The sequence below is a fragment of the Saccopteryx leptura genome, chromosome 2 (assembly GCF_036850995.1).
Source record: "Saccopteryx leptura isolate mSacLep1 chromosome 2, mSacLep1_pri_phased_curated, whole genome shotgun sequence".
In the NCBI taxonomy this organism is placed as follows: domain Eukaryota; kingdom Metazoa; phylum Chordata; class Mammalia; order Chiroptera; family Emballonuridae; genus Saccopteryx; species Saccopteryx leptura.
In genome coordinates this window covers 39,911,733-39,982,089 of record NC_089504.1, presented here as the reverse complement: position 1 = coordinate 39,982,089, position 70,357 = coordinate 39,911,733, and the positions used below count along the sequence as shown (strand labels likewise).

The 70,357-nt window shown below is 45.1% G+C and overlaps 3 protein-coding genes across 5 annotated transcripts; 2 read left to right on the top strand and 1 right to left on the bottom strand.

The window, feature by feature from the left end:
- Positions 1-21,546: 21,546 nt before the first annotated feature.
- On the top strand, positions 21,547-30,680 carry SPINK4 (serine peptidase inhibitor Kazal type 4). The gene is made up of 4 exons (XM_066367840.1): positions 21,547-21,701; positions 26,458-26,498; positions 28,273-28,385; positions 30,543-30,680. The coding sequence occupies exons 1-4, from the start codon at positions 21,641-21,643 to the stop codon at positions 30,586-30,588; spliced, it is 261 nt and encodes an 86-aa protein (XP_066223937.1). The 5' UTR covers positions 21,547-21,640; the 3' UTR covers positions 30,589-30,680.
- On the bottom strand, positions 22,875-48,934 carry BAG1 (BAG cochaperone 1). Of its 3 annotated transcripts, none has more exons than XM_066367837.1 (8): positions 48,753-48,934; positions 46,893-47,021; positions 44,712-44,794; positions 41,009-41,122; positions 37,955-38,062; positions 36,667-36,729; positions 36,082-36,172; positions 22,875-24,250 (listed from the first exon to the last, which is right to left on the bottom strand). In XM_066367837.1, the coding sequence occupies exons 1-7, from the start codon at positions 48,787-48,789 to the stop codon at positions 36,083-36,085; spliced, it is 624 nt and encodes a 207-aa protein (XP_066223934.1). In that variant the 5' UTR covers positions 48,790-48,934; the 3' UTR covers positions 22,875-24,250; position 36,082. The 3 variants fall into 3 exon arrangements, with proteins under 3 accessions (XP_066223934.1, XP_066223936.1, XP_066223935.1); XM_066367839.1 differs by lacking the exon at positions 22,875-24,250 and adding an exon at positions 24,257-25,253; XM_066367838.1 differs by lacking the exon at positions 22,875-24,250 and having other exon boundaries at positions 33,933-36,172.
- Positions 48,935-49,544: 610 nt separating this feature from the next.
- Positions 49,545-70,060, top strand: CHMP5 (charged multivesicular body protein 5). The gene is made up of 8 exons (XM_066367830.1): positions 49,545-49,698; positions 50,547-50,651; positions 52,342-52,388; positions 56,376-56,469; positions 56,604-56,675; positions 61,201-61,309; positions 63,086-63,198; positions 65,927-70,060. The coding sequence occupies exons 1-8, from the start codon at positions 49,630-49,632 to the stop codon at positions 65,975-65,977; spliced, it is 660 nt and encodes a 219-aa protein (XP_066223927.1). The 5' UTR covers positions 49,545-49,629; the 3' UTR covers positions 65,978-70,060.
- The last annotated feature ends 297 nt before the right edge of the window (positions 70,061-70,357 follow it).

Genomic DNA, 70,357 nt, shown 5'->3' with positions numbered 1-70,357 from the left:
GGATTGATTGGTCTCTCCGGGGAGTTGCCTAACCCTGCTGGAATCTCAAGGAGAGGTGCCACCTGAGACGTGTTCAGGGTTCCCCGTCTTCCTGCGGGTTCGAACAGTTCTTCAGCAGATGCCCCCCAGTTCCCAAATTTGACAATTTGGACAATTCAGCAGAGAAATCAAGGAGGTAGGTAAAGCAACTCTTGCTTTACTAAATTCTAGCTTTCCTCTGAATTCTTGCTTTTGCTTTTCTGTTTGGGACTAGTCAATTTGGACTACTGTGTAGAGGACCAGATGCAGTCACACTCTCTCAGTGGGCTCTCCAAGACCAAGACGTCGGTGGGGAGTTTTTTGATCCTACCTTAGGCTTTGCTGGGAGACGTCTGGATGCACTCTGAAAGGACATTAGTACCCAGACTTGGTTCTGCCTTGGGCTTCTGGATATGTCCATTTGTGTTTGCACATTTAGTCATGCTCTAGGAAGACAATTAGTGGGAACTGAGTCAACCTGGTTGATCCGTTCTGCCTTGGGCTTCCAGAGACGTCTATTTTTGTTTGCACATTTGTTCATGCTCTAGGAAGACAGATAGCAGGGACTGAGTAACCCCGAACTCTAGGAAGGCATAGTTGGGATTGAATTAGCCAGAATTAATCAGTCTCGCATTGCACTGCATCAGTGGAGATTGAGTTAGCCAGGTTGATCGATCTCACCTCGGATTTCCAGAGACATCTCTGTGTTTGTCAGATCTTGTTCTTTGCTTTCTATTGTTTCTGTCTGAACCCCCTGAGTAATTGGTGTGCTAGTGGAAATCTCTGGTGCTACACACCTGAGAGGCCACTAGAGAGAACTCCTTTCTTTGTCTATTGGGCTGTGTGAAGTAATCTGTTTTGTCTCTGTCAGGAAAAATCTCTGGTATAATTTTAATTGGAATAAGTAAAGCATGCTCATTTAAATTTCTTTATTTGTAATCTGTGTATGTGAAGTCTTTGTTTAATGTTTAAATGTGTTTGATTTTAAGGCCTGGTTTAAGTTTTTGTGTCAAAAACTTGAGGTTTCTGGCTTAAAACTAGAGGGTAATCATAAATGGTAAGTTGTCTGTACTGTAGATTCTCTTTGCTACATATCTTTTCTTGGATCCAAGACCTATAGCTTCAGGGCACTCTGTCTGACTTCTCCCCTGAAGAAATTATTCTCTTTGTTGGCTCCTTCCTCTTGTCTTGTGTAATAATTAATACCTCTGTGGTCAAACATCCTTTATTCTGGGGGCTAGTTATTGTCTGTCTTATCTTTCTTGCTTTTATTAGTGTGCTAATTCCTGGATTTTCCCAGACAGTTTTAATTTTGTAAATCAGTGTCCCAGACATTAAATATGGGGAGAAAATAGGCTGGTAAGGTAGAAAATTTTGATTCTAAGAAAATTAAATGTCAGTGGTTTTGGGAGCCCAGAATGAAAAGGGAAGTGTTTCTCTAGCCTCTGGGGGTGAAGGGCTAGCAAGTAAGTGGCTTGGGTGAGAGAAAAGCAGAAAGCAGGGCTGGGATGTGCTGTGTACGGAACAGCAAGGGGAAGGGTCCTAGAGTAAGGGTTAGGTGACTAGAGGAAATATAGAATAAAAACTAGTTTCAGATATTCAGATATCCACCTACTGACTAGAAGAAGTTTTGCCCATTTGAAAAATACAAGGTAGGAATAGTATTAAAAATTAGAACTTTGCTTTAGAAAAATCTTAGGGAAGAAAAGAAAATAGGGCCAGGTAAAAAGGTTTAGAAATTAACAAACCATGGGTGTGGACCTTGCTGGTTATCAGTTCCTTGAAATAAATTGCAACTCCAGAATGAGTAATGGGATCATGAATAACAGGATTATAGGGGATGGGATTATCAGAGACAGGCCCTCCACTAGTATAAAAATTATAAAAAGGAAAGTGTAAAGTATACAAAACTAGCACTGGGAGAAGGGTTCCTACTCTCTCCCACAGGGCTGAGGCAGGTGTTGAGTCCTCTCCAAGTTTCCCCTACCCTTCCCCAATTCCTTCGTGTGGCATGGTTGTTGTCTGACGTGGGAGGCATGGGATTCACAAGGGAGACCCACTGCTTTAGCCATAATAGTAAGAAAATTGTAAAAAAAAATTCTAAAAGAATTGCGGAGAAATTAAAAACCTCATGTGGGCTAAAGCAGCCCACTGTTGGGAAAGTAAATGTATAAAATTTGTGATTTTTAATTTGCTGCTTTTGTTGTAAGAAATAAAACTAAGACAGCTGCTGGGGGGGAGTGAAAGTCGGATTAGTTCTTAGAAATGCCGGGTTGTCCAAGAAGGGACAGGCCTGCCAGATGCCTCTGCCTCTTCCCCCTTCTCTAAGAACCCTGGTCAGCAAACTGCTCACAAACAGCTCATGGACCACATGAGGCCTTTTTGCCCCCTTGGGTGTAGCTCTCCAATGGAGTGCTATGTGAGGGCGCTACCTCGGTAGAGAGTGTGCCTACATATATAGTTTAAATTCAAAATTTGGCTCTCAAAAGAAATTTCAGTTGTTCTGTTAATAATTGGCTCTATTGACTAATAAGTTTTCTGACCACTGAGTTAAGAGTGGTGGCTTATTGTCCTCCACTGGTGTGTAACAAATTATAAGGAAAATACTTTCTTTTCTTTTTTTTTTTTTTTATAAATTTTTATTAATGTTAATGGGATGTCATTAATAATTCAGGGTACATATATTCAAAGAAAACATGTCTAGGTTATCTTGTCATTAAATTATGTTGCATACCCCTCACCCAGAGTCAGATTGTCCTCTGTCACCCTCTGTCTAGTTTTCTCTGTGCCCCTCCCCCTCCCCCTAACTCTCTCCCACCCTCCCTCCTGCGTCCTCCCTCCCCCCACCCCTGGTAACCACCACTCTCTTGTCCATGTCTCTTAGTCTCGTTTTTATGTTCCACCAATGTATGGAATCATGTAGTTCTTGTTTTTTTCTGATTTACTTATTTCACTCCGTATAATGTTATCAAGATCCTACCATTTTGCTGTAAATGTTCCGATGTCATCATTTCTTATGGCTGAGTAGTATTCTATAGTGTATATGTGCCACATCTTCTTTATCCAGTCATCTATTGACGGGCTTTTTGGTTGTTTCCATGTCCTGGCCACTGTGAACAGTGCTGCAATGAACATGGGGCTACATGTGTCTTTATGTATCAATGTTTCTGAGGTTTTGGGGTATATACCAGTAGAGGGATTGCTGGGTCATAAGGTAGTTCTATTTGCAGTTTTTTGAGGAACCACCATACTTTCCTCCATAATGGTTGTACTACTTTACATTCCCACCAACAGTGTATGAGGGTTCCTTTTTCTCCACAGCCTCTCCAACATTTGCTATTACCTGTCTTGTTGATAATAGCTAATCTAACAGGGGTGAGGTGGTATCTCATTGTAGTTTTGATTTGCATTTCTCTAATAACTAATGAAGCTGAGCATCATAAGGAAAATACTTTCTATGTTAAAATGTATGTGTTATTTCAAAGTTCTTTTGTTAATTCTTTTTATTTGCTGTATCATAGCCCTGTAATATTAAAATCTTGGTTTAGATATTTAGGGAATATGTAGTGATTGGTAATAATGTCTTTTTATGTAATGTTCAGCTTATTGTCATTTTGAAACAATATTGTTCAATGTTAGGTCACCAAAAACCCAGAGTAACAGATATTATTATTGATTAACCTAACAGCTTGAATGCTAATATACTGAGTTATTCAGCAGTGAAAAGACTCTGGAATCCTGCGGGAGATGCCAAACCTGTTCCTCCTACAAAATTCTACCCCCTTTTATTTGATCCAGCTAATAACACTGTCTTTTTCTTTTTCCAATCAGTTCCAGATATATGGAAAAAGTTTATATAGGCAAATGTGGGCCCTCAAGCCCCTCAGCGAGATCTTCTGAGCATGGCTTTTAAGGTCTATAATGACCAAGAGAGGAACAGAAAAGGCAAATAGAGCCCAAAAGAGATCGGGCAAAATACCAGCTCTTGGCATATGCCCTTAAAGGCTCCAATGCCCCGAAGGGGCTTCATAGGACTCCATCAGGGCCCTGCTTCAAGAGTGGAAAGAAAGGGTCATTAAGCTAAGGCTCCCTGGTTTCTCAACCCCCACCAGGGACATGCTGTTGCTGTGGGAAAAAGGGACACTGGAAGGTAAGCTGCCCCTTTGCTTCTTGAAGGGAGGGTTCAGTCTCTTCCAGCCCTGCTCCAGCCACCTGTGACCTGACCAGCCTGCTAGGATTTGCCACTGAAGGCTAAAGGTGCCCAAGGCCGTCGGCCCCATCTCACATCACTGTGGACAAGCCTAGGGTATTTCTTTGAAGTAGCAGGTAAACTGATCTCGTTTCTTGTGGACACGAGGGCCACTTACTATGCCTTGCCTAAGTATTTGGGTTTTATTTATCCCTCAAAGATCTCTGTTGTGGGTATTAATAGTCCTATTTTCTGCTGTTTTCTTTAATTTACAGTGTCTCCTTTATTCCTCTTGTCTCAATGCCCCATGCCTATTTTAGGCTGGGACCTGCTCCTAATTTAGACAAATCTACCTCTGCTACCCAGCATAGTATATCCCAAGGTTCTCTTCACCATGCTATGATTGCAGAGCCCCAGGGAAAGCCCCCCTGGGTTCATCTCTCCAGTTTAAAGAAAACGAAAGCTCCGTCTCCATATGTGTTGCAGATGGTTTTTCCAGTCTACCTGAATCATTGCCAGCTAGAAGCAGTGGTCATTGGGATCTGGACTCTAACTGCAAAGTGTGGAAATGTGACCACAACTCCAGTGCCTTGTGGACTTTTCCTGAATATGTGTGACTCCTGCTCCTTGAGACAGTTTTCAGACTGAAGTGGGATTAAGTTACATTTGCAAATAATACGAAGCAGTGATAGTATCAACATGGACTTAGTAAAATTACATTAACATGTTAAGGACATTTAAGACTATAAGAATTTTATTTTAAATCCTGTTATATTAGTTAAGACATTGCTTAATAATCTAATACAGCTAGTGCTCGACTTATCACCACGATTGGTTCTGACAGACCGGTTGTAACATGATTTGGTCGTAAGTTGAGTAGACTATATGTACAGTACTGTGAAATGATGTTATAAAAATCTTTAAGTCATATTTTATCATAATTTCCTTTCATTATTGTTATATATCATAATTTTCTTTGTTCATTTTATGCCATTTGTATCATCTCTACACCATTTTGTTTCTTATTTTTACATTCGTCAGGTTTAAGTAAAACACTGCATTACCAGTACAACTGGTTTAATATTTGCAAAGACAATTTCCTCTTGGTAGACATCTTGGGAGGGGTTTGATGAAAAATATCCAAGACACAAAACACAAATTGCTGTACCAAGTCTGGGATAACAGTTGAAATGGTGCATGCGGAGATGGTAGTGCTGCCAGAAGCTGAACTGCACTGTCGTATGCCCAGCTGGGCAACGCTTGCACTGCCAGACGTGGAGAAGTTGTGACTAGTGATTGTGACCTGTCGAATGGTTGTAAGTTGTATAGATCATAAGTCGATCAATATTTGTATGCTTTCATCACTTCACTGTATTAGGACACTTGTTATAGTATCTGTTAGCATTGGCTATTTTAATTTTGTTTATTTTATATTTTTCCAGTTTGCCTCAAAATCAGAATATCAGAATTCAAATGGGTATGAAAATGCTATGCAAAACCCATGGGGATTTTAGGAAATTTTAATAACTCCACTAAAACCTTATTACTAAAGGTTTATTAGCAACCAATTAGAAAAAGATTTTGCCAACAGAAAAGGGATAATTAAAAAGCCGGTTAATTTTATATAAGTTACAGAAGATCTGTATAGTTTATAAAAAATTAATGAGTAACATCTATTTCTTTAGTGAACTATATTGCTATTAATGCTGTCTGTTAAATATCTGTTACAAGTTATAAGCTAATATTCCTACTCAACAGCCTCATGCTTTACCATTAAATAAAGTCAATGATTTTACTTAGAATATAAAACCAGTGGGGAATGTAGTAAGGTACCAAAAAGCTGCAAAATTAATATTGATATTTTAGGAGGAAAGGTCATTCCTGTCCCATCCTTCCTTTGGGAAGGGGACGGAAAAGAATGTAGAAGTTTCTGGCTTGCAAGGACAATGGGTCATTTATTTATTTATTTATTTAATTTTATTTATTCATTTTTAGAGAGGAGAGAGAGAGGGAGAGAGAGAGACAGAGAGGGAGAGAGAGAGGAGGGGGGAGGAGCTGGAAGCATCAACTCCCATATGTGCCTTGACCAGGCAAGCCCAGGGTTTCGAACCGGCGACCTCAGCATTTCCAGGTCAATGCTTTATCCACTGCGCCACCACAGGTCAGGCCAAGGGTCATTTAGTTTTAACTACAGAATAAAGGTTGTCTGAGGAACTTTTCTCCTACAATAAGAGACAGAATTTACATACCATCCTACATTGATTTTGGTTCTTTCTCCATTCCTGGAATCCTGAAAGTAACATATCTCTAGGTAAAGGAGGGGAGATAGTCACTAAAAGATTTGTAGGCCCTGGCTGGTTGGCTCAGTGGTAGAGCGTTGGCCTGGCATGCAGGAGTCCCGGGTTCGATTCCCGGCCAGGGCACACAGGAGAAGCGCCATCTGCTTCTCCACCTCTCCCCCTCTCCTTCCTCTCTGTCTCTCTCTTCCCCTCCTGCAGCCAAGGCTCCATTGGAGCAAAGTTGGCCTGGGCACTGAGGATGGCTCTGTGGCCTCTGCCTCAGGCGCTAGAATGGCTCTGGTTGCAACAGAGTGACACCCCAGATGGGCAGAGCATCGCCTCCTGGTGGGCATGCCGGGTGGATCCTGGTCGAGCACATGCGGGAGTCTGTCTGACTGCCTCCCTGTTTCCAACTTCAGAAAAAAAAAAGATTTGTAAATGTCTTTGATTGTGTTACCTTAAAAGTTTTTTTTTTAATTTTTTTTATTTTTATTTTTTACAGAGCCAGAGAGAGAGTCACAGAGAGGGATAGACAGGGACAGACAGACAGGAACGGAGAGAGATGAGAAGCATCAATCATTAGTTTTTCATTGCGCATTGCAACACCTTAGTTGTTCATTGATTGCTCTCTCATACGTGCCTTGACCACAGGCCTTCAGCAGACTGAGTAACCCCTTGCTGGAGCCAGTGACCTTGGGTTCAAGCTGGTGGGCTTTTCCTTAAACCAGATGAGCCCGCGCTCAAGCTGGCGACCTTGGGGTCTCGAACCCAGGTACTCTGCATCCCAGTCTGACGCTCTATCCACTGTGCCACCACCTTAGTCAGGCACCTTAAAAGTTTTAATGTTCTTATGGATCCCCTAAACAAATGTTGTAAGCTTGCTAATAATTGTGCAATGATTCATGCTCCCCCAACCTGTGTGTAATCAGGGGTATATAACCAGCCTCTGAGATGTATTGGGCACACACGATTTGGGTCTGCAATGCCCTGTGTTAGCCATATGCAGCTGGCATATTTAAGAAAGCTCCTCCTTTAATAAACCCCTCAAAATTCATTTGGACTGGTGTCTCTACATAAACCTGCAGAAGTGAGGTATGGGTACTTTACAACATGAGTAAATAAAATTAAAAAAATAAAATAAAACAACAAGGGCTAGCTAGCTCCAAGGCCCTGCTTTCTCCATCTTGACAATGTCCCTCTTTAGCCTTGCCCCTCCTCATAGGGCCTTCGAATTCTAGAGAGGAAGTGACAGCAGTGGCTGGACAGCATTAAGAGGAAGATGTCCCAGTGATGGTCCAAGGACACTTCCTCCAGGCTGGGAAGGGGTGAGTAGGACTGGCCCAGCCACACTCTCTGCAGAGGGAGGGCAGCAGATATTTTTGGGTGCCTTGCAGAGCTGGGCAAAAAATAATCCCCAGGAAGGGGCAGACAAATCCTGAGGCTTCATGTGTCAACGCTGAAGCAGAGCTAATATTTATCAAGTGTTTTTGAGTCTGACAACTGGATCCTCATTTGTCTGGACCAATGCCTTGAGCTGCTAACAGCTCTGGCTGAGAGTGAGCACACTGCCTCCAGAAGATGTGCACCACTACCTGGGGGCACATTGGACACAGAAGGGAGAAAGGATTTCCAGGACTCCAAGACCCGCACTGAGGACTTTAGCGTTTGGGACTTTTTTTTTCTTTTTTACAGGGACAGAGAGAGAGCCAGAAAGAGGGATAGATAGGGACAGACAGACAGGAACAGAGAGAAATGAGAAGCATCAATCATCAGTTTTTCATTGCGACACCTTAGTTGTTCATTGATTGCTTTCTAATATGTGCATTGACCATGGGCCTTCAGCAGACTGAGTAACCTCTTGCTCAAGCCAGCAACCTTGGGTCCAAGCTGGTGAGCTTTTGCTCAAACCAGATGAGCCTGCATTCAAGCTGGCAACCTTGGGGTCTTGAACCTGGGTCCTCCGCATCCCAGTCCGACACTCTATCTACTGTGCCACTGCCTGGTCAGGCTACCTTTGGGACTCTTAGGTCCTACCTTTCGCCAGGCCAAACAATCACTAATTGCTTTATCCTGCTGCTTATGCAACACAGGTCACGTGACCCCCAGCCTGGCCAAGCATTGAAGTCCAATCCCCTGGCTACATTCATTGGTCCAAGAGATGAGCACATGACTTATCCAGTCCAATTAGAGTCTCCTCTTGGGCTTTTTGTACATTGAAGGAAACTTTGGAGAAGCCCCCTCAGTTATTTTAATCCACAAACGGGACGTTGTAAGCTTGCTTCAATTTGACTGAGTATATTAAGCCTGTCTCTAACAGGAGACTCTGTGAATACATTTGGGACTGAATGCAACCTCAGGATAGTATGATGGAAGCTCCCAAAGAGACACATGGGAGTGTAAGATTGGGAACAAAGCTCTGGGGCTCCCAGCATACTCCAGGATCCTGTGAGCATGTTGCATGGCCTGTGGAGGTTGCCACAAATGTTGCTGTGTTGTAAAGTACCGTATCCCAAATATTGTTGTTGGGGTGGAGCCTATGCTAGAGGAGAGTAGAGAAAGGCCACGTGGAGGAGAGGAGAGGCAGCCAAGATGACAGAGTGCTGAAGGAGAAGCCAGTTTGTGCAAAGTTTATGTAGAGAGAAGGAGATGGGGAACAGAGGTGAATAGGCTTGTGAAGCAGAAACTTTGATTCTAGAAAACTCGGATAAGTCAGTGGTTTTGGGAGCCCTGAATGGAAACAGAAGTGTTTTCCCACTATGTGTATTTCTTGCCCACCAGGTGCAAGCTAGGATTAAAGCTCATGGCCCACCAGTTCTCGGCTCTGTTGTTTCATTACTGTCTGTCCGAATCAACTGCAAACCTGCACAGGCCAGGCGGCTGTGATGGTGGCCGTGGCTACTGGCTCTACATTTGGCATAGTCTGTGGCAGGATTCTATACAGTTCAGTATGGAGCCACCACCACCTTTGAGCAGTGGAGTAGAGGACTGGTTGCTGTTATGGTTCCCCATGGCTGTCCTTTTGGGGACCATAGGCTGGCTGAATTTTACAGCCATGCGTGAGAAACAGAGAGCTCTGTGGAAGAGGCTGCCCAGGACCTGCAAACTGAGCAGTGGAATGAGCTGGAGCAAACTTGGAAGAAAGAGATGCTGACCCTGGAGCTGGAGCAAGCACAGGAGGAGGCTGACCAGGTTCATGAGATTCGCTTGAAAATGGAGCAGTCGCTGAAGAAGGAATCACAGGTTCGTGAGTTGCAGATTGCCCTGAATGTTGTGGAGAGCCAGCAGTGGCAGGAGGCTGGGGGCTCAAGCCTGGCAGCAGAGCTGGTGTTTTCAGTTCCTCTTTGGAAGATGAGGAGAATCGGGCTGGAGTTGCGACCCGCAGTCTCCAGAAGGTGAGAGCCCAGCAGCAAGGAGTACCTACTAAGTCCCTGGTAGGTCTGTGATTTTGGGACATAGTGGTGAATGCCATCATGCTCTCTGGAGCAGAGATGGAAATGCTGACTGCCATTGCCATGTGCTCCTCTTTGGGACAGTGTAAGACCTGCCAAGATGGCAGGGATGAGGTAGGTGGCTGAGGCCCCATGTGCTTGGACTGATTCCTGGACTATGACCAGAGTGAGCACTGGCTCCTTTGTTGGATGGACTTATGGACTTTGGACAACGTGAAATACCCTAATGGGGGTGGGCGGTGGCTTTGTTGGAGGCCCTCCCCTGCCCTGGGAAGCTTTTCCCATGGCTAGAGAGAAGTCTGAGGACATTTTGCACTTTTGGCAGAGTGCTCATAGACTTGTGAAACGTACCTTTGTAATTGTTGAAATTGTATGATTTGTCACGTTGTAATTTGTGTAATGTGCCTAATTTCCTTGCACAAGGATGCCGGTGATGTAGATTGTGGGTAGTAAAGTGAGCATAGGGGTGGACTGTTGGGCAGATAAAATATATTATGCTCACTTTGTTAAAGATGGTGCTGCCCACGTGGAAGCCCATTGCCCAGGTGATAATATTGGTTGTTCTTCTTGCTTGGGATGGGTGTGATTATGTTAATATGTGTTGAGAAAGGGCTTTCACGCCAAAAGGTTTTAAAAGGAAGAGAGATCACATTGTTCCGGGGAAGAGTGATAAGGTTCTAGGAGAAGCCCATGCTGGAGGAGAGTAGAGAAAGGCCACGTGGAGGAGATGAGAGGCAGCCAAGATGGAATGCTGAAGGGGAAAAGTTTGTGCAGAGTTTGTGTAGAGAGAAGGAGATGGGGAACAGAGGTGAATAAGGCTGGTGAAGCAGAAACTTTGATTCTAGGAAACTTGGATAAGTCAGTGGCTTTGGGAGCCCTGAATGGAAACGGAAGTGTTTTCCCACTGTGTGTATTTCTTGCCCACCAGGTGCAAGCTAGGATTAAAGCTAATGGCCCACCAGTTCTCGGCTCTGTTGTTTCATTACCGTCTGTCCAGATCAACTGCGAACCTGCACAGGCCAGGCGGCTGTGATGGTGGCCGTGGCTACTGGCTTTCCAGTTGTAAAGTACTGTACCTCACTTCCGTGGGTTTACGTAGTGAAACCAAGTCCAGATGAATTTTGAAGGTTTTACTAAAGGAGATTTATTAAATATTCCAGCTGCATATGACTGACACAGGGCTTTACAGACCCAAATCGTGCAGCCGCAAATACATCTCAGAGGCTGGTTATATATCCTTTGACCACATTCAGGTTGAGGGGGCATGGCAGCATGACACAATCATTAACAAGATTATAACATTTGTCTAGGGGATTTAAAAAAATGTTAAGACTTTCAAGGTAACACAATGGTGATGTCATTTTACATATCAAAACACATTCATAAACCTTTTAGTGTCTATCTCTCCCCCTTTGCCTAAAGCAGTGGTCCACTAGTGGGCGTTCCAGCTTTCATGGTGGGCAGTAGTGGAGCAACCAAGGTATAAATAAAAAAATAGAATTAACTATATAGTAAGTTGTTTTATAAAGATTTATTCTGCCAAACTTGGCGAAAATCCAACATAAAGTACTTGGTAAGTAATTATTATATTCTTTAACTTGCTTGCTGTAACTCTGCTTTATAAATTTTATAAAGTAAAGTTACTTCCCTACTTTATAAATCACCATTACTGTGGAACTGGTGGGCAGTTAGAAAATTTTACTACTAACAGAGATACAAAAGTGGGCGGTAGGTATAAAAAGGTTGACTACCCTTGGCCTAAAGGTACACGTTAATCTCAGGATTCCAGGAACAGAGGGAGAACTAAAATCAGTGTAGGGTGGTATGTAAATTTTGTCTCTTATTGAAAGAGAAAGGAAGTTCTTCAGATAACCTTAATCCTTTCAGAGAACTAAAACTAAATGACCCAGTTGTCCTTGTAAGTCAGGAGACTTTCACATTCTTCTCCCTCCATTCTTCAAAGAAAGGACAGGACAGAAAGCCTGACTTTTCCTTTTAAAATGGCGTTGCCAATACTAAGTTTTACAGTTCTCTGGCACCTTACCACAGCTGGATACCTCACCTGCCACCACTCCAATTCACTGAACACTGCAGTGCCAATTATGTGTGACATGAACTTCATTCCCTGGAGATAAGCACACTGTACACAACCACATTGTAGCCCTGATCACAGATGAGGAATTGAGACTGAGAGGTGAAAGGACTTGACCAAGTGTCACTGGAAAGGGACCAGGTCAGAGTAGGTCTGCCTTGGGCCAGCCAGTATTGTGTGGATTCTTGACTTCATGCAGAAAAGATTTCACAACACAAGTCCAGGTGATTTTGAGAGTACATTTATTAAAGCTGGAGACAGTGAAACAAAGGAAGGGCTTAGGGTAGAAGAAGCAAGAGAGCCTATTAAGGGTCTCAAACTCGCGGCCCGCCGAACAATTTTGTGCGGCCTGCACGGGCCACACAAAATTGTTCAGCGGGCCGCGAGTTTGAGACCCCTGGTGTTGGGCAGATAAAATGTATTATGTTCACTTTGTTAAAGAGGCCGTTGCCCAGGTGATATTAATGTGTGTTGAGAATCCTTGTAGCCTGGGGCTTGGTTTTGGGATTAAGCCTTTCCCACCCTTCTTGATGTGGGTTGGTACAATCCAATCATGCCTCAGAGAAGTGACTTTGTATTAGAGACTTCCCTATTTTGTATATTGGATTAAGAGTTTGGATTTCTATACTATAAAATGGGGACGGAGCGGGAGCTTGCTCTCTTGGTTCCTGGGATGATTAGAGGAGAGAGCAGCAGCGGAAAGAGGCCATAAGGCCAGGAGAAACAGCCAAGATGGCAGAGTGCTGAGTGAGATGCCAGTTTGTGCAGAGTTTGTATCTGGGATAAGGAAGGAGATGGGGAACTGAGGAGAATAAGTCTGGTGAGCTAGAAACCTTTGATTCTAGGAAACTCGGATAAATCAGTAGCTTTGTGAGCACTGAATGTGAGTGGGTTTTGGAGCCCAGTCTGTGTTTTTACTTGCCCGCCGGGTGCAAGCTAGGATTAAAGATGTTGGCCCATCAGTTTTTGGCTCCGTTGTTTCTTTACCGACTGTCTGAATCCAATGCGAACCTGCATGGGCTGGGCTGCTGTGATAGTGGCCCTGGCCGTGGCTGCTGGCTTTACACCTGGCTTCGTGGATCAGTCTGCGGGCCGCACAAAATTGTTTGGTGGGCCGTGAGTTTGAGACCCCTGGCTTCGTGGATTAGTCTGCGGGCCGCACAAAATTGTTCGGCGGGCCGCATGCGGCCCGCGGGCCACGAGTTTGAGACCCCTGGCCTAGGTGGTGCTCTGGTTTGGCTCTCTAAAAAGATTATAGGAAAAAAGTGGGCCACACTGGGCTGCATGGACTCACTGAGAAGTACAAGTGACAGTGGAAGAACTGAGCCACAGCGGGCTACTGTTAGTTCACTGAAAAGTCAGAGGAAAGGGGGCCTTGGAGACAGGTTCAAGGGGTCAGCCTGGGATGAGTTGCCGCTGCCTGTTGCTCAAGTTGCAAGTCATATGGGGACCCTTAGAGTTTAGGAGGGAAAAATAAAGATGCACACCTAAGAGGGCATAAAGGTGTGTGTGTGCTCCGGAGAGCCAGGCTGGGTCTTTGTCTTGAGGGTTCTTATCTGTTTTCTAAAGGGGAGGTCTTTTTTCTTCAATTTTTAAAATTCATTTTAGAAGGGGGGAAGAGAGAGAGAAAGAGAGAGAGAGAGAGATTAAGGGGAAGAGCAGGAAGCATCAATTCCCATATGTGCCTTGACCAGGCAAGCCCAGGGTTTCAAACCCAGAACCTCAGCATTCCAGCTCGATACTTTATCCACTGTGCCACCACAGGTCAAGGGGAGGTCTTAGGGGAGGATCTCAATAGAATATTCATCAGCTTTATGCTGATACACCAAAATGAGATTCCCGACTACATCCACCCTCGGGTGTGGTTGGCACTAATTGGATTTCTGTTATCTATCTCCCTGAGTAAAGTGACTTAAGCTATTTACCTTCAGGTTGGGGAGGAGAAGTGTAAATCATTTACCCTTAAGCGTCCTTAGTTAGGGAAGATAGGATTTTGCAATTTACTAGATGGCTGTAAACTGCTTGGCTGTTTAACTACAATATCTGTCTCAGTTTCCCTATTCCACTTGTCTCACAAGGCCCTACAGGCAAGGTCTTCAGACTCTAGAGTCCAGGCCTCCTTGCTGACCCTTAAGACCAGAGGGGAGCCAGCACTTTAAACTTCAACTGACCCACATGAGCCTGGGAACTGTTATTTTGTGTAGCATGCCTATATTCAGGCCACTTCTTGGGTCCCTAATTGGTCCAGCCTAGGAAGCCCTGGATTCCTGTGAGTGAATTCATCCTACAGGTGAGGCATTAGCATATGGGGAAGATTTTGTGACATCTCTGGCTTTTTTTTTTTATTCATTTTAGAAAGGAGAGAGAGAGGGAGAGAGAGAAAGAAGAAAGAGAGAGACAGAGAGAAGGGGGTAGGAGCAGTGTTGGGCAGATAAAATATATTATGCTCACTTTGTTAAAGACGGCGCTGCCCACGAGGAGGCCGTAGCCCAGGTGATATTAATGTGTGTCTCTGTGGGCAGGTAGAATCCTTGTAGCTTGGTGCTTGGTTTTGGGATTAAGCCTTTCCCACCCGTTTTGATGTGGGGCGGTACAATCCAATCATGCCTCAGAGAAGTGACTTTGTATTAGAGACTTCCCTATTTTGTATATTGGATTAAGGGTTTGGATTTCTACACTATAAAGTGGGGACGGAGCGGGAGCTTGCGCTCTTGGTTCCTGAGATTATCATTAGAGGAGAGAGCAGAGCAGAGAGCAGAAAGAGGCCATGTGGCCAGGAGAAGCAGCCAAGATGGCGGAGTGTTGAGTGAGAGGCCAGTTTGTGCAGTTTGACACTGGAGAAGGAAGGAGATGGGGAACAGAGGTGAATAAGTCTGGTGAGCTAGAAACCTTTTGATTCTAGGAAACTCGGATAAGTCAGTAGCTTTGTGAGCACTGAATGTGAGTGGGTTTTGGAGCCCAGTGTATGTTTTTACTTGCCCATCGGGTGCAAGCTAGGATTAAAGACTATGGCCCACCAGTTTGTGGCTCCGTTGTTTCTTTACCGACTGTCCGAATCCAATTCGAACCTGTATAGGCCAGAGGGCTGCTGTGATAGTGGCCCTGGCCATGCCTCCTGGCTTTACAAGCAGGAAGCATCAACTCCCATATGTGCCTTGACCAGGCAAACCCAGGGTTTCGAACTGGCGACCTCAGCATTTCCAGGTCGACGCTTTATCCACTGAGCCAGCACAGGTCAGGCATCTCTGGCTTTTGTATAACCAGCAACATTCCTCCTTCTTCTGGTAATAAGATCCGGAGTGCTTTGGAGCCCTACTCTCCTCCATGGAATACAATCTTTGTGGGCTGTCCATTAAAATGTATTGCCTTCCCTGCTCAGGAAGCAGACACATGACTCTTGCTATGCTTTTGGGATACAATTCTTTCTGGGGTCTACTTCTACAGATTTTCATTTAATTTTTTGTGCAGCTCTGGTAGTAGGCACTGTTATGCCCCACCCAGATCTCTTTGGCACTCACCATTCCTATGCAAACCTACACTTTCACCCACAACCCCTGCAGTGCTTTTGGCTGAGGGCTTTCACTGGATGCCCAGGGACACCAGTGAGGCAGACCAGTAGTAGTGCAGGAAGGAGTGGAGGGGTGCCTTTTCCTCCCACTGCCATCATGGGGCGCTGCAGCCTTGGACCAGGCAGAATGGGAAGTGCCCAGAACTGGAGCATTGAGTTGGGTGGCTGAGAAGCCCAGGACAGGACAGGCTGTGGGCTGTGCCTACGCCTGGGCTGCTCAGAGCAGGTAGATGGGCAGGTGTGAGTCCTTGCAGTTTAGATTTGTGAGGAACAGATGTGTGGGGACCTGGCAGTAAGCTGACAGTGCAGCTGCCCCTCCCCCCACCTCACTTGTTTGATTAGGTTGCTAAAGGTTAAGCTCTTCCCCACAACCTCTGATTGTTTAAGTTGGTAAAGACAATTTACATGCCCTTCCCTGTTGTAAAGTAACTAAATCCACAATTTCGCGGGTGGGTGTTCATAGAGGCACGTAGTCCAAATAAGTTTTTGAAAAGTTTTATTAAAGGAGGAAATTTATTAAATATGTTGGCTGCATATGGCTGACACAGGGCAACAGACCCAAATTGTGCAGTCCCCCAGAAACAGTTCAGGGGCTGTTTATATACTCCTAATTATACATGGGAGGGGAGAAAACCTGACATCACAGCATAAGTTTATACCTTTTGTTTAGAGATACATACATTAACTACATGCTCTCAGCAGGGGAGTGGTAGTTTCCGTAGAGACAGATGCCTGTAAATGGTTCATCAGTATAAGAAAAGATTTTAATTTAATCTTTTTCTTCCTGTACCAGGCTAGCTATTCACCCCTCCTCCCATAGGTATGGGGAAGGTCAGGGAATCCAAGTCTCCTTCCTCTTCAGCATTTACAACACAATGCCATTGGCCATCTTAGTTTTGATGCTAATCACACAAGCACAGAAATCACACAAAATCTTTCTGCACGCCTAGCCCAAATTAATAAAATGTTCTTTAAACTTCCTAAAATATTAATATCAATTCTGTAGCTTTTGTCACCTTACAACATCCCCACACCTCCATGTTAGCTGTGATGCTGATTGTTTCTACTCATCTCATTCCCCATGTCCCTCCCCCATGTCTCTTGAAGAGACTGGAGGCAGTTTTCTTTTTACCCTTTGTTTTGTGAAGTTAAGATGTTATTTTATGCATGGTGGGGGGTTTTCTGCACTTGGGACAACTCTTGGTTTGCCTCAGAAATGTGACTTTGCATCTGAGCTCTCTTTGTTTTGCAAAATAACTTTGCTTTACACCAGGGGTCCCCAAACTACGGCCTGCATGTGGCCCCCTGAGGCCGGACTTCCTAAAGGGGCACCTCTTTCATTGGTGGTCAGTGAGAGAAGCATAGTTCCCATTGAAATACTGGTCAGTTTGTTGATTTATTTATTTATTCATTTTAATTTTTTTTTTTTAATTTTTTTCTTTTTTACAGAGACAGGGAGAGTCAGAGAGAGGGATAGGCAGGGACAGGCAGGGACAGACAGGAACGGAGAGATGAGAAGCATCAATCATTAGTTTTTCGTTGAGCATTGTGACACCTTAGTTGTTCATTGATTGCTTTCTCATATGTGCCTTGACCGCAGGCCTTCAGCAGACAGAGTAACCCCTTGCTCGAGCCAGCACCCTTGGGTCCAAGCTGGTGGGCTTTTGCTCAAACCAGATGAGCCCGCGCTGAAGCTGGTGACCTCGGGGTCTCAAACCTGGGTCCTCTGCATCCCAGTCCGACGCTCTATCCACTGCGCAACAGCCTGGTCAGGCTCAGTTTGTTGATTTAAATTTACTTGTTCTTTATTTTAAATATTGTATTTGTTTCCGTTTTGTTTTGTTGTTTTTTTTACTTTAAAATAAGATATGTGTAGTGTGCATAGGGATTTGTTCATAGTTTTTTTGGTTTTTTTTTTCATTTTTCCGAAGTTGAAAACGGGGAGGCAGTCAGACAGACTCCCGCACGCGCCCGACCAGGATCCACTTGGCATGCCCACCAGGGGGCGATGCTCTGCCCCTCTGGGGCGTCGCTCTGTCGCATCCAGAACCATCCTAGCGCCTGAGGCAGAGGCCACAGAGCCATCCTCAGCGCCTGGGCCATCTTTGCTCCAATGAAGCCTTAGCTGCGGGAGGGGAAGAGAGAGACAGAGAGGAAGGAGAGGGGGAGGGGTGGAGAAGCAGATGGGCGCTTCTCCTGTGTGCCCTGGCCGGGAATCGAACCCGGGACTCCTGCACGCCAGGCCAACACTCTACCACTGAGCCAACCAGCCAGGGCCTGTTCATAGCTTTTTTAATAGTCCGGCCCTCCAACATTCTGAGGGACAGTGAACTGGTCCCCTGTGTAAAAAGTTTGGGGACCCCTGCTTTACACTATAAAAATAAAGCTTTTAGGGAGGGAGACTCATTCTTGCAAACAATCAGCTTGGCAATGGGGCCTCGAGATCCCATCCTTTTTCTTTCTGTGTTTATTTTCTAGTCCTCCACTGTTCCCACATGAGACTCGCAAAATTACAAGTCAAGTTGCACTGGTTTGAGACAAAAAAGGGTGGAGCAGGATGTGGGCTGAGGGGCCAGGGATAGTCCAGGGGCAAGCTGACTGCACTATCTGTGCCATGTGGCAGACCCGGGCCTGCTGGAGCTCAGCTCATCCATCTTTAGTCAAACAAGGCCACTGTTCCCTCCACCCATCAGCAGGGCTTATGACTCAGAGCTAATGGATCCTGTATTTTGTCATCAAGGAGGGGCTGTATTCCTGGAGGAGCTGGGCACCAGTCCAAGTCTTAGCAGGCAGCGTGAAGACTGCGGGGTGAGGCTAGGGGGTGTTGGCTCAGCCAGCTCACATGTCTTGGCCTTCATTCTGATGCGGAGCAGGCAATGGGAATCACCTGCTCCCCTGCTCAAGCCCAGTTTTAAAGGCCTGGGCACTTGTGTAGGTGCCCAGGGCCTTTAAGGCTTGGACGCTGCCTAATTCCAGGAATCTCCAATCAAGGCACTTCCTTGGCATCACAGTGGCTCCCCTCACTCTCTCCTCCCCGGGGTCCTCACTGCTGTCCTCCACTTGGGCTGGTTGGTCATGTGCTTACCTCTCTGGTGGGAGCACATGGCAGGCCCAAAGAGGGGAAGGGACACACTGAAGTTCACCCAAGTTGGTGCCTGGGCTGGGACCTGAGCATGAGCTGGCCCTCACCTCCTGCTACTCAATTCCTTGTTTACTCTCCTCTAGCCATAATGGACTGCTTGATATTTACTTCCTGAGCATGCCAAGCTTGTTCCTGTCCCAGGACCTTCGCACTTGCAGTTCTTCCGCTTGGCAGGCTGTTCCCCCAGGTCTGCAGGACTTGCTCCTTTCTACTCCTCTGTCACTATCTAAAAGAGCAGCCTCCTTGCCCTTTGTCACTTCCTTCCCTTATACCACTTAATTTCTCTTCTATATATCAAGTGCTTATTTTATATTTATTTGTTGTCTGTCACTAGAATATATCTCCTTAAGGTCAGGGACTTTCTGTCTTATTCACAGTTGAATCCCTGGTGACTAGAACAGTGCATGAAATCTAGGAGACAATATTTGTTGAAGCAATGAAGAAACCCAGATTGCCTCACTCCTGGTCCATGACTCTCTGCCCGTACTTCTCTGCACTCCAGAGAAGCCAGAGCAGGGGGATAGTAAGGGAGGGGTTGGCTCAGCCTAGAACAGAGGTCCCCAAACTACGACCCGCGGGCCACATGCGGCCCCCCGAGGCCATTTATCCAGCCCCCACCGCACTTCTGGAAGGGTACCTCTTTCATTGGTGGTCAGTGAGAGGAGCATAGTTCCCATTGAAATATTGGTCAGTTTGTTGATTTAAATTTACTTGTTCTTTATTTTAAATACTGTATTTGTTCCCGTTTTGTTTTTTTACTTTAAAATAAGATATGTGGGCCCTGGCCGGTTGGCTCAGCGGTAGAGTGTCGGCCTGGCGTGCGGGGGACCCGGGTTCGATTCCCGACCAGGGCACATAGGAGAAGCACCCATTTGCTTCTCCACCCCCCCCCCCTCCTTCCTCTCTGTCTCTCTCTTCCCCTCCCGCAGCCAAGGCTCCATTGGAGAAAAGATGACCCGGGCGCTGGGGATGGCTCCTTGGCCTCTTCCCCAGGCGCTAGAGTGGCTCTGGTCGCGGCAGAGCGACCCCCGGAGGGGCAGAGCATCGCCCCCTGGTGGGCAGAGCGTTGCCCCTGGTGGGCGTGCCGGGTGGATCCCGGTCAGGCGCATGAGGGAGTCTGTCTGACTGTCTCTCCGTTTCCAGCTTCAGAAAAATACAAAAAAAAAAAGAAAAATTAGATATGTGCAGTGTGCATAGGAATTTGTTCATAGTTTTTTTTATAGTCCGGCCCTCCAACGGTCTGAGAGACAGTGAACTGGCTGGCCCCCTGTGTAAAAAGTTTGGGGACCCCTGGCCTAAAAGAAAGCAGCCTTGCCCCTTGGCCAGAAAGCATCAGACACTCTGACCCAGGCCTGCCTCCAGGGTCTGTTGTGTGTCAACATCTCCCTTGCTCCCTCACAGCATCCCAGAAGCATGGAGTCTCAGGGCAGCCGACCTCTTTTGTGAGGAAGGACTCTGTTCAAAGCCAACCAACAATGAAACTGGTAGGTAGTGAGTTCCTCATCACTGGAGGATGAGTAACTTCCCAGTGGGGCTGCTTTAGGAAGGCCTAAGTAAAGATGGAGACAGGACCTAGATGACCTTTAAAGTTCCCCTCCCTTTATGGGATGATGTTCTTGCTATAGGACAGGAAATCATCATTAAATATTTGCTCTGCCTGGCTAAGCAATGGAAGGGTAGCTGCCACCTGCCTCAGGCATCTGAGAGCCGCAGGTTCCTGAGGAGGGGCATGGGGATCTTGAAGCTGAATCATGGACCTCAGGCTGGGCTGGGCTACAAATCTGGGGCTTCTATTGGTTGTAGGGGTGATTGCCTGGCTGCCTGGGACCCCAAAGAGGTTATTCTTGGACAAGAATCCTCCCCATTGACTCATTTAACTATTCTGTAAGCTTGAAATCTTATTAAATAAAAAGATTTTTTAAAAAACCACTAAAATTTTTATTCAAATATTTTTGAGTTAAGGCCCAAGTTTTGTAGTTTTTAATTCTCCCCTAGGAAATCTAATGTGTAGATGGAACTGAAAATCACTGTCTAAATAAATGAGAGAAATACATATGTAAATAAAATTTTGTTATTCTTTTAATAAATCCAAAATTCTTTGAAAGCAGATAACAAAATTTATCTCATTCATATATATTGCATAAATATGGGGTAGTTTCAGATACTGGTTTGTGGGGTTTTTTCAATTAAATGAGGGGCAAGGAGGTATAGAGAAACAGACTCCCACAACGTGCCCGACTGGGATCCACTTGGGGCCAATGCTCTATCTCTGAGCCACCTGGCCAGGGCTTCTACTCCACTTCATACCCTGAAAAATATTTTCCCATCTGCTATCCCACTTTATCTTCACAGCAGCCCTGTGAAGGAGACAGAGCCAGAATTATCACCCCCAATTTGTACATGGGTAAACTGAGGCCCAGTTAAAAAAAGTAGCTTTTCTGAGGTCACAAAATTGGTTGGTGGAGGCACGTGGAAAAGAATCCATGACTCCAGCCCCTTTTTTCTGCCTCCTGCCACCTTCCAGTTGTTTTTTTCCTCCTTCTGATCTGCCTTTTATCTCTCCTTTATCTTCCTCTCTCTCTTCTGACGTGGTTTCTGTTCTTTCTATGTCAGTTCTTTTTCTCTTGCTCCAGCCCTGGCATCAGCTTTGTAAGTTGTCCACTTTTCCTCACTTTGAAAACCTGCCAGCTCCACAGCCACAGTCCCACCCCACAACTCAGCAGCTTTGTGCAGAGAAAGCCCTTTCCGGATGCCAGGGTGCAGAGATGAACTCTGAGTGATGCTCCTAGCCTTTCCATCTGGCCCCAGATAAGATAAGGGTAGGGAAGAACACTATAAACAGGCCCCATCCTTCCTCTGGCCCAGACTTCGGCTAGCTGAACCCACATCTGCCCAGGATCAGCATGGCTGTCCGTCTATGGGTGGTCGCCCTGGCCCTGACTGCCCTTCTCATTCTGGACAGGGGTGAGTGGGAAGAGCTTGGATTCTCTGTGGCTTGGCACTGGTAGGTGAGCTTGGGGTGGGGGCAGATGCTGGGCCTAGAGCACTCTATGAGACATGTAACTTTTTCCTGCACCCCTCCACCATGGTGGGGAAAGCCCTGGGCTAGGAAAAAGGAAATCTGGGTTCAACTCCTGACTCTGGCCTATAATTGCAAAAATCCCTTCTTGGAAAGGATTCCCTTTATTTTTCCAGTTATAAAGCAGGAGGTTGTTCTACTTCAAAGCTACATTGACAAACCACTGGGCTAGCGATCAGGAGGTAGAAAGGAGCAGGCCTATCTCAAGGGCGGTATTAAAGTCTGCTGGCTGCAGAGTGGGAGGTCCTGAAGGAAGCCTGGCCGGAGTCCTCTGAGCTTTCATCTACTCTGACAGGCTATCACTGTGGGACTGAGTGCAGCTATGTGAGCACATGGGAGCCCTCTTCCTGGGAGCATTTGCCTTGGATTGGTCACATACAGCTGTGGTGGGGCCTCATCAGGGCCTGGGGCACCTCTGCAGACTCACACCTGCTGTGTACAAGGCATTGTTCTGGGCCGATAAGACATATCAGTGAGCCTGACCAGGCGGTGACGCAGAGGATAGACCGTCGGATGTGGAGGACCCAGGTTTGAGACCCCAAGGTCACCAGCTTGAGTGCGGGCTCATCTGGTTTGAGCAAAGCTCACCAGCTTAGACCCAAGGTCACTGGCTTGAGCAATGGGTGGGGGGTGGGGGAATAGACAATAAACAAGACAGGTATAATGTATGTTAAATAGTATGTTAGAAGATGATAAAGGCTAAGGGGCCCTGGCCGGTTGGCTCAGTGGTAGAGCGTCGGCCTGGCGTGCGGGGGACCCGGGTTCGATTCCCGGCCAGGGCACATAGGAGAAGCGCCCATTTGCTTCTCCACCCCCCCCTTCCTCTCTGTCTCTCTTTTCCCCTCCCGCAGCCAAGGCTCCATTGGAGCAAAGATGGCCCAGGCGCTGGGGATGGCTCCTTGGCCTCTGCCCCAGGCGCTAGAGTGGCTCTGGTTGCGGCAGAGCGACGCCCCGGAGGGGCAGAGCGTCGCCCCTGGTGGGCGTGCCGGGTGGATCCCGGTCCGGCGCATGCGGGAGTCTGTCTGACTGTCTCTCCCTGTTTCCAGCTTCAGAAAAAAAAAAAAAGGCTAAGGGAAAAAACATGGGTCAGGGTGATGAGGATTGAAATGGGGTTGTAATGATAAGTCAGGGGAATCTTCCCTCAGAGGCTGATGTTTGAACAAAGCTAATAGAGGTGAGAGAGTAAGCCATGTGGATATCTGGAATAAGAAGGTTTCAGGGCCTGACCAGGCAGTGGCGCAGTGGATAGAGCATCGGACTGGGATGAGAAGGACCCAGGTTCAAGAGCCCGAGGTCGCCAGCTTGAGCATGGGCTCATCTGGTCTGAGCAAAGCTCACCAGCTTGGACCCAAGGTTGCTGGTTTAAGCAAGGGGTTACTCGGTCTGCTGTAGCCTCACGGTCAAGGCACATATTAGAAAGCAATCAATGAACAACTAAAGTGCCACAATGAAAAACTGATTGATGCTTCTCATCTCTCTCCATTCCTGTCTGTCTGTCCCTATCTATCCCTCTCTCTGACTCTCTCTCTGTAAAAAAAAAAAAAATTTTAAAGGCTGAGTCAATATAATAAGGACATTTCAGGCAGAGAGAAAAGTTTGAGCCAAAGCAGAGCCTATTCAAGGACGAGTACTGAGAGGACTAGCTGGGGTGTAGGGACATGGAGAGGTGCACTAGGAAGTGAGTCTAGGAGGAAGTGAGTCTAGGAGGAAGTTCGGGAGCAGCTCATGAAGGGCCCTAAACATAAAATGAAGGAGCTTAGTGATCGTGACAGGCAGCCATGGGAGGGCTTTATATTTTTTTAATGCTTTTTTGTCCCCTAGCAGTTATGATAAAATGCAAAAATCTTATCACTTAATGAATTTTACTCAATAAGTTTTGACAATACACATAACTGTGTAACCAAGACCTGGCCAGGTAGCTCAATTGGTTAGAGCATTGTCCCAATCCAGTACACCAAGGTTCCGGGTTTTAATCCCAGTCAGGGCACATACAAGAAATCAACCAACAAATGCATAAATAAGTAGAACAAGATGACATTTCTCTCTTTCTCCCTCCCTCGTCTTCTCTCCTTAAAATAAATTAAAAAAAATAACTGTGCAACCCCTATCAAGATACAGAACATTTCTATTACCCCAGAATTTTCTATGTCAATCTCCACTCTCACCCACCCCACAGAAGCAACCACTGCTCTCGGTTCCATCATACATTGATTCGGCCTGTTCTAGAATGTCACATAGAAAGTTGCATTAATCCCCAGGCTGCCCTTGACCGTGGCCCAAGGTGCCCCCTCCACATAGTACGTAGTCTTTTATATCTGGCTTCTTTGGCTCAGCCATGTTTGAGATTCAGCCATGTTGTTGTAGTATCAGTTGTTTGCTCATTTTTATTGCTGAGTTGTACCCACTGCATGTGTGTATCCGTTTATCCAGCCTCCTGTTGAAAGACATTTGGAAATTTCCAGTTCTGGCAATTACAACAAGGAAGGTTTTGAGCAGTATGGAGACAAGACTAGATTTGCATTTTGATGCCCAACACCAGGCTTAAACAGCACATCAGAGGTCACTTAGTCTCAGTTCCGTTTTCCCTCTCTATGTTGGAAATCTCCCAAGAGAAGCTAAACCACAATGCCTTGTATACCTCTAATGACGGAGAACTCCACTTCTGGAGACAGTGCCCCTCACTGAGGCATAGCTCTCACTGAGAAAACATTCTGGAATCCAAACCTTCCTCCCTGAAGCCTCCTTGTACAGATGGGCTCTGCCCTAGGAGGGTGAGAAGAGTTCATCTCTCCCTTGGCCTTAAGCAGTCCTTCAGAGATTTTAGGAAGCATCTTACCCTTCTCCGTTTTACATAAACCTTTCCTCCACCACATGGCTCCTCATCTACCCATCACACTTGCCAGTCACATCACAGTTTGCTCAGGTCCTGTAAGCACTTCATTCAGACCTTGGGGGGCCATCGGGCACACCTATGTGTGTAGGAAGAGCCAGGTTGGGGAGTGATAGATCCATGTGAAAATCCTAGCTCTGACTTTAATAAACTGTGTTGCTTTACCTCTGAGCCTCCTCCATAGGTCAGTCGAGTTCCCCAGGAAACAGATCAGATCTGCACACAGTTTATGAGGAGTGATCATGGGGGTAACACCCATGAGGGATGTTGACTGCAGTGCAGTGCAACAAAGGCCTCTGAGGATCCTACGAGGAGATATGGAGCTTGGGAGGCCCTTCAGCCTTGTTCTGAGCAGAGACAAGGGGTTCAACTGTTGTATCCACATCTCTTCCTGGGTAGGGGATGTGACCTTGAGCAAGGTAGCCCCATTCTCTGAAGTCAGTTCTTCAAAGTGGCCAATACTCTCAGCAGCTGAGGAAATGAGTCCGTCAGTCCTGCAGGTGGGGTCTAGGTAGAGACCACAACATCCACTGCTGTCTCCTCTCCTCTGTTACAAGTAGTGAGAGAGGTGTGAAGTCATGTATTCTCAGTGCTTGGCACAAACTGATTGAATTATTATTATTATTATTATTATTATTATTATTATTATTTGGGTGACAGAGGCAGAGAGAGACAGAGAGAAGGACAGATAGGGACAGACAAGAAGGGAGAGATGAGAAGCGTCAATTCTTTGTTGCAGCATCTTAGTTGTTTATTGATTGCTTTCTCATATGTGCCTTGACTGGGGGGATACAGCGGACTGAGTGACCCCTTGCTCAGGCCAGCGACCTTGGGCTCAAGCTGGTGACCTTGGGGTTTCGAACCTGGGTCCTCCATGTCCCAGTCTAATGCTCTATCCACTGCGCCACTGCCTGGTCAGGTTGAATTGTTATTTTTATTATCACATGGGACATAATTCCAGTGGAATTTAACTAAGGAACAGGCTAGATTGTTCCTAATTCTATTATTTTTTTAAATTTACTGTATTTTAGAGAGAGAAAAAAACAGATAGAAACCTAGATCTGTTCCTGAATGTGCCCTGACTGGAGATCAAACATGCAACCTTTGTGCTTTGGGACAAATCTCTAACCAAGGCCCTGGCCAGTTGGCTCAGTGGTAGAGCGTCAGCCTGGCGTGCAGAAGTCCCAGGTTCGATTCCCGGCCAGGGCACACAGGAGAAGCGCCCATCTGCTTCTCCACCCCTCCCCCTCTCCTTCCTCTCTGTCTCTCTCTTCCCCTCCCGCAGCCGAGGCTCCATTGGAGAAAAGATGGCTCCTTGGCCTCTGCCCCAGGTGCTAGAGTGGCTCTGGTCGCGGCAGGGCGACGCCCCAGAGGGGCAGAGCATCGCCCCCTGGTGGGCAGAGAGTCGCCCCCTGGTGGGCGTGCCGGGTGGATCCCGGTCGGGCGCATGCGGGAGTCTGTCTTGACTGTCTCTCCCCGTTTCTAGCTTCGGAAAAATACAAAAAAAAAAAAAAAAAAAATCTCTAACCAAATGAGCTATCAGGCCAGAGCTGGACTGTTCCTAATCCTAGACTTTCTGTCTCCATTCACGTAACCCAAGATCACATCAGCTTTCTGGGAGCCCTATTGCCTGGTGACTGGCTACCTTTCCTTAAGGAATTGAGATTGGCTAGTGGCTAGAACAGTCCTCAGACCCCTGGACCTGAGGCCTACAGCCAACATCACCTAATTCTTGCTGTTCTGCCTTTCAGAAATGCCAGTGTCAGCAGGAAAGCTGGTTTTCTCAAGAATGGTAAGGCCGCCGCCTGCAGTCCTGGCCCTGGGGTGCTCTTGTGCCTTCCCTTTGCAGAGCGGAGCCCTCCTGTCCATGCTGGAAAAGCAGCGTTGTTTTTGTTTTGTTTTACACCTCTGTTCTCGCATGGCTTCATGGTGGTATTCTGAACTTGCATGTTCCCCAGGCTAGCCCTCCCAGGCTGAGCAGGTCCAGCCCCTTTGCCAGAGTCCCAAACCTGGCATCAAGGCCCTCAAGAGATCTGCCCCAGCCTGACCAGGTGGTGGCACAGTGGATGGAGCAGCAGACTGGAATACAGTGGACCCAGGTTCAAGACCCCGAGGTCGCCAGCTTGAGCGCGGGCTCATCTGGTTTGAGCAAAGCTCACTAGCTTGGACCCAAGGTCGCTGGCTCAAGCAAGGGGTTACTTGGTCTGCTGAACAGTCAAGGCACATATGAGAAAGCAATCAATGAACAACTAAGGTGTTGCAACAAAAAACTGATGATTGATGCTTCTTATCTCTCTCCGTTCCTGTCTGTCCCTATCTATCCCTCTCTCTGACTCTCTCTCTGTCTCTGTAAAAAAACAAACAAACAAAAAAAGAGATCTGCCCCAAACTGGTCTCCAAGGCCCCTGCCAGCAGTGCAATCCCCCTGCCCAGGCTCAGCAGGATCAAGTGCACTCTCTGCTTTGTATAGTGTAGATGGACAGGCCACAGGGTTCAGGCCAAAAAACTGACCCTAGCCCAATAAATGGCCTATGGAGGTGCCAGCCTCCCACAACCACACCCTACCATCCACCCCTTCACTCTGATGAGTAGACACCAAGTTGTCCCTGAACCCTGATTCTACCTTGGTTCTGGGCCTGGTGTCCCCAGGGATCTGAAGGCACTGGTGGTAGCCTCCTTGAGACCCTCAACTCATGGTTCACATAGGTGAATAAGAGGCTCAAAGCCACCTTCCCAACCAGCAGCCTCAGCATCTTCACTGTCAGCCCCTCAGAACCAACCCCACTTGCTCTGTGCCCGACAGAGGGTCAGGAACTTTACATACATTATTTCAGTTAACCCTATGTGAGTATTTGCAGATGAAGAAACATAGGCTCAAAGAGTCAACATAGCTCATCCAAGTTTACACAGCTAATCCGTGCAGAACTCAGGTCTCTAGAGCATAGGGCCTTTACTGCTACACCACTTTGCCTCCCCAGCCCTATCCCTATCCCAGGCCCTGATGCCATCCTGAATTAGTTCTGAGCCTGACCTGAAACCCTTTCAGAGTGAGCTTCAATTTACGTCCCAAGCCCTGTCTTCTTTCTCCAGTCTTCCCCCACTAGGGACTGGATAGGTCATGCAGGCCAAGGTGAGTTCAAAAGCCCCAGGGGAGAAGGGACTTGCTGGGAGTAGTAGGTGGTTCTATCTCCTGGGGCCCTCAATAGGGCCAGCAGCAGAGAGTCCAGCTAGACCCTCTAAGTAGTATACAAACCCGCCCTCAGGAGCTTGTGGGCACATACTCACTCCACACACAGACATAAAAACAGGCAAACACTTGGATGTCTGCATACTTGGGCTCAGCAGACAGGTACACACTAATGCACACAGCCACAGCCACACACAGTCATGCACGCATACACAAGCAAATATGCCAAGGGGTCCCGAGTGATTGGTTTCATGCTCACTGTAGCCTTCTTGAATCTGGCTCCTCCTTGGGTCCCCTCTGGCTCTAAGCAGAGTCCCTGGGCTCCTCCTCACTGCCTCTGACTCACCAAGTGCCCTCCCTCCCATCTTCTCTTTCACAGCCCATCTGTGAGCATATGGCGGAGTCTCCAGACTGTTCCCAGTCATCCAACCTGGTCTGTGGCACTGACGGGGTCACATATGACAACGAATGCCAGCTTTGCTTAGCCCGGATGTAAGTCTACTTCCCACTTTCCCCTGTGTTTGCTTGTATGGGCCCCATCTCTGGTGCACACAAGTCTGAAAGAAGCAAGACCATGACTAGCCTCTTCCTTCACATACTTGACCAGGGAAGAGTCCTCTAACATTTGCCCCTAACAGAATGAGTACAAGTGTAATTCATGCACATGGTTCCAAGCAGAAAGCCACAGCTGGTGGAGAGTTGGGAGGGCAGAAACCCTGGGTTCTTTTCCTTGCTCTGACCCTAACTGACTAGGGACCTCATTTGTTCACTTATTCATTGAGCCAACAATTATTTATTGAACATCTGCATATGCTAGGCAGTTGGGATAAAACAGGGCATAATTATTAGCTAGACAGGCCCTGGCTGGTTGGCTCAACAGTAAAGCGTTGACTCCACATGTAGAAGTCTCGTGTTAGATTCCCAGCCAGGGCACACAGGAGAAGTGCCCATCCACTTCTCCACCCTTCTCCTTCTCCCTCCTCTCTATCTCTCACTTCCCCTCCTGCAGGTAAAGCTCCATTGGAGCAAAGTTGGTCCAGCACTGAGGACAGCTCCGTAGCCTCCACCTCAGGTGCTGGAATGGCTCTGGCTGCAGTGGAGCATCGCCCCCTGGTGGGCATGCTGAGTGGATCCCGGTCGGGCACATGGGGGAGTCTAGTCTGACTGCCTCACCTCCCCACTTCTGACTTTGGGGGAGGGGGAATATATATACATATATATAAAAGCTAGACAGCATCACTGGCCTCCTGGAGCATACAGTCTAGGGGGGAAGCCAAGCTGATGGTTAGCCGATTGCAACACAGAATGCTAAAGAGCTCAGATGGGAGTGCACAGGGTTCACAGGGCAAGGGCAGAGAAGACTACCTGGCCTTGAAGGATACGTAGAAATTAGCTAGGAAAACAAGAAACTAGGGAAGATAATTCCAAGTAGACAATTAAGTTTGGAAAGATATAGAAGAAAAAGTTTATATTTGAGGATATGCTGGAGTATAAAGTTTAAAGAGCACAAAAGAGGCAATAAATGAGTCTAGAGAGGTGGGCAGTGCCAAAACATGACCTTGGTACATCAGATCACCCATTTGGTCTCACGACTTCATTAATAAGACCCTTGAGCCCGGGCTGGTTGGCTCAGTGGTAGAGCGTCGGCCTGGCGTGCGGAAGTCCCGGGTTCGATTCCCGGCCAGGGCACACAGGAGAAGTGCCCATCTGTTTCTCCACCCCTCCCCCTCTCCTTCCTCTCTGTCTCTCTCTTCCCCTCCCGCAGCCAAGGCTCCATTGGAGCAAAGATGGCCCGGGCACTGGGGATGGCTCCATGGCCTCTGCCTCAGGCGCTAGAGTGGCTCTGGTCGCAACAGAGCGACGCCCTGGATAGGCAGAGCGTCGCCCCCTGGTGGGTGTGCCGGGTGGATCCCGGTCGGGCGCATGCAGGAGTCTGTCTGACTGCTTCCCCGTTTCCAGCTTCAGAAAAATATAATAATAATAATAATAATAATAATAATAATAATACCCTTGAGCTTGCCAGAACTAAGTGAGATCATAGAAAAGAAGAAAGTCTCTTAAAGCTACAACACTCTACACAGATGTGCAGGGATAGCAGGACAGTCCTAACTTAGAGAAAGATCATGACTTAATACTCATGGTTATATGGGTGGAGAATTGACAGGCTGTGAGACTGGATGTGAAGGATGATGGGAACAGGGAGGAAGAAAAAACAACATGTTGGTTTCTAACTTGTGGGCTTGGGTGGCTGGTGGCACATGGTGCCACAAGATAAAGAATGAGGGGATGTAGCAAGTTTGTGGGGTGATGATGTCTGTGGACAGTTGAGCTTGAGCCTCTGACACATCTTAGTAGAGATATGGCTAGAGTTTAGGACAAAGTCCAGACCAGAGACAGATTTGCAACCATCAGTATGCAGTGGTGCTCGAAACCCCAGACGCTGAAATCTCCCAGGGGAGGGTGCGCAAGAGGAAAACGCTGTAGAATGATATGCCCAGGCGCCCCTGGGATCTGCCCTGTACTGTATGCTGAGTGGGTGGGTAGGGCTCAGAAGGGTGCTGGATAGGCTGTGCCGAAATCCTTGAAGGGTACATTACAGTTCCTGAGGAGAACTGTAACAGGCCTCACCCCTGTCTCCTGTGATCCTAGGAAAACCAAGCAGGACATCCAGATTGTGAAGGATGACAGATGCTGATTCCACGGGAACCTCGTGAGCCACGGAGCTTCAGGAGAATAGTGGTGGGAGTGAGAAGGATGTGACATGAAATAAAGGTCCAGCCCAACCCAGCCAAGTGAGCCAGTATCTTTGGGGACTCTGGGGAGGATCTGTCCCCATCCTTCCTTACTCTGAAACTGATGTCCTTCCCACTGCTCCAGTGTTCCTCAACCCTGTCACACATGCCCTTAGAGTTCTCAGATATTTTTTCTCTTTCTGAGGTCAGAGTTCTGAGAGGTCAGCCCCTGGCCTTAGGACTCTCTCTGCCTAGTGCTCCGGCCTGCCTGAGGCCAAGAACCTAGGTAAGACCTATACCCTCTGCCACTGCCAGGGTGCATGGTCCAGCTTCAAAGCCTTTGTGAGGGTCCCACAACCCAAGTCTCTTACACACATCCACAGCTGATATTCAGGTAGTATAAACGGTACAACTAAACTGCTTGTTAAAATATCGAACTAGGTTTGTAACACTTAAAACAGGTGCTGACCTCACCTGACCAGGTGGTGGCGCAGTGGATAGAGCGTTGGACTGGGATGCGGAAGGACCCAGGTGCGAGACCCCAAGGTCGCCAGCTTGAGTCGGGCTCATCTGGTTTGAGCAAAAGCCCACCAGCTTGGACCCAGGGTCGCTGGCTCCAGCAAGGGGTTACTTGGTCTGCTGAAGACCCGCGGTCAAGGCACATATGAGAAAGCTATTAATGAACAACTAAGGTGTTGCAACGTGCAACGAAAAAACTAATGATTGATGCTTCTCATCTCTCTCTGTTCCTGTCTGTCTGTCCCTGTCTATCTCTCTCTCTGAAAACAAACAAACAAACAAACAAAAAAAACAGGTGCTGCCCAGGCCCTTGATGTCCCTCTGCAACCTGGCCACCCACAGCAGGATGACTCCAGACCCTGCTTTCTTTTGGTCAGCATCCACTGACTACTTGTTAAATATGTTGACATTAGGCACAACCCCAGGCACAAACAGCACACATGCACTCACACAATGGCTCACAGGAACACACAGCATTCAGAAATCTGACTATAGAGGCCCAGCCTATGGTAAATGTCAATTACCCTCTCTTTAGGCCAATGCCTACAGGAGGAACCTACCTCTTGATAATGGCAGTAGGGGAAAGAGTGTGGAGGGGCCTGGCCAGATGGAGCATTTCCTGCTCTAGGGTGGGTAGACAAGGCAGAAAATTCTCTGTGGGAAACACACACACCAAGGTTTGAGAGAAGAGTGAAGGTAGGGAAGGCAGGAACCAATATTCCCTAAACCACAGAAATGGGAACCCAAGCAGGAACTGCTGCTGAAGAATCCGCAACTATAGTGACTGGGAAGTCAGCTATAGGCCCTTCCATTGCTACTGACAACAGAAACTCAAGTTTCCCACCTGTACATGGATAATATAAGATTGATTTTGGCTCTGAGAGAGCAAAAAGTAACCATGGCTTAAACAGAAGTTCACTTCTCACATAGACCTCTGCAGTTAGCCAGCTCCATGCTCCTATACTGCTACTCTGCCATCCTCATCAGTTACTACTTCAAGGTCCAAGACAGCTGCTCCAAACCCAGCCATCATGTCTACATTACTGTGCTCAGAAAGGAAGAAAGGGCAAACTACTGCCTCTGAAGATGCTTCCCATAAGATGTACAAATTATTTATATCTTATTAGCTAGATGTAGTCTTCTCTTGTCCATGCTAGCACGAGGAGAGTGGGAAATATACTTTTTAGTTGGTTGGCCATACGCTAAGCTGAGAATTAGGGGTTCACTTACTGTAGGAGTGAATATTCGTGACATCTAAAAGTCTCTGCCCTAAGTGGGACGCATGTCTTACACTCAAGTGGCATAGCTCAGCCACTCTTCTCAGTGACCCTTCTCTCCCAGGCTTCCACTCACACAATGAGGAATCACAGATTCTGCCTGAGCAATGTGCCATGCACTACGGTAGAAAAAATACCTAATTCCCTACATTACAGGTATGGAAACTGTGCCCTATCTCTGGGAACCACCCTGAAAAAAGTGTGGGCCCATAACGGCCCTATCTATGGCATGTGACCCTGATGCTCCTGCCACAGCTGATTTGGCCAGAGGATTCTTCAGGACTTTTCAAATTGAAAACAAGAAAACAGTTCCTCTCTGACAGTAAAGCTGTAAAATGTGCAAAGTGGGGGCTGCTGGCAGCCATGTTTCCTACTTCATGGATGAAACAGGATTGAGAGAATGATGCTGACGTAACAAAGAAAGGTACAAGGAAAGGGATCCAGGCAGTATTTGAGTTCCTGAAGCCAAGCTGTTCTTGAACTTCCCAAAGTTACACGAGATAACTTCCAGTTTTTACTTATTCATTTTTAGAGAGGAGAGAGAGAGAGAGAGAGAGAGAGAGAGAGAGAGGGGAAGGAGCAGAATGCTTTAACTCCCATATGTGCCTTGACCAGGCAAGCCTAGCATTTCGAACCAGCGACCTCAGTATTCCAGGTTGATGCTTTATCAACTGTGCCACCACAGGTCAGGCAAATTTTCCATTTCAACAATGTCTTTGAAACTAGGTTTCTGGTTCTTTCAACTAAAAGAGGTCTAACTACCATATGAAGAAGGGCTCCTTATAGAAAGCAATCTTTTATTTATTTATTTTTTTGAGACAGGAAGTGAGAGAGAGAGTGACAGAGAAGCATCAGCTCATAGTTGCTTCACTTTAGTTGTTCATTGATTGCTTTTCATACATGCCTTGACTTGGGAGGGGGGTGCTCCAGCTGAGCCAGTGACCCCTTGCTCAAGTCAGTGACTTTGGGAATCATGCTGATGAGCCCGTGCTTAAACTGGTGACCCCGAGCTCAAGTTGGTCATCTCAGGATTTTGAACCAGGAACATAAGCATTCTGGGTTGACACTCTACCCCCTGCACCACCACTGGTCAGGCAGAGGAGGTAATCTTTAAGTTATGCCTTGGAAAATAATTAGAAATTGTTGACTACATAGACTGTGTATGGAAGAATCTTCCAGTTCTGTAATGCTGAAGGAAGTTTTGGGGATCACAGAACCCCATATGTTCCCCTGCAGAAGGGCTGATCATATCCCAGGAAAGTGGGCAACTAAGAAGGAATGTTTTCTCCTTGTTCACAAGCAGAGATACCCTCTGGATGGGCAGGTCTGAGGGGGGTGGGCTATAGGACCAGGCCCCAGTCACCACCCTGAACATCTGGCAGACAGCCCATGACTTAGGGCCTCTTTTCTCAACCCTTAAATAAAACGATGACTGTTGATGCTGTAATCCAGTGCTGACAGAGCTTCAGTGGCTGAGTGCAGCTGTGGGAATTTCACTACTGGCACGTATGTTCAATGTTTACTTATTCTTCAAATATTTATTGAGCATCTACTATAAACCAGACAATGTGCTTGAAATACACTGTTAACAAGACAAAGATGCTCCTTAACCCAAGGAACTTATAGTCAAGTATAAAAGGCAAATATTAAATCAAATAATTCCATAAATAAATCATCACAGACTATGATACATGCTGTGAAAGAAAAGTTATGGCAGCTGTGAGAAGGGTGTGGTATGTTCTCAGACAGTCTGTGGAAGAGGCACTGAGTTTAGTTCTGAAAGAGAATAGGAGTTGCCTAGGATACAGTGGCAGTGGTGGGAAGGTGGCGAGGAGTGGTCCAGAGGAACAGCATGTGCAAAGACCCAGGGGCAGGAGAGGGTACAGAGCATCTAAGGCCCTGATGAAGACCGGAGTGGCTGACTGCAGAGAGCAAACGGGAGAGCTGCCTGAGAAGTGATGGGAAAGGGTGGAGAGGAAGGACTTTGGCCTTTATTCTCAGAGAAATAGGAAGCCATTGGAGGTTTTTAAGCAAAGGACTAACATTATAAGATGTTTACTTCATGACGTTCTGTGGAGAACGAATAGGAGAGAACCAGAGAGAAAAGTAGAAAAACCAACATAGGAGATAAGGAGAGAAAGAAAAAATGAGAGAGAACATGCAAGCCTGTAAGATGAAGAGCATGGTCTCTGAATCAACCTGCCCCGCTTGGTATCCTGGCTTTGCCACTTACTCTATGACTTAAGCAAATTACCTACGCTCTTTCGGCTTCATCATCTCTAACACAGGTTAGTATTTGTCCACCTCTAAGGTCGTATGAGGATTAAATGACTAATACATTTAAAGTACTTAAAATAGTATCTGGCACATGGTAACTTTTCATTAATTCTGCGGCCCAAGGCAACACAAACTACATAAAAACGGAAAAGTATTGAATTGCTGTGATTACAGTTGGGGGTGGGATGGGCTAGACCCTGAGACTCATCTACTTGTCCACCTCACCACCACCTTGTACTAAAATGGGGTGACAGTAGCTGACCAGTTTGAGTTCCAGAATGCAGGGCCATTCTCAACTTTATTAAAATTACAACTGGAGCCTGACCAGGCAGTGGCACAGTGGATAGAGTGTCGGACTGGGATGCAGAGGACCCAGGTTTGAAACCCCAAGGTCGCCAGCTTGAGCATGGGCTCATCAGCTTGAGTGCGGGGTTGCTGGCTTTAGTGTGGGATCATAGACATGACCCCATGGTCACTGGCTTGAGCCCAAAGGTTGCTGGCATGAAGCCCAAGGTCGCTGGCTTGAGCAAGGGATGGCCACAAAATGGACAAGAGCTGCCTCGAATGAAACATAGATCTCAGGAGGGTACAGTTACCAGAAATGCCTTTGACGGAACTCCTGAGAAGATTATGGTTGTCTTCACCTTCTGCCTGCTTTATTCTCTCTACGCCCCTCTCTGCCCTTCCTGAGCCATGGTTCTGACTTGGTTTCAAGCAGTAACTCTGTCAACACTTGGGTTCTAACCTTCTACAGACTTACGGGGACAAGGAAGTCCATACATCAACCATGCCCCACCTCAGGAATGGCCCCCTGATATCTCCTGGCCTGTGGCTATGCAGAGTCACTGGGAGGTGAGGACAAGGTCTATAAATAAACAACCCAGCCAGTTGTTCCGGAATTATGTCACAATGAGTGATACCTGTACTACTGTGTGCCAAACACCTGTTCCAAGCCATTCCCAACACTCTTGGCTAGACCCAAACCTCCCAATGATTCTGATTTACATCTATGGGACTATGGGATCACAAGAGCAAAAAGGCCCCATGTGTCTGAAGACCAGGGTGGCCTATAATCCTGAACTACCCCAGGACAAATGAGAGCACCCAAAGGTCGAAAGACCGGGGAAGACTTGCGCCCTATCCCGGACAAGGAGGGCTGCTGGACAGCACAGCCACACAGAGACAGAATGAGAAAACAGATAAGTGCTCTACTCAAGATTGTAAAGACAATACTTGTTCATTGAAAACAGGTGTAGGAGAAGGAAAACTAGCAATTGGCCAACTATCCCCAGAAGCCCTGGAGAAGCCAGGTAACTTCTGTTCTGGACAGGGCAGACCTGGTGGTAGTGTTCTTCAAGGCAATACGGCCTCTCTCCGCCTCACCTCATTCGGCCAGAGCCAAGTTTGTGGACTGCAGCCTCTCTGTCTCCTGGCAGATGTTCTGCTCCACGTTGTCACACTCAGCTAAGAATGCCTGAAAGATCAATGCATGGCAGTGAGGGTCCATCCAGAGCTAGCCAACCCCAGTCTCTGTGCTCAGCCATCCTGGGGAGCCCATGGGAGACTGACTCGTGCTGAAACAGGCCATGCAGGAAGGGCCTGGGCTCCAAAGTAAGGACAGGGAATTAGAGGGAAGTGTAGGACCAGGATTTCTGACAATGCTCAAGGCCCACTGAGCCCCAAAAGGGCAGTGAGGACAGGAAGCCTCGACACTGCAAGTGCACAATTCCAGGGTCACTGTACATATACAGCACCTCCTAGAATTGTATGTCAGCCCCATTGGTCTCCAGTGATCTTCCTTCTCAATTAATTTAAATTCAAATGAAAGAAGCAATTTGCTATGTTCTGGGTTCATACTGAGTAACAACCAAAAAAGAAGTCACACATACTTCCACTATATCCTCCTCTGAACAGATAAACACATACACTAGCACTTCACACTTTGCAAGGCTCTACCACACAACTCACCTGAACCTTCTTCACCAATCCCTTCCTTTTCAGTCTACTGTCTTTGAAATTTTCTGGCAGAACCTATGGGAAAATAAGTTGACACATAAATAATCTTTAGTGAAAATGATGTAAGAACACATCAGAAATATCAATAATACACCAAATAGGTCATGGGTCAGCAATGTGAAATGAGACATCCATTTTGAGGAATCATTTCTCTGGGTCTGTATCCTCCATGACCCTTCCATGGCTCTTGCCCCTCTGAAAGCGCCCTTTGTTCTCTGTGTCTGGGCCATAGAAACTGACCTGTGACATGGACTTTGTTCTTTCATCATTTCCTATGGATGGATACCATGTTGTGGCCCTACCATGACCTCACTGTGGCAGGGAAAGCACTTTCTACTTCTTTACAACCCCCCCTACACCTCCACACCCCAAATCCCAAGCAGAGTAGTTCCCCCAAGAATGAGGCATCAGACTAGAAATATCATCGTCATCTGTGAAAGGGAATATGGCATCAATGATTCCCAACATCCCCACAAGAACCAGGTCTGATTGAATTCTGTACAGGTAACGAGCTCGGTGGAATATCAGTCACATGAGTATCAGGAAAGGGAAGCTCTGTGTTTCTCTGACTATGAGACCATGGACCATTTGGATCCCAGCTTCATAAGCATTAGTTGCTACTAGCATACATTAATAAAAACGACAAAAGCGGCCCTGGCCGGTTGGCTCAGCGGTAGAGCGTCGGCCTGGCGTGCGGGGGACCCGGGTTCGATTCCCGGCCAGGGCACATAGGAGAAGCGCCCATTTGCTTCTCCACCCCCCCTCCTTCCTCTCTGTCTCTCTCTTCCCCTCCCGCAGCCAAGGTTCCATTGGAGCAAAGATGGCCCGGGCGCTGGGGATGGCTCCTTGGCCTCTGCCCCAAGCGCTAGAGTGGCTCTGGTCGCGGCAGAGCGACCCCCCGGAGGGGCAGAGCATCACCCCTTGGTGGGCAGAGCGTCGCCCCTGGTGGGCGTGCCGGGTGGATCCTGGTCGGGCATATGCGGGAGTCTGTCTGACTGTCTCTCCCCGTTTCCAGCTTCAGAAAAATACAAAAAAAAAAACAACAAAAGCCCTCTGTTGGTGGGATGTGGGTGCCTAGAACTGCCATCTTTCTGTGAATTCATCCAGGGCCCAGCAGTGTGTGGCAGGCACCCAGCTGGTGCTCAATATCCTCAGACAATAAGGATGCACTACTAAAGAGTGAAACTGACTGAAACATAGTCAAAGGAAACTGGTTCTTCTCAGGTGAATATTTACTTACTAGTGTGTCAATCTCCTCCAAGATCTTCATAAACTGCTCAATTATGGCTTTTACTCTCCTATCGAGTTTGCAGAGAGCTTCAGCTTGCAAATCCTTGGCCAGAAAACCCTGTGGAGGAATAATGTATTCTTGCAAGGGTTCCTTAAGGCTGATGGAAAACTCCAGGCTGAGGCTCCAATGAAGCAGCCACACCGTGAATCCACATTCCCCCAGTAGGCTGGGCCGGACATCAGACTCACAACTTCATCTCTCAGAAAAAGACAGAAGAGCTGGCCCTGGGCCACCCCATGCTCGGTGATAGGACACTCTGTAATAATGCACTGGGGCTGCAAATGCCTCCTCCTGAGGCCTGGCTCTGGTGAAGCCAGCACATTATACCTACATACAAGAGGCAGAAGAGCACAGGGTTTAGAGTTTAACGGGCCTGACTTGAATTCTGACTGCCATTTACTGGCTTGCGATTTTTTATTTTTTGCCATTTCTTGTGGGGTTTTCTTGGGGATTTTTTATATTTTATTTATTCATTTTAGAGAGAGGAGACACAGAGAGAGAGAGAAAGAAAGACAGGAAGGGGGAGGAGCAAAAAGCATCAACTCCCATATGTGCCTTGACCAGGCAAGCCGGGGTTTTGAACCGGCGACCTCAGTGTTCCAGGTCGACGCTTTACCCACTGCGCCACCACAGATCAGGCTGGCTTGTGATTTTGAGCAAGTTACTTAACCTATCTGTGCCTCAGTGTCCTCATTTTTGAAATAGAGACTATGATAACCACACCCACAGGGTTACTGTGAAGACAAAGAGAAATAGTATATATATAACTCTTAACATAATTCCTGACACAGACATGTGCTAACAAATAGCAGCACTTACATTATTTTTATTAAATTATCTTGCTGTTTATTCACATTGCTTGGCAAATGACCAAGTTAGCTGGTGACAACAGGGATCTCTGAGGATGTTTATCAAAGCTGAGAGTTACAGATACAGATCTGACAACATGTAGTAAATATTAGCCAGCAATTCCAACTCAAAGAATTTATTCTATCAAAAAAATCAGAAATAGTCAGAAAAGATTTATATCTAAGGATTTCAAAAAAGCATTATATAAAATGGTAAAATAACATTAAGTGATAAATAATAGAGAATTGATTAGGTAAGCCATGCCACATTCACGTATGATGAAATGTTATACAAATTTTGAAAAGCATGATCATTTTTAATGACATAGAAAATGGGCCCTGGCCGGTTGGCTCAGTGGTAGAGCGTCGGTCTGGCATGCGGAAGTCCCGGGCTCGATTCCAGCCAGGGCACACAGGAGAGACACCCATCTGCTTCTCTACCCCTCTCCTTCCTCTCTGTCTCTCTCTTCCCCTCCCGCAGCCAGGGCTCCATTGGAGCAAAAGATGGCCCGGGCACTGGGGATGGCTCCTTGGCCTCTGCCCCAGGCGCTAGAATGGCTCTGGTCTCGACAGAGTGACGCCCCGGATGGGCAGAGCATCCCCCCCGGTGGGCGTGCCAGGTGGATCCCGGTCAGGCGCATGTGGGAGTCTGTCTGACTGCCTCCCCGTTTCCAGCTTCAGAAAAATACAAAAAAAAAAAAAAAAAAGTTCACTATTAAAGAACAATTTACAAAGTATACATAACATCATACCAATTATTTTAAGATAGAAAAATAGATTCCAGTCAGGTAATTTTTATTTTCCATATTAGTCCCCATATGGACTTGAATTGAATGACCACCCCACGAAGATATGCTCAGCTTGGACCTTCTATGAATCAACAAAATGTTCTTTACTTTGCTAAACACATTATAATGAACTAGACCAGCAATTTTCCACTTTTCCCATCTCATGGCACAAATAAACCTATTACTAAAATTCTATGGCACACCAAAAAAAATTTTTTTGCCAATCTGACCAAAATATTGGTTTAATTTTGATTCATTCACACCAATGGCTTTATGTTAGCTGTTGCCATTTTATTATTTGATAATCTAAAGGAAAAGGGGTCAGTGGCTCTGATTAAACAGTCAGGCATTGCATGTTTTAAAAATTCTTGAGGTCGCCAGTTTGAAGGCCCAGGCTTGCCCCGTTGAGGCACAAATGAGAAGCGAATACACAAGTTCATGCTTCCTGTTCTTCTCTCTAACTCCCGCTTTTTTTTCTCTCTCTCTCCTCTCTTACAATCAATAAATAAAAGCTTTAAAAAATAATTTCTTTTTTTTTTTTTTTTTTTTGTATTTTTCTGAAGCTGGAAACGGGGAGAGACAGTCAGACAGACTCCTGCATGCGCCCGACTGGGATCCACCCGGCACGCCCACCAGGGGCGACGCTCTGCCCACCAGGGGCGATGCTCTGCCCCTCTGGGACGTCGCTCTGTTGCGACCAGAGCCATTCTAGCGCCTGGGGCAGAGGCCAAGGAGCCATCCCCAGCGCCCAGGCCATCTTTGCTCCAATGGAGCCTCGCTGTGGGAGGGGAAGAGAGAGACAGAGAGGAAGGAAAGGGGGAGGGGTGGAGAAGCAGATGGGCGCCTCTCCTGTGTGCCCTGGCCGGGAATCGAACCCAGGACTTCTGCATGCCAGGCCGACGCTCTACCACTGAGCCAACCGGCCAGGGCCTAAAAAATAATTTCTTGCAGCACACCAGTATGCCTGCCACAGCACACGGGTTGAAAAATCACTGAACTAGACTGAGAGAATTTACCTATTTTATTTCACACAATACAGGATCCTAGCACAGCAGATGCTGTCCTAGAAGCACAAATGATACTAGCTGGGGTTTGAAAATAACAACAATACTTATAAAGCACACTTAGCATGTTTCAGGCTCAAACTACATTATCTGTCACAACAACCCTATGAGGAGGTATCACCATTTTTCCCTTTTTATAGTGAGGAACTTGAGACAAAGGCACACTTGCCCACAGTGATAGAAAGAATAGAGCCAGGATCTGAATCCAGGGAATCTGACCACAGAGCCTATGCTTATAACACACATTTGTACTACCACAAAGTTCTTAGAAAAGGTAAAAAGTCAAAGTCTATGAAAAGTTACCTGCTGGATTCCAGCAAGCTCTTTATTCAACTCTTCCAGCTGGTCAGCTATTTTCTCCACAGACTTCTCCAAATCTTTCAACTTCTTTAGTTCAACTTCTTCCTCTGGATTGTTCTAAAATGTTTAAGAATAAATAAATATGAAATGTTTAAGAATAAAATGAAGCCAATAATCACCAAGAACAGTATCCCCTGTCAGGGAAAAAAAAGTCTGGCCACAATTGGGCTAAACCATTTACCAAAGTCTTAACTCTGTTGCTTCTTGGAAAGCAAGCCAGAGTATATGCATTAGGTTTTCTATCTATTAAGACTCTACACTAGAGGCCTGACCAGGTGGTGGCGCAGTGGATAGAGTGTCGGGCTGGGATGCGGAAGGACCCAGGTTCGAGACCTCAAGGTCCCCAGCTTGAGCGCAGGCTCATCTGGTTTGAGCAAAAAGCTCACCAGCTTGGACCCAAGGTCGCTGGCTCCAGCAAGGGGTTACTTGGTCTGCTGTAGCCCCACGGTCAAGGCACATATGAGAAAGCAATCAATGAACAACTAAGGTGTCGCAATGAGAAACTGATGATTGACTGCTTCTCATCTCTCCATTCCAGCCTGTCTGTCCCTGTCTATCCCTCTCTCTGACTCTCTCTCTGTCTCTGTAAAAAAAAAAAAAAAAAAAAAGACTCTACACTAGAGAGAATATTATTAGGTAGCATTAGGTAAACATTCTGGCAAGGCCTTGACAACTCGAATTCAGAGAATGAAGCCAGATTCAGCCCCAACCTGGGGCTGATCAGCAGCAGCCAAACTGAAGTGTCCACCTAGAAAGTGTCCAGAATAGCTAGACAGGTGGTATTTTACAATTCCTTTATTTATTTTTTTTTACTTTTTTATTTTACAATTCCTTTAAACAGAATTCCAAAATGACACCCACCAACATAACAATGATAAATACTTTTTTTCCCCTTCCCTTTCCCATCCCTTTTGATTTTTTTCAGTTAGAGGAGGGGAGAGAGTAAGGAAGGCTCCCACATGCATCCCGACCTGGATCCACCGGCAACCCTGTCTGGGGCCAATGCTTGAATACTGAGCTATTTTTGGCACCTGAGGCTGATGCACTCCAACAGAACTATACTCAGCACCCGGGGCCACAATGGAACCAACTGAGCCACTGGCTGCAGGAAGGAAGGAGGGAGAGAAAGGAGAGAGGGAGCAGGGGAGAAGCAGATAGTCACTTCTCAAGTGTACCCTGACTGGGAATCAAACCCAGGACATCCATACACCAGGCAGATGACACTCTATCCATTGATACACCAGCCAGGGCCAATGATGAATATTTTTATTGGGCATTCTTTCTATGCCAGGCACTATCCTAAGCACTTTACCTATATTATCATTTTAAGCCTTACCATAATCCAGTGAGGGAGGTACTGTTTTTAAGAGCTTTTTTTTTTATTATTTTTTTTATTTTATTTATTCATTTTTTTCTATTAGAGAGAGAGAGAGAGAGAGAGAGAGAGAGAGAGAACAGAGGGAGGAGCTGGAAGTTTCAACTCCCATATGTGCCTTGACCAGGCAAGCCCAGGGTTCCGAACCAGCGACCTCAGCATTCCAGGTCAACGCTTTATCCACTGCGCCACCACAGGTCAGGCTTTTTTAAGAGCTTCTTATTTTTTTTTTACAGGGACAGAGGGAGAGAGAGAGTCAGAGAGAGGGATAGATAGGGACAGACAGACAGACAGGAACGGAGAGAGATGAGAAGCATCAATCATCAGTTTTTTGTTGGGACACCTTAGTTATTCATTGATTGCTTTCTCATATGTGCCTTAACCGCGGGCCTTCAGCAGACTGAGTAACCCCTTGCTCAAGCCAGCGACCTTGGGTCCAAGCTGGTGCGCTTTTGTTTGCTCAAGCCAGATGTGCCCGTGCTCAAGCTGGCGACCTCGGGGTCTCAAACCTGGGTCCTTCCGCATCCCAGTTCGACATTCTATCCACTGCGCCACTACCTGGTCAGGCGGGAGGTACTATTTTAGATGGTGAAATTGACGTTATTGTAACCTAAAGTCACACAGTCCAACAGAAATAGAGCAGAGACTTGACTTGGGTCTACATATTGTACCTTTGGACAGCTCCAATCAAGAGGTCCTATAGCATCTTCAATCACAATCTTTGGGTTCTGCCCACTGCCCATCACCATTCACCCTGACCCTTGAGCAAGAAATCTAGAGTATTTCTCCTTCTCTCACCTAAACAATTGGTAGCCAGAGCCAGCATCTTCCTGTTTTTACTCCATTCCAAAGTATTTACATTCTCTTGTGAGGCCAAATCCCAAGAGCCAGTCTTTTCTCAGTTCCAAGTTTGGACTAGATTTTCTTTGCTTCTACTTTGCTAACCTCACTTCTTTCCACTCTGAGTTACAAACCCCTCTCAAAGTAAGGGAACTTCATATGACCAACAATTCCACTGTGTCACAATGCAGGGCTGGCCAAAGCCCTCTCTGATTACCCAAGAGGCTATAGTCCTCACCTGTCACCAAATGGCTCCCCCCCCCCTCAGTTCTTCAGTCTGAACCACTCTTTCTAGCCAAAGAGTTTTTCCCCCTTGTGAGAAATTTTAGTAAAAAGGGTGGTTAGCCTGACCAGGCAGTGGCACAGTGGATAGTGTCAGACTGGGACGCAGAGGACCCAGATTTGAGTCCCCGAGGTCACCGGCTTGAGTAGGGCTCATCCAGCTTGAGTACGGGTTGCTGGCTTCAAGCCTAGGGTCACTGGATTGAAGCCCAAGGTTGCTGGCTTGAGCAAGAGGTCACTCGCTCTGCTGTAGCCCCCTGGTCAACGCACATAAGAGAAAACAATCAATAAACAACTAAGGTGCCGCAATGAAGAACTGATGCTTCTCATCTCTCTCCCTTCCTGTCTGTCTGTCCCTATCTGTCCCTCTCACTGTCTCTCTCTCTGACCCTGTCACAAAAAAAAGAGTGGTTAAAGGAAGAGAGCCTAAAACACGTACAGTATTTTTTTTAAATCTACAAGTTTATTTTAACAAAATGTGTTATTTTACTTTTTAATTTTTTTTTTTTTTTCAGAGACAGAGCGAGAGTCAGAGAGAGGGATAGATAGGGACAGACAGACAGGAACCGAGAGAGATGAGAAGCATCGATCATCAGTTTTTTGTTGAGACACCTTAGTTGTTCATTGATTGCTTTCGCATATGTGCCTTGGCCGTGGGCCTTCAGCAGACCAAGTAACCCCTTGCTCGAGCCAGCAACCTTGGATCCAAGCTGGGGAGCTTTTTGCTCACACCAGATGAGCCTGTGCTCAAGCTGGGGACCTCGGGGTCTTGAATCTGAGTCTTCCACATCCCAGTCTGACGCTCTATCCACTGAACCACCGCCTGGTCAGGCAATTTTAACAAAATGTTTGAAAATCCCCTCCAAGTGAGTGAGGCTTGTCTTAGGCACCTTTGAACCAGACTGAAATTCCACCACCAACATAAAAACTGTGTTACTGAGGCAGCACAACTCCTAATTTTCATAGCGAGAGCTCTAACCAACAAAGAACATGAGAACAACAAAACTGGTAACCCCATCAAACAAGTGGAGACATTTAGACAGTTTCACCAATGCAGAATCTGACTCGCCAATTTTGCCTTCTGCACAGAAATACGCATAAAAGACAGTCATTTGATTTGGTTGTATTCTGTTAAAAAAAGCAATTTACCTTTTTCCCAATTAACATGACCCGGCAACCATTCTGTAATCCAAGTGCAGACAATGGCGTCTCCATTTCCTTCAAAGATTTTCCTGAAAAGAAGAAAGTTATGCCAAGTTGTAACAAGTGAGTAACACTGAAAACAGATTTCAGCAATGATACAGGAGACAGACAAGTATGTTCACTAATAAGAAGAGGATAAGTTGGTGTAACCTTTTTTAGAAGTATCTTGACTCAGTAATTTCACTTAAGCTATTTTCCTAAACAAATAACTGGACATATGCCTGCATAATGACTGTTATATAATAATTTTCAGTGTAGATTTATTATAGTGAGAAACAGGAAAGGCCAAAAAAGGGGCTGATAAACTGTATGTCAGTACAATAAAAGACCTTGTAGGCATTAAAGCTTATTTCTTCAGGAAACTTTAGGCCACAATAAACAGATGATGCAGTGTTTTAAGAAAATATGTTATAAAGATGTATAATCAATATGAGCCTAGTTTTGATAACTAAATAACAACCCACAAACACAAATCCGCACTTCTGGACATGAGAATAAACAAACAAAAAGGCTGAACAGAAATATACTAAAATGGGCCCTGGCCAGTTGGCTCAGCAGTAGAGCGTTGACCCGGCATGTGGATGTCCCAGGTTCAATTACCAATCAGGGTAAACAGGAGAAGTAACCATCTGCTTCTCCACCCCTCCCTCTCTCCCTTCTCTCTCTTCCTCTCCCATATCCATGGCTCGGTTGCAGCAAGTTGGCGCTGGGCACTGAGGATGGCTCCATGGCCTAGCCTCAGGTGCTGAAATAGCTCGGTTGCCAAGCAACGGAGCAATAGCCCCAGATGGGCAGAGCATCCCCTGCTAGGGGGCTTGCCAGGTGGATCCCAATTGGGGGGCATGAGGGAGTCTGTTTCTCTGCCTCCCTGTTTCCCACTTAAGGAGAAAAAAATAAAAGAAATATACTGAAATGTTATCAGAGGTTTTATCCAGAACATTTTTTTCCTTGTGCTTTCTCTATATTGAAACGTGAATTTCTATTACCTTTATTATTCTACAATGAAATGTTCTTAAAATGAAAAACAAGGAGTTAAACTGTTAAGTATAAATAAAAATGCTTCCCATCACTACTAAATTCTTTATGACAAGGCACCAAACGAGATAAAACTGGCCCATCAGACATCAAAATAATGGGTTCCTACGGGAATGGGAAGACAGAGGGTGGGGAAGGCGTAGTTCCTGTCAGAAATCAGCATCCTCCATTGGGTCTGCCACAGCCCGGCTCCTGGTAAGTTTGTTCATTCAATATCCTCTGTGTCAGCACTATGCTGACAACAGCAGTATCTCTGTTCAGAGTTTGTTATTTTAACAGAGAAATCCAATATCTAGCAACTAGGAAAACAATTACTTAATAGTAATTCCAATACAAGTATGTGTAAGTGGTAGGGAGTGCCAGGTGAACATACAATGGGAAGAGGATCTAACAGCCAGGGAAGACTGCCCATGTGCTTCATCAAAAAGGTAAGATTTCGGCCCTGGCTGGTTGGCTCAGTGGTAGAGCATCAGCCTGGTGTGCAGAAGTCCCGGGTTCGATTCCCAGCCAGGGCACATAGGAGAAGCGCCCATCTGCTTCTCCACCCCTCCCCCTCTCCTTCCTCTCTGTCTCTCTCTTCCCCTCCCACAGCCGAGGCTCCATTGGAGCAAAGATGGCCCGGGCGCTGGGGATGGCTCCTCGGCCTCTGCCCCAGGTGCTAGAGTGGCTCTGGTCGCAACAGAGCGATGCCCGGAGGGGCAGAGCATCACCCCCTGGTGGGCAGAGCGTCGCCCCCTGGTGGGTGTGCCGGGTGGATCCCAGTCGGGTGCATGCGGGAGTCTGTCTGACTGTCCCTCCCCGTTTCCAGCTTCAGAAAAATACAAAAAAAAATAATAATAATAAAAAAATAAAATAAAAAAAAAGGTAAGATTTCACCCTCATGTGATTTCAACTCTAATACCTGTCCATATGTTTCAAAGTGTCCAATACACTTTAGGTCCTCAATAAATATTTGCTGAAGAAATAAATGAAAAAACAGCAAATAAGAATTGTCCAATTTTGAAAACGGAGAGTAACCATCAGATAAGGTTAAGCAGTTTTAAAATAGGTCCTTTAGTCATAAGGGCTCAGAGCTGAAAGAGAAATGCCTACCCTTAAATATGAGTTTCTGGAAAGGTAGTGGGACCCCTGTGGCCTCTTCAACAACCTGAGCCAGGTCTTGGACAACTGGTTCACTACAGCCCTGTTGTGGGGTAACATGAAGGTCATGCTTCTCATTGCCTGGAGAGAGAGAAAACTGTTCAGTTAAGAAAACTCTTCCAGCCCTGGCCAGATATCTCATCCTGGTTAGAGCATCATCCCAAAGCACAAAGGTTGCCGGTTCAATCACCGGTCAGGGCACATACAGGAACAGAGTGATGTTCCTGACTCTTTCGCTCTCTCCCTCCCTCTCTCTCTAAAATCAATAAATAAATTTTAAAAAGAAAGAAAAGAAAACCCTCTCACATAAACCAATATAGGCTGACAACTTTTATTATATTTATTTACCAAACCTTCAGCCTTCAAGGCCCAGTTCATATGTCACCTACTCCCAACAGTGCCACCCCTACCATCTGCCCTGCTTTCTTCTGGTGACCTGCTCAAGGATTTTTGTTTCCTCTATTATAACTAACAATATTAGTGATATCGGCTAATATTTAAGCACTTAACATGCACAATGGGCTGATTAGGCTCATTTCATGCATTGTCTTATTAATCTTCAGAACAACCGTATGAAGTAGGTACTACCTATTATTCCCCATTTCATTGATAAGCAAAATGTGAGTTCAGTCCAGTTAAGATCGCTCAGCCCTGGCCAGTTGGCTCAGTGGTAGAGCGTCGGCCTGGCGTGCAGAAGTCCCGGGTTCGATTCCCGGCCAGGGCACACAGGAGAGGCGCCCACCTGCTTCTCCACCCCTCCCCCTCTCCTTCCTCTCTGTCTCTCTCTTCCCCTCCCGCAGCTGAGGCTCCATTGGAGCAAAGATGGCCCGGGCGATGGGGATGGCTCCTTGGCCTCTGCCCCAGGCGCTAGAGTGGCTCTGGTCGCAACAGAGCGACGCCCCGGAGGGGCAGAGCATCGCCCGGTGGTGGACAGAGCATCGCCCCCTGGTGGGCGTGCCAGGTGGATCCCGGTCGGGCGCATGCGGGAGTCTGTCTCTCCCTGTTTCCAGCTTCAGGGAAAAAAAAAAAAAAAAGATCGCTCAGTAAATTGACAAATGAATGAATAATGTCAAACAGCATAAAATTTCTTTTTAGAGCAGAGATACCAATTTCTGTTCCAGTTATGTGGGCAGTAAGGAGGTAGCCTGTTTACTGTGCTTTAGGCCAAGCCTTGAGCCCACTCAAGAGATATGAAGTCAATCAGGTGTTAACAACTTCAAAGAGAACAAACCAGATGCCTAAAAAGGAGACATCCCATGGTCTCTTAAAACCAAGATCTAGAATCCTGGTCTCCAGATTCTGAGATCCTGGGGTCTCCCAAGGTTGGTCCTGAGAAAACTTCATGGACTCAGCTCTTCGGTGAATTGACTGTTTAGTTCTGTGTCAATTCCAACAGTAGGCAGACCCCAAGGGTGTCCAAAGTGTATGCTTAGATCCACGGCCCGATCAAATAGAGTGCATGAGTTCAGATTCGACATAAACATAGGTGTCCAGATACATAGCAGTCAGATATGTGGCCAAATACAAGCCTGGCACAAAGATCCACACTAACTATGCAGGCACACAATGACACATACAACCAGGACCACGACGTGAAGCACGGACATCATACTGGGGCCATATAGAAAGGTGTGCTGACACAACACCCGCACAAAAACCGGCCCCACGGACATTAGCGAGAACCCACACATCCAGAAACCAGGACAAACACAAGACACGCGCTTCCGTAAAACGAGGACACGTGGCCAAACATACAGATCCTGCCGGACTTTCATAACTCGGTTCGGAGCCCTCTGGGCCACCCGTGCTCACTGTGGGTGACGGTCACGCTGAGTCCAGCTGCCGCCATTTGGTCACTCTGGGCCACCTCTTCGCTCTCGATCACCTCTTCGCTCTCGGTCACCTCTTCGCTCTCGGTCACCTCTTCGTTTCGGGCCAACTCTTCGTTTCGGGCCACCTCTTCGCTCCGGGCCACTTCTTCGCTCTGAGCCACCCCTTTGTTCCAGGCCGAGCGAGGCCGCACTTTCTTCTTCACTCGCGGCTTACGAGCGCCGGCGCCGGTGTCCCTGGTGGACCCGACATGCTGGCTAGCCACACTACGGATGGATGATCGCTGAGAGGGAAGGGAACCACGCTCCACTGGGGGCAACGACTGACGTGACTCCCGGCCCGGCCGAGAGGCGCGAAGCCGGGGGGCCAGCCGCTCCCGGTCGCCTCTCGGTCTCCGTGCCCCACCGCGCTCTGCCAGACCCGCGCTAGTTGCCCGCCCAGAGGTGGGACCTGAGCAGCGCAGCTTACCCCCCCGCAGGACTACTTCCCTATCCCGCCCCGCACCGCCCCCACCGGCCACGCCCCTTGGAGCCAACCCGGCTCCTGTACCGCCCTACACGGAGGAAGCCACCCCTCGGTCCCACCCACTCAGATGAGGCCCTGCCTTGCTGATCTGAAGCCACGCCCTCATATCTCTGTGGACACGCCCCCTGCTGACTCTCTATCCCGCACCTCCAACCTCCTGGAGCTCTCCTTCCCCGGAAGGCCGAGCTAAAAACCCGGAAAAAAGATTGGGAAACTCTAATAAACTCATTGCGCTTGCGCATGGGGAGCCGGAAGTCAAGGAAAAGGCGGAGGTTTTTGTGCTTCCGTTTTTGGTTTTGCTCCAGTGTTTGGGTTTTCTTCGCGGCGACCCAAGATGAACCGATTCTTCGGGAAAGCGAAACCCAAGGCTCCGCCGCCTAGCCTGACTGACTGCATTGGCACGGTGGGCGCTTGACCACACTTAATTAGGCTCGGGGCCTCTGAAATGCTTCACCCCATCCACCCCTGGCTCCTACTCCTCCATCCCATTCCCGATCTCAGGCCCATAACACCTCGGCCCTTTCCACTCCACCTTCGTTCTGCTACCCGGGTCACTCCTGACGCCACAGACCAGGGATCCTTGACCCATCACTGTCTCCTCTACTGGCATCCGACCTCTTCTTGATGCCCACTGTCGCGTCCACTAGTTCGTTCTTTATCTCTTCACCTCAACCCGTCTTCGGCCTATACACCCTTCCTACCTCGTCTAGCCCGACCCCTTACTTTTCATACCTCATCCCTCTTCCACGTCAGGACCCTCAGCTTGATATCCTAGGTTAGCATAGCTGTACCCCTGTCCTGGATCTCAGTAACAAAATTCAGAGCCCTGCTCCTGCACATTAAGCCACCACCCTCTATTTAGGGAACAGCATTAGATCTACAGTCCTAGCTAGGGTCCACTGGGCTAATTTCACATACCTCCTGGCTGAGTCCCCAGCCTGACTACTTTCTGATTCTAGAAAAATTGCAACTTAGCCAATTGAGTATCAAATTTTTCTGCCCAAATACAATTGAGGGTGACCCTGGAATATCAAAATCTGGTGGGTGGAGCTTAGTTTATAAAAGCCCCCCCTCCTCACCGGCAGTGTTTCTGACTGGAAATCTCACTCCTTTTGGAAGCCACAGTTTTCCCCATTTGCCCTATGGTCTTCTGTACTTTTCTTCCTTCATATTCCTTTCTCCTCTGCCCCCCCTCCTTCTCATGTAAGTATATTACAATAGCTACCACTGCCTTTTGTTTTTTTCCTCAAGGTGGACAGTAGGGCAGAATCCATTGACAAGAAGATTTCTCGACTAGATGCTGAACTAGTGAAGTATAAGGATCAGATCAAGAAGATGAGAGAGGGTCCTGCAAAGGTAAGGTCGCAGCAGCTGCTGCAACAGCCTCATTGAAGCCCCTGTGGAAATAGGGCCTGGTGATAGGGGCTGGGGAGAGATACAGAAGGCATACTAATAGTCTGGTAAAGAGAATCTACGTGAGGGTATAACCTTCAGGGAAGAGAGTTTGCAGCCAGATGTGAAAGGGAGACTGGATTTTGACCTGGTGGAGAGAAGATACTAATCCAATGTCCAAAAGCATGTATGTGTGAATTAGCGTGCTCTACTGAGAAAATAGCAATCTGCGGAGAAGGGCTGATGCAAACTCAATTGTCAACAGAGCCAAAGATCAACAGTACAATGATTGAAATTTCTTTTGAGAGCCAACTGTTTTAAACTTAAACTATATAGGTAGATACATTCCTTATTGAAATAGCGCCCGCATGTGGTATTTTGTGGAAGAGCCACTCTCAAGGAGCCAAAGACCTGCATGTGGCTCGGCAGTTTGCCGACCAGGGGGCTGGGCTATGTTCAAAAATAATGAGTTGCCAGGCTGGTCATGTTAAATACGTATAATAGACTGATTAAGGAGTGGCATGTTGGGGGAAAAGTGCCGAACTAGGCATCTGGAGACCAGTATTCTATTAACACCTTCACTACCTACTAGCTGGGGCCTTAGTAAAGTCACCTTACTGCTTATTTTCCTCTTTGGTTAGGTAGAAACATAGAGTACTAAAATAAAGTGTATGGACTGGATATAGAACTACCTACTTTGCTTCCATCTTTATAACTTATTTGAACTAGGGCAAGTTGCTTAGTTAGCATCACTGTACCTCAGCTTTCCCATTTGTAACATGGGAATAATACCTACTTTATAGTTTGAGGATTAAACAAGGTAATTCATGTGACCTACATAGCACTGCGTCTAGTAGCTGGAAACATTCAGTAAATGTTAGGTATTATTATTCTCTGTGAGGTAATAATATCTGCTTTCCCTTCTTCATTGGAGGAGACAAATACAATGATTTATGGAACAGTATAGAAAGGGAAGTTACGAGAGGCATTTCTCAGCCATCTTAGTTGATGGCATGGAAAGAAGAGTGGCCAGAAGCAGGAAAACTCATCTAGACTAGAGTGAAAGCCTAAAGCATGGTGGTAGCCATGAGAATGACATGAATCAAATTCGAAGTGAATTCTGTTCATGAAGAGAGAGAGGAAAGGTAAGGTTGATGAACAGGTTCTCAACCTAGAACAGTGAGAGATTGGTGGGACTGTTAGTAATTCCCAAGGAGAAAGCAGGTTGAGGAGTTTGTGTATGTTGAGTTTGAGTAGAAAGTAGGATGTCCAGGTTGGGGATCTCCTAAGGTAACTGGATATACAAAATCAGCGTTATTGGGGTTGGGAGTGGAGCTAACATGCCTAGAAAAAAGGCATACAGTTCATACACTGGGATATGGGATGCAAAGGCAGAGATGAGCTGAGGCTTAAAGACTGTGCTGGGAGGTGAAGAACAGTCCAGGAGCCACTATATACGCCTCTTTGAAGAACAGAGTAAGTAAATAGGTACATTTGGGGAAATGGGAGATTTCTTTTTTATTGTTTTTTATTAGTGAGAGGAGGGGAGGCCAAGAGACAGACTCCTGCATGCGCCCCAACTAGGATTAGGAGATTTCTTTTACCATATATGTGTTTTCCACTTCTTTTCATCAAAATCTGTTTTTCTTCTCAGAATATGGTCAAGCAGAAAGCCTTGCGGGTTTTAAAGCAAAAGCGGATGTAAGTTATAGACATAATCTCCTTTCTTCCACAGGTTTGACCAAAAGAGAAATGATCTTCCATTCCTTCAGGTTTTTATACCATTTTCTAAGAATTCTTTATTTAATTACAAATTTTATTTACATATATCGTTAACTAGCTTTTTCTCCCCCTCTGTATTCAGCAACATTTCTGTGTCACCATCCATTTAAACAATGTTTTGCTTTAATAGTGCTGTTCTTTATTTCTGGTGACTGGCTCAATAGCTTGTAGCCAGGGGTAGCTGTTGAGGATTTAAAAAGTGTCTATTTTTAATAAAATTGTTTAATTTTATTTAATTTTAACAATTTAAGTTTAACCATATGTGGCTGGTGGCTTTTCTATTGGACTGCCCAGTCCCATAGGGTTTGGTTCTCTCATTATTTATTTAATTAGAGTGTGCCTTTTTAATTTTACTTACTTATTTTTTATTGAATTTATTCGGGTGACATTGGTTAATAAAATTATATACATTTCAGGGGTACAATTCTATAATACATTGTCTGTATATTGTATTGTGTGTTCACCACTCCAAGTCAGGTCTTCTTACACACCATAATTTTTGTTTGTATGTAAAATTCAAAATCTTGAATATTGTTCCCTCCCACCAGAAGACTTAAAAGTCCCTAATTTGCTTTCAGTGACTATATCCCAGTATTTAAGCAGAAGCCAAATAGTATTTTTGTTGCTTACCTTTGTGGGCTGTCCAGCTGAAGACTTTCTATAGGGTTATAGAGGTTAGGTGTAATCTAATCAACTACTGTAATGAGGAACGAAGATTGTTAATAACTCTTTTCCTATTCATAAAATTTTACTCCTTTTAGGTTAGTCAAAATGGGGGGCTAGCCCTGGCCGGTTGGCTCAGTGTTAGAGCGTCAGCCTGGCGTGCAGGAGTCCCGTGTTCGATTCCTGGCCAGGGCACACAGGAGAAGTGCCTGTCTGCTTCTCCACCCCTCCCCCTCTCCTTCCTCTCTGTCTCTCTCTTCCCCTCCCGCAGCCAAGGCTCCATAGGAGCAAAGATGGCCCGGGCGCTGGGAATGGCTCCATGGCCTCTGCCTCAGGCGCTAGAATGGCTCTGGTCGCAACAGAGCAATGCCCCGAATGGGCAGAGCATCGCCCCCTGGTGGGCATGCCGGGTGGATCCCGGTCGGGCGCATGCGGGAGTCTGTCTGACTGCCTCCCCATTTCCAGCTTCAGGAAAAAAAAAAAAAAATGGGGGGCTATTGTAATGCCTAGAGTGGTGAAACTAATCTCCTTAATTGGTAGCATTGCAAGTTTGTTTTTTAGTGAGAGAGAGAGGGAGAGATATGAAGGGACAGACAGACAGGAAACAAGAGAGATGAGAAGCATTAACTCATAGTTGTGGCACCTTAGTTGTTCATTGATTGCTTTCTCATATGTGCCTTGACTGGGAAGCTCCAGCCGAGCCAGAGACCCCTTGCCCAAGCCAGTGAACTTGGGCTAAAGCCAGCGACCTTGGGCTTCAAGCCAGTGAGCGACCTTTCGGCTTAAGCCAGCGACCATGAGGTCATGTCTATGATCCCACGCTCAAGCTGGTGATCCTGAGCTCAAACTAGGTGCTCAAGCCAGTGACCTCAGGGTTTTGAACCTGGGTCCTCAGTGTCCCGGGCTGATGCTCTATCCACTGTGCTACTGCCTGATCAGGCATTGGAAGTTTTAAGTAACTTTTTTTTTAAAGGATACATGTGCATTATAGTAACTTGAAAAATATATACATAAACATGAGTAGAAGAAAAGAAAATTTACCTAGATTCCTACTATCAGAAATAACCACCTGGAAATGCTGTCTTCTTACAGTTTCTTTTCTGTGCTTGAGAATACATGGTATATGTGCACATCGTTTTTTAGAAGAAAACAAATGGCCTTTATATAGGAATATAGGTTTATACTTAATATTATGAGTATTTCTTTGTCCTTTTAAATATTTCTTTGGGCCTGACCTGTGATGGCACAGTGGATAAAGTGGATAAAGTGTCAGCCTGGAAGACTGAGGTCACCAGCTCAAAATCCCAGGCTTGCCAGGTCAAGGCACACACAAAAAGCAACTACTATGAGTTGATGCTTCCCACTCCCCACCCCTTTCTCTCTTTCTCTCTCCCTCTCTTTCTCTCTCTCTTCTCCTCTCTCTAAAATCAATAAATAAAATCTTTAGCCTGACCAGGCAGTGGCGCAGTGGATAGAGTGTCAGACTGGGATGCAGAGGATCCAGGTTTGAGACCCCAAGGTCACCAGCTTGAGCACGGGCTCATCTAGTTTGAGCAAAAGCCCACCAGCTTGAACCCAAGGTTGCTGGCTCCAGCAGGGGGTTACTCAGTCTGCTGAAGGCCCGCGGTCAAGGCACATATGAGAAAGCAATCAATGAACAACTAAGGTGTTGCAACGTGCAATGAAAAACTAATGATTGATGCTTCTCATCTCTCTCAGTGCCTGTCTGTCTGTCCCCGTCTATCCCTCTCTCTCACTCTCTGTCTCTGTTAATAAATAAATAAATAAATAAATAAATAAAATTAAAATAATAAATAAAATCTTTAAAATAATAATATTTCTTTGGAAACTATACTTTTTAATATTTCACCACCATCTGCCTACGCTGTCAACTGACCATTTTTCTCCTGGTAAGATAGTTGGTTTTCAGATATTATATAAAGAATATGATGTAAACCTTTGAGGTAGTACAATACTTTGATAGAAAACTTTATTTAAAAAAACATATTTTGCCTGACCTGTGGTAGCGTAGTGGATAAAGCGTCAACCTGGAATGCCAAAGTCACCAGTTCAAAACCCCGGGCTTGCCTGGTCAAGGTACATATAGGAAACAACTACTATGAGTTGATGTTTCCTGCTCTCCCCTATCTTTCTCTCTCTCTCTTTTCTCTCAAAATCAGTAAATTAAGCCTGACGTGTGGTGGCACAGTGGATAAAGCATTGACCTGGAATGCTGAGGTTGCCAATTCAAAACCCTGGAGCTTGCTTGGTCAAGGCACTTATGGGAGTTGATGTTTCCTGCTCCTCCCGTCCCCCCTTCTCTCTCTCTCTCTCTCTTTTTCTCTCCCCTCTTCTCTCTAAAATGAATAAATAAATTAAAAAATATATATTGTTAAAAAGTTAAAAAAACAAAAACATATTTTGAAGGCTAGGCATTATATTAGGTCAGATAGGGTATCTAATTATGGATTCAAGATTAATAAAATATAATACCTGCCCTCAAGAGTTCAGTCTCCTGGAAAATATTTTCACTTTATGTGTGAAGAGCCTTAAAAACAGTCTTACCCTTTACCCTAGAATTCCACTTCTGGGAATGTAAGCATAGGAAATAATGTAAAAACATTATATATACCATATTTTTCACTCTATAAGATGCACCTGACCATAAGACTCACCTACGGTTTTAAGGAGGAAAATAAGAAAAAATATATTCTGAACCAAATGGTGTGTTAAAATACTTAATAAATACCATATTTTTCGCTCCATAAGATACACGGGCATTTTCCCCTCCACTTTTTTTTTTTTTTTTGGGGGGGGGAGTCTGTCTTATGGAGCAAAAAACACAGTATATTAAGACTTTGTAGCAAGAAGTACTATAATAGTAAATGGAAAATAATGTTATAACTAAAATACTTACAAAAAAGACCAAATACCATCAAGTGGTATCTGGTTAGAGATTGTTTTGGCCAGTTTTTCTCTGTGTGTGTGTATGTGTGTACATAAAATTTTTTTTAATTTATTAATTTTAGAGAGAGGGAAGCATTCGTTTGTTGCTTCCCTCACCAAAGATCAAGCCCACAACCTTGGTGTTTTGGGACGACCCCTAAACCAACTGAACTAACCCGCCAGAGCCAATTTTTTTTAATGTTTTAAAGAAAATTCTCTTGTTTAGTATTAGAGGTACTTTCTTCCTGAGGATTTCTATCTGGCTCACATTTGCCGTTCTCAATTCACTCTAAAAAGGTATGAGCAGCAGCGGGACAATCTTGCCCAACAATCATTTAACATGGAACAAGCCAATTACACCATCCAGTCATTGAAGGACACCAAGACCACGGTACTTCATAGCGCTTTTTCCCGAGATTTTATTTTATTTTTGTACTCTTGTGCTTTATTCCTGTGGTTTATAAAAGACAGTTTAACCAGCATGGCTTCTTAAGGTAGTGTGTTTTCTCTTAACCCTTTTTTTAGGTTGATGCTATGAAACTGGGAGTAAAGGAAATGAAGAAAGCATACAAGCAAGTGAAAATTGACCAAATCGAGGTGAGACATATACTGGTTTCTGCAAGAATGCACTACTTTCTGAAAGAATTCAAATGAATGTATGTGTGATGGGAAGGGTACAGAAGACGACTGAATCTTGGGCCTACCATTTACTCATAACTAACTTCAGGGCAAGTTAGCAAAGGTCTCACTATCCTTATTAATGCAAGGCTCCTAATACCACTTATGGTTATTATTATAAAGATGTAATAAACAAGTTGGTGTGTCTACACGTACAATGCCTGGTACATAATAAGCACCTATAAATAAGCACCCAGTTTCCTGTTACTTCATAATGATTTTTGAGTCTCAATTCCTCAGTTGTAAAGTAGTGATGTTGCTGCCCATCTCCTATTGTAATGAGTGTTAAATAAGTATATATATATAGAGCACTTAAAACAGTTCCTGGCATGGTATTTGTTTCCATTTCTATTGATTCTCTCTAGGTATTTAATATCATTAGGTCCTTAAAATTAGCATTTCTGGCCTGACCTATGGTGGCGCAGCGGATAAAGCGTCGACCTGGAAATGCTGAGGTCGCCGGTTCGAAACCCTGGGCTTGCCTGGTCAAGGCACATATGGGAGTTGATGCTTCCAGCTCCTCCCCCCCTTCTCTCTCTCTCTCTCTCTCTGTCTCTCCCTCTCCTCTCTAAAATGAATAAATAAAAATTTTTTAAAAAAATTAGCATTTCTGCTTGACCAGGTGGGGGCCCAGTGGATAGAGCATCAGCCTGGGACGCTGAGGACCCAGGTTCAAAACCCCAAGGTCACCAGCTTGAGCGTGGTGTCATAGACAGGACCCCATGGTTGCTGACTTGAGCCCAAAGGTCACTAGCTTAAAGCCCAAGGACACTGGCTCAGCTGGAGTCCCCCAGTCAAGGCATGTATGAGAAAACAATGAACAACTAAGGTGCCAAAACTATGAGTTGATATTTCTCATCTCTCTTCCTTCCTGTCTGTGTCTGTCTGTCTGTCTCTCTTGCTAAAAAGAAGAAGAAAAAATTAGCTTTTCTTTTGAGATCATGTTTTGGCTGGGAGGTGAGAGTTTGGCTCCTGTCACCTCTGTCATTTGAACAGCCCAGATGGCAAGCATGGATAGCAGAGGGAAGGAGTGGTGACTGGCCAAAGGAAAGAGGCTTCTGAAAATATGATGGTGCCTTTACATCTATGTCCTGAGTAGAATGTCTCTATATAGGACAATGATTCAGTTTTGTTCACTGTTGTATCCCCAGAGCCTTGAACAATGCCTGGCCATTGTTGGTGCTCAGAAAGTATTTGATGGTCAATGAACAAATAAATGAGTGGCTATTAAACGGCACAAAGTAGTTCTGCACAATTCAAGAAGTATTTGTTGGTTGAGTACTTAACACTGTGTACCCAGCATTTTACTGTCTCTACAGAGGTATTCTCTGGGAGTGCTGGCCTTTCAGTTTTTTGTAAGAATAAGGACTGACAGCATTCCTCAATCTTGCGATTTTTTTAAGCATTCCTCCTTAGACTACCTATGGCTATCTATCTAATTCTTCACCAGTCTTTGCTTACAAGGCATTAAACTTAGTGATATCTTCAAGGAGAAAAATGTTTTATGTATGCTTGTCTTATAGGTATATACTATGTGATAATAAAATGAAGTTATATTTATATTCAGTTTTTAGGGTTCCTTGTGTTTAGTTAACGCTATATAATAAATGAAATAGAAACTTTGGTCTTTGTGGGGTTTTTGTATGTCTCTTCATCTTTCACCTGTCTCTCTGTTTCCCTGCCTAATTATCCTTTTTCCTGTCCCCTAATAGATATGCCCACATGACAGGTGGAGAGTCTCTTTTTCTTTAACTTTTTTGGTGTGTATGCATGTGTATCTTTAGTTGGGTTATATATTTTGAATTTCATTTTTCCTAAAATACTTGTAAAACATTTTCTTTTTTTTTCAAGCTCTCATTTAAAAATTTTGCCTCTGGCCCTGGCCGGTTGGCTCAGCGGTAGAGCGTCGGCCTGGCGTGCGGGGGACCCAGGTTCGATTCCCGGCCAGGGCACATAGGAGAAGCGCCCATTTGCTTCTCCACCCCCCCCTCCTTCCTCTCTGTCTCTCTCTTCCCCTCCCGCAGCCAAGGCTCCATTGGAGCAAAGATGGCCCGGGCGCTGGGGATGGCTCCTTGGCCTCTGCCCCAGGCGCTGGAGTGGCTCTGGTCGCGGCAGAGCGACGCCCCAGAGGGGCAGAGCATTGTCCCTGGTGGGCAGAGCGTCGCCCCTGGTGGGCGTGCCGGGTGGATCCTGGTCAGGCGCATGCGGGAGTCTGTCTGACTGTCTCTCCCCGTTTCCAGCTTCAGAAAAAAAAAAAAATTATGCCTCTGTGTGTATGTAGCTGTTTCTTTTTTATTTTTCTGTTTCTGCACATGAAGTCTAGTGTTTGCATTTGTTTATATTGTTTTTGTTTGTCCAGTTCTGAATCAACCTGTTCTTTGTGTGATGTATTTTTTCTGTGCCTATCCTGGAGTTTATTGCTAGGAAGCCTATTCATAGATGATTTCGGGAAAATGTCTTGTCTGGATATGTAATAGCATAGTAAAAGCTTGACTTGATTAGTTATGTTATTTTCACTCTCTTAATTATTGTTTCAGCCAGTGCTTCTCTGGATAGCAAAATGTTGCATATGTACAGTGTGGTAGTTTGACACTTGGAAATGCAAAGAGCAGAGCATTTTTTTTAAATGTTTTTTCTATTTTACTTTCTATACTTGGAGGCTAGAAAGGAGTTTTCAAATGTTTTGCACTGTTCTAGAAATTCTGAAAATGCTGATTTGGGCCTTTTCTGCAGTATCAACACTACCCCATTATATGAAATTTTCAGTATGTGAAGAGTATATTGTTCTGCGCTTCCTTAACGTAGTAGGAACTAACTAGTATTAAGTGCTTAGTGTTTGACATATTTTATTGCAATAAATTCTTTTTTTTAATTTTTTTATTTTTTTTTATTTTTTTACAGGGACAGAGAGAGTCAGAGAGAGGGATAGATAGGGACAGACAGACAGGAATGGAGAGAGATGAGAAGCATCAATCATCAGTTTTTCGTTGCGACACCTTAGTTGTTCCTTGCGACACCTTAGTTGTTCCTTGATTGCTTTCTCATATGTGCCTTGACCATGGGCCTTGCTCGAGCCAGTGACCTTGGGTCCAAGCTGGTGAGCTTTTATTTTATTTTTTTTTCTGCTCAAGCCAAATGAGCCCGTGCTCAAGCTGGCGACCTCGGGGTCTTTTTTTTTTTTTTTTCGACCTCAGGGTCGTGAACCTGGGTCCTTTCGCATCCCAGTCCGACTCTCTATTCACTGCGCCACCGCCTGATCAGGCTGCAATAAATTCTTATATAATGTATGGTATTAATAATCCTATTATAAAGATAAAGAAATTAAAGCTTAAAGACATTAACAAAATTTTAACTTGGATATGTCTGATTCCAGAGTTAGCTCTTTAAACCATTACACTAACTGTTCTTTATTTTCTATACTACTTCTCAGATTAGTTTTACATTCTTTTTGGCCTTGTAGTAGTCTCCCAGTTAAGCATAAGTAAATTATTCACTAATGATTTATACCTTCAGTCAATTATTTTTACCAGCCTGGTCTCAGATATCAAGCCTATCCTGATTTCATTTGTTTAACCAACCATGGCAGGATCAGTACTTTTATTTTTCCATTGATAAGGTAAAGAGAGAGAGAGAAGCACCAACTGATTGTTCCACTTAGTTGTTTACTCATTGGTTGCTTCTCATGTGCCCTGACCAGGGATCAGAGCTAGGCCCTCCGTGCACTGGCACAACACTTTATCCACTAACCCACCCAGCCAGGGCCAAATACAACTTTTTATACCTCCTAATTGTTTCTGCTACTGCCTCATTTCTTACACAGAGTAGTCAGTCTTTAGCTAACTCAAGACAAGTAATTTGCTTGTCTCAATTACCTCTTTTTCTCCATTAATTAGGAAAATGTTGATAGTGTAGCTGTTGCTTGACTTAAGATTTCAGGTAAACTCTGTAATGACAGAGGGCTGATGGGCATCTATTATTGCAGTAGGACTTCAGATTTCCATGAGACACTTTAAATTTAAAGACAAGATCACCAATTCTGTTCTTCTTTATTTTTAAGTTTATATTTTTACCACCAAAAACAGGAGGAGGATTATGTGGGTTGGTGACATTTAGTTATTGTTAGATAAAATCTTAAAATTTGTGATTTTTAAATAATCCTTTAAGCTCACTTTCTTATATTTATTAATTAGAAGGGATATTCAGAGTTACTCAAACTTGTCCTTTAGAGAAACACCTGCTCAGCTGTTAACTAAAAATAATTACTAGCCAAGGACTGGGGTAAAAGAGGGGAACTGACACTGTTGAGAACTTGTTATGTCTCTGTATTTTTTGTACATCATCTTTTTAAAAATTACTCCTTTCTAAGATTCAGAGAAAAGATAGGGACAAGCGGTAGAGAAAAATGGTGGGAAATGAATTTAAATCCTGTCATATATTCCTGTAGGATTTACAAGACCAGCTAGAGGATATGATGGAAGATGCAAACGAAATCCAAGAAGCACTGAGTCGTAGTTACGGCACCCCAGAGTTAGATGAAGATGACCTAGAAGCAGGTAAGTTATGGGAAAAGCAATGTATGCTTTGCTTTAGAGTTTTAAAGGAGCAAGTGCCTGGGACCTTTTCCCAAATGCTAAGAGAAAATTCCTGTGAGAGTTCCTTGAGAGATCGTTTATGCCACAGTCTTTGGCAAGAGGGCTTGTGCGTCAGCCGCTTTGGACTTGCGTACTCCACCAACAGCTCTGAGATGGACACACTCTGAAGGAAGGTCCATGCAAAGGCTTTTGTTGACCTTACTAACTAAACATGGCCTTTCCCTGCTGTTTTCCTTTTGCTTTTGTTCTTCCTGTTTTTCTGCTTGGACTCCACTCCCTCAAAACAGCAAAGCAGATCAAGAAACAGTAGCTGGCAGATACTTATTGTACATCTATTTATACCAGACACTGTATTAGGTGCTGGGAATTCAGCATTGTAGAAAACAAGTATGACCCCTGAATTCATGAATTTTCTTTTTTTTTTACAGGGACAGAGGGAGAGAGAGAGTCAGAGAGAGGGATAGATAGGGACAGACAGACAGGAACGGAGAGAGATGAGAAGCATCAATCATCAGTTTTTCATTGTGACACCTTAGTTGTTCATTGATTGCTTTCTCATATGTGCCTTGACCATGGGCCTTCAGCAGCCTGAGAAACCCCTTGCTCGAGCCAGTGACCTTGGGTCCAAGTTGGTGAGCTTTGCTCAAACCAGATGAGCCCATGCTCAAGCTGGCAACCTCGGGGTCTCAAACCTGGGTCCTTCCGCATCCCAGTCCGACGCTCTATCCACTGCGCCATCACCTGGTCAGGCCATGAATTTTCTTGAACAGGAATAAGAAACTGCTTCTGTCAAGTAGTTAATTACAAGAGCACAAACGGTCGGAGAAGAATGGGGTACCATGAAGCACATTGCTGAGAAATCTAATGCATTTGGTAGTAGGGGACAGGCACGGGACCTAAAAGCTTAGTAGGAGTTAGGAAAAAATGAGAAGGGCTGTTGGGTGGCCTGAGGATGTTGTTCAGAAACTTGCTGTAATTGTTTAGGAGATGATGGTGTCTCAAACTAATGTTGTGGTAGCAGTAACAGAAGTGAACAGATTGAAGAAATTTTAGGAGGCTAAATGGACAAGACTTGATAATTGATTGAATGTGAGAGGAGAGGGAGGTATCAAGGATGTTTGTTAATTTCTAGCATGAGTAACTGGGTAGATCTAGAACACTGGATTTTCTGTCACATGATACCCGTCACATTACTACTGCTTCTCCCCTAGCCAATGTTCTGTTTTCGCTTAGAACCTCCTCCCAACCACATTTATTTCTTTATTTTTTTTATTTCCCAATTAGAGTTTCCCCTAATGAGTCCCTGCCTGCTATTTTTTTTTTTTTTTTTTTTTTTTTTTTACAGAGGCAGAGATAGACAGGGACAGACAGACAGGAACAGAGAGAGAGATGAGAAGCATCAATCATCAGTTTCTCGTTGCGCGCTGCGACTTCTTAGTTGTTCATTGATTACTTTCTCACATGTGCCTTGACTGTGGGCCTTCACCAGACGGAGTAACCCCTTGCTGGAGCCAGGGACCTTGGGTCCAAGCTGGTGAGCTCTTTGCTCAAGGCAGATGAGCCCGCGCTCAAGCTGGCGACCTCGGGGTCTTGAACCTGGGTCCTTCCGCATCCCAGTCCGACGCTCTATCCACTGCACCACCACCTGGTCAGGCACCTGCCTGCTATTTTTATTCCTCCTAGTCACTGTCTACTCACTTTACCATATTTTTGAAATGTTGACTATTTCAATTTCAGAGTTGGATGCACTGGGTGATGAGCTTCTGGCTGATGAAGACAGTTCTTACTTGGATGAAGCAGCATCTGCACCTGCAATTCCAGAAGGTGTTCCTACTGACACAAAGAATAAGGTAAAAGCTTTTTCTGTTTATATTTTCTGTGCAAATTATAAAGGTTTATTCTTGATCACCAGTCTTGGAATCTAAAAGATAGTCTTAAGTAAGAACAAGGAAAGACTGTCTTGATCATTACTTGGGGTACCCTTGAAAGCCCAATTTTCCTGCATTGGATTATGGACAGGCTATGTAAATAGTGTCACAGAGACCCAGGAATGTTTTTATACAATGACAATTTGTATACTATTACAAATTACCCTGTTGTGAACTTGCACTGGGTGCCTTTGTAAGTTTTAGACATTTCCTGGAAAAGCATCAGCAACACATGCATGAACTGTGCCAGGCAGTAATGTAAAAGAAAGTTCTTCTGTCCAGGTACTGCTTAGTTATAGGGTGGATATTTTTAAAGTAGGCAATAATTTAAGCATAAAACTAAATGTACAAAGATTCTAAATTAACATGGTAAAAGATGCAGGACACTTGGATTTAAGTCTCTGACAGTGACCGTGAAACCTTGGCAAATCACTTAACTGTTGGACTTTTCTGTTCCTTGCATCTGTAAAATACAGGTATCATCTCACATAATTGTTGTGTAGATGAAATTTGCTCTTCTATGTAAAATGGTTTTGCATACTAAGAGCCCTGTCCAAAGTGCTTATCATTATTATAAATAGATAAAATTTTGCTGCATATGATACCCTGTTCACTCTATCTTTTTTTTTTTTTTAATTTATTTTTTACAGAGACAGAGAGTCAGAGAGAGGTATAGACAGGGACAGACAGACAGGAACAAAGAGAGATGAGAAGCATCAATCATTAGTTTTTCATTGCGTGTTGCAACACCTTAGTTGTTCATTGATTGCTTTCTCATACGTGCCTTGACCACGGGCCTTCAGCAGACCGAGTAACCCCTTGCTGGAGCCAGCGACCTTGGGTTCAAGCTGGTGGGCTTTTGTTCAAACCAGATGAGCCCGCGCTCAAGCTGGCGACCTCGGGGTCTCAAACCTGGGTCCTCTGCATCCCAGTCCAATGCTCTATCCACTGCGCCACTGCCTGGTCAGGTTGTTCACTCCATCTTAGTTCCTGGTGTAGTTTGTCATTTGTTGTTGCCATGGGACATTTACAGTCCTGGTGTTTGCCTTATCTCACAGCATACATATTGAGTATGCACAGAGTAGTTGACAGAATCCTTGCATGGGAACCAGTCTCAGCTCTGCCTTTATTCACTGTATGACTTTGAGCAAACTAGCAATTCATGTCTTCTCTGTGAATCTGATTAGTATTTTTCCATCTGTAAAATATGGGCAAGCAGAAAATGTCAAGTAGGTAATTTTTCAGGTCCTTATAGTTGATTTCTATGAATGTTTGTCTTCTCCTACTGTACCCCTCCTGTCTACCTTGAGCTTGAAGTAGTCCTACCTTTCTCTGCCCCACAGCCCACAAGATTCCAGCTGCATAGGTTGCTTTTTCTCAGCACACGTGTAATAATTTTTATTACTACTACCATAGCCCACCTTCTTTTTTTTAATTTATTCATTTTAGAGAAGGGGGGGGGAGAGAAGGGGGGAGGAGCAGGAAGCATCAACTCTCATATGTGCCTTGACCGGGCAAGCCTAAGGTTTTGAACCAGAGACCTCAGCTTTCCAGGTTGATGCTTGATCCACTGCACCATCACAGGTCAGGCATAGCCCACTTTTTTAATTCCCTGAAGCATGTATGTTATGTCCACTTCTAGAAGGTCACAGGTTCCTGAGTCAGAGATATGGTTTCTTTTTACTTTCTTTTTTACATTTCATTTTAAATTGATTTTAGCGAGAGAGGAAGGATGAGAGAAAGAGAGACGGGAACATATGTGCCCTGGCCAGAGATTGAACCATCAACCTCTGAGTTTCCAGATGATTCTCTAACCAACCAAGCTATCAAGGACGGAATATAGTTTCCTAATTGATAGTGGTATCACTGCCTATATGTTTGTAGTACAGAGTATACAGTATGATATGATAATAACTGCCTGCTCTAGGGCACTGCTCCTTCAAGGATTTGGGAGGCTGTAAGTATTAATTTGTTTACTTTGGGGATCAGAGTGAAAATGGGAATCTGGAGGCAAGGACTAACTCCTCCACTCTTTCTCCTGGACCCTCCACCCCTGTTTTTCCCTTTCTAGATTTACACTTAAGTTTCTCTTTCTCTCTTACTCTTCCTTTAACATGCAAAGATCACACCTTTTAATCTCTTTCCAGTTCTTTTCCAGTTTTATCACTTTCCTCTTTACCTTTCATAAAAAACCTCATTCTCATCTTCTGAGTAGAATTTTGATTTTTTTTTTTACAGATATAGTCAAGAGAGAGGGATAGATAGGGACAGACAGACAGGAACAGAGAGAGATGAGAAGCATCAATCATTAGTTTTTCATTACAACACCTTAGTTTTTCATTGATTGCCTTGACCGTGGGGCTACAGCAGACCGAGTAATCCCTTGCTCGAGCCAGTGACCTTGGGTCTAAGCTGGTGAGCTTTTTGCTCAAACCAGATGAGCCCGTGCTCAAGCTGGCGACCTCGGGGTCTCGAACCTGGGTCCTCCGCATCCCAGTCTGACACTCTATCTACTGCGCCACCGCCTGTCAGGCTAGAATTTTGATTTTCATTGATTAAACATTTGGAGATGAGTTTTAACTGAAATATTTGTTATCATGTTCTTTATCAGTTGAAAAATAGTGGCATTAACATTGCTCCCTTTTTACAGGATGGAGTCCTGGTGGATGAATTCGGATTGCCACAGATCCCTGCTTCATAGACTTGCATCATTCAAGTACATCGTGCAAAATAAACGCATATTCTGGGACTAGGACATATTTATCTTTCCAAATTTACCATAACAGATAAGGGTTTCTTTCCTTTCTTTGAAGGAAAGTTAATTACAGTGCTCTTTTTTTTTCTGTTAAGAGGCTCAACATTTGGGGGATGCTGTCTTCGTACTAAATTTTTATTCCTTTCCTCTTATGAAAGACTAACTTACTTAATAGTATCAGTGGGTATGTATGATTTTATTTCTTAATAATTATTTGAAATAAAACTAAGAAAAGGGGATTCTTTAGAGTCTGTGGTAGTATAACTCCACAATTTCAAATTGACATGATTAAGTTGTTAAGGCAAAGATGAGATTACTGGGACTGTTCATATTAAGATTCAAAACCATTTTCTATTGTGATATTATCGGTTGGTTAAAGTGATGGCCTTTTTTAATGAGTTTTGTTGTGTCTTGTGAGTAAATTATTACTGTGTACAGTATTGGAATGGAATCATCACTATGTCATGAGTAGATGTTTTGATTCTATGGTGCCCTCAGTATTACAGCCTGACTTGTAATCAATAATGAATATTTCTTGATATTTAATGTATAGGACATTTATTTATACTCAATAAATATTTTTCAAAAGGATATAATTTTAATAATACCACTTCAGCCTAAAACCTCTGCTGCAGAAACCAATTTTAATATTGATTCAGCCTAAAAGCTCAATTATAGAAATCGAATTTACCCAGTGGCATTGTGGTATAGAGAAGGAAGCAAGGAACAATCCAGGCTTGGGCCCTGGGTCTGCTATCTAATAACCACTAAAGAGCCTCCTCACTTCTCTAAACTTCTACCTCTGTATCAGTAAAATTGTGCTTACATCACAAGGCTCTTGTGAGGAATGATTGAGGTAATTCTCATGAGTACTTTGTCAACTGCTGTTTTCATCTGAGGAATATTAACAATAAAAAAGCAGGGCTTCATTCTTTTGGGGGAGTGCTACAGCAAGTTCATATCCTGCCTGATTTCAGGGTCTGTAATCCATTCTCCTGTCCACATTCAGCCTCTCACCAGCAGCATTCCCTCCTCCAGCCTCACTGGGTGCCTCACAGTGCCACAGGCACCAGCCTTTCATGTGTCAGCAGGGCAATATTATAAACGTGTATTGAACACCAGCTCTATAGAGTCTCTGGAGTTTCCTCTCAATCCCTATCTTGGGGAACCCAAGTATGTCTAGGGCATTCTAAGAACAACTGCAGTTCTGTCTTCAAAACTTACTGTTTGTCTGGTTTTAGGTGGGGGTGAGACACATGCAACCCTCTCCCACCCACACGAACCTCACTTTCCCAAGAAGCCTTCCAGTGTGGGTGAACATTTTACTCATCATTACCTTCTTAAAGCCCTTCCTTGACTTTTCTGTAAGTTCTCAGCCCTCCAAATATTTATTCTACCCATAATTATAATTATTATCTATATAGTAACAACTCTAAATAACTCACTAGCCTAGACCTCTTTCCTTCTTATTTTTAATTCTGAGTGTTTCCAATTAAGTGTCCCACCATTACCTTAAATCTAACATTCAGATTTACCTTATCTTGGGGTTCTCTGTCAGCAAACATTCCTGCTTTATTTGTATCTTGCCAATGTTTTTAGTCACCCATATATTGCCAATTTTATTTTTTTTCAAGCATATATCGCCAATTTTAATGGTGATAGTTCTCCAGCTATCTCTTTAATGCATTGGATACTGTTACTGGCATTGGGGTTCTTTGGTTCCCCAAGATAGGGATTGAGAGGAAACTCCAGAGAAATTTCCAGACAGATTTTATTAAGCTTATACTCAAGCAGAAAGAAGGCACACAGAGGAAAGGAAAGTCCTCTGAACTGACTTGGGGACTGGCTCTGCTTAGCTACTTTTAAATTTTATTTTATTTTTATTTAGTAATTTGAGAGAGAGAGGAACTGATTTATTGTTCTACTTATGCATTCATTGGTTGATTCTTGTATTTACACTGACTGGGGATTGAACCTACAACCTTGTCATATCAGCCATACCAGCCAACTCAGGTACCCAACCAGGGCATGGACAGACATTATGAAAAAGACAGACTTGAGGAATTTTTCATTTCAGGGGTCAGGTGACTTTTTTTTCTAGCTTTGGTGCTTAGCAAGTGTCTGCACTGTGGGGGCAAGATGGTGTACTGCTCATTACCACCACCCTATGAGGTATAGTGTCAAACGCTAATCAACTTTGCATGTGGCTCAGTACTTTAAGCAGGCAGTTAGGACGGACATAAAATTAGCTACCTTTGTGTTTTTTGAGTAGGGAGTGGTGTCACTTTTGCAGTCAACTTGTCCTGTGTTTCTTCTGGCTTCCTGGCCAACCAGTATTTTCTATTCCCAGGCCCAAGTCCCTATGCTGTTTAAATACTAGTGAGCAATCATTCCACCAAAATTTCCACTCTCTTTGCTTTTGTGACAGTACTCTGGTTCTCCTGTTCTATGACTGTTCCCTCTAAAACTTTCTGAAATCCTCATCTCTCCAAACCTATATTGTTACTGTTCCTCAGGTTTATAGCCATTATCCACCATACTTCTCTCTGCTCACTTATATTTAGTTGATCTCAGCTATTCTCATGGCTTTAACTATTGACCTCTAAATCTATACCTTTATCCCTGATCTTGTCCCTGAGTTTCAGAATCCTAGTTATATCCAGCTGTTTGCCTAACAGTTATCTGAGTGTTCCAGAAGCCTACAAACATTTCACTTTCAAATGGCCAAAACAAGCATGACCTTTCCCTCAGACCTGAATCTCCACCTGTTTTTCCCCGTCTCAGCCCAGGAACCATCATCCTCCACTATTCAAAACAGAAAGCTCATAAGTTGTCTCGAATGCCTACGTTTAGCTTCACCCTACACATTCAATTAATGCTTAAACCCTGCTTTTAACTCGTTAGCATTTCCCAAATCCAACCCCTCCTCTTCTCTCCTCTCTCATCTATCCTTGGCCTAGACATCATTCACATAATCTTTTGGAATAAATTATTGCCTTTCTCTTTCATGGTTTCACTTCCTTGAATCTATTCATCACATACAGCTATGCTTACATTTCTAAAATACAAATCTGATCGTGTTATTCCAGTGCTGCATAGAACATCTGCCTATGAATTGGCCCCTGCCTCTCAGTAATGATTTATTGCTTAGTTTTTTCAGAACAGAATTCTGTTAGAGAACTGGTGATCCCCATTCTAACTGATTATTGGAAAATACACCAATTAGAGTAGCCGTACCCTTCTGAGCTATCAGAGTGAGCTTGTGACAGCTGTGCCCATTGAAGTTTATCCTTCAAATTTTCTAAATGGGAAGTAGGGAAAGTACTTTTTTAAACTCTGTCAGTACAAGAACCCTGAGATACTGAGACCAAAGAAGAGCCAAGATGAGAGGCAGAATCATGACACTTAGCCCTGACTTCTGATCCTTGAGATTCCCAGAGTGCTCCAAGTCTCTGCAACTCTTCTTTGAATGCTGGGAGAGATCTGAGAATTCTGCCAGGAAACCCCTTTTTTGCTTTGGAGTTAGGTTCCTGTAACTGGCTAGTAAGAGTCCTGAAAATATTCTCTGCAGCCTCTCTCCCTATCCCCACCTATAGGCACTGTACAACAGTGTGGTTCATTTGTTAAAATCCATGAACCTACATTTACACATCATTTTCTCTTAAAGTCCATTGTTTACAAAAGACTTTACTTTTGTAAAGCCCACAGAATGTGGGTTTATATAATGTACCTACCGTTGTAGTGTACCATATAGAATAATTTCACCGTCCTAAAACTCTTCTGTTCTTTGCCTATTCATCCTTCTCTCCCCCTCAAGCCCTAGCAACCACTGATCTTTACTGACTCCATAGTTTTGTCTTTTCCAGAATGTCATATAGTTGGAGTCATAAAGTATGTAGCCATTTCATATTGGCTTCATTTACTTAGTAATATGCATCTAAGTTTCCTTCATGTGTCTATTTCTTTTTAGCACTGAATAATGCTCCATTGTCTGGACTTCTTTATAATGGAACTATTTACAGCTATAAATTTCCATCTGAGCACTGCTTTCATTGCTTGTCATAAGTTTTGGTATATTGTGTGAACTACTGTTTGTATAGGAAAGGCAGAATAAATGCTTGATCACTTCCATTTATTTACAAGTTTTGAAAATAATGAGTAGGTTTTCTAGTGTGCCAGTAACAAATTATTGCTTTTCAGTACCAAATTTATCCTTTTTGCTTGTTCTGCAAAATCAATTTGGGCCCCTTAAATATTTATCCTTTGCCAGTTCATAGATAATTAAGCTTTATCAAGAGAGGGCACCAGAGAGATACTGCAGGAAAT

Bases quoted from the DNA above. Each gene is read 5' to 3' on its own strand.
- SPINK4 (XM_066367840.1), top strand. From the start codon at position 21,641: ATGGCTGTCCGTCTATGGGTGGTCGCCCTGGCCCTGACTGCCCTTCTC. The intron at 21,702-26,457 runs GTGAGTGGGAAG...TCTGCCTTTCAG, and splicing joins CCTTCTCATTCTGGACAGGG to AAATGCCAGTGTCAGCAGGA. The intron at 28,386-30,542 runs GTAAGTCTACTT...CTGTGATCCTAG, and splicing joins CAGCTTTGCTTAGCCCGGAT to GAAAACCAAGCAGGACATCC.
- BAG1 (XM_066367837.1), bottom strand. From the start codon at position 48,789: ATGGCGGCAGCTGGACTCAGCGTGACCGTCACCCACA. The intron at 47,022-48,752 runs GTGAGCACGGGT...CTCTCTCTCCAG, and splicing joins CAGCGTGACCGTCACCCACA to GCAATGAGAAGCATGACCTT. The intron at 44,795-46,892 runs GTAGGCATTTCT...TCTTCTTTTCAG, and splicing joins CCAGAAACTCATATTTAAGG to GAAAATCTTTGAAGGAAATG.
- CHMP5 (XM_066367830.1), top strand. From the start codon at position 49,630: ATGAACCGATTCTTCGGGAAAGCGAAACCCAAGGCTCCGCCGCCTAGC. The intron at 49,699-50,546 runs GTGGGCGCTTGA...TTTTTCCTCAAG, and splicing joins TGACTGACTGCATTGGCACG to GTGGACAGTAGGGCAGAATC. The intron at 56,676-61,200 runs GTGAGACATATA...ATATTCCTGTAG, and splicing joins TGAAAATTGACCAAATCGAG to GATTTACAAGACCAGCTAGA.